This window comes from Populus alba, chromosome 1 (assembly GCF_005239225.2).
Source record: "Populus alba chromosome 1, ASM523922v2, whole genome shotgun sequence".
Lineage (NCBI taxonomy): Eukaryota > Viridiplantae > Streptophyta > Magnoliopsida > Malpighiales > Salicaceae > Populus > Populus alba.
In genome coordinates, this window is record NC_133284.1 from 14415207 (window position 1) to 14487295 (window position 72089).

Sequence of the window (72089 nt, forward strand, 5' to 3'; positions counted from 1 at the left end):
TTTTCATGTGTTCATGTTTAATCAAAATGTTCTCACGGTGAAATTTTGGATGTAAATTGAAAGCAAAGTTCCTCCTACAGCTCATCAACCAAGCGAAGTCACTTACTGCAAATGATTTGACAAATTCATCTCAATATCCTTTTATTTTTGAAAATGATGGCTTTGCGTAAATAAAATTATTTGCAAAATGCCCCTACTATCTATTACCAACTGTTAGCGTTTCTTGACCTCTGGTACTGAAATGAAAGCAGGGGCAAGGTTGAAAATTAAATGAATACTGATGGAAGACAAAATTATATCCCATCTAATGTTTGTTTTAAGATCAGGATTTTAAAACCTGGAATGCTAGTGGTTAGTGCTGCTACTAGAGCAATCCTCCACAGGGAATGCTATATCAAATAAATTGATGCTGTAACTTGTAATTTTGTGAATGATTTTGCTATAAAGTTCCACTTCTATTTATCTAATTTCTTATTACGTCTAGACTACTCGACAACCTGCTATCACATATATATTTCTCTGTTCCAGCGATACAGATATGTGGAGGCATACCATGTTCATTCTAAACTTAAGAGCATGGAGCAGGAGTTCATTTCACAAAATTCTATCAGTGGAGAAGCTTTATCCAGAATAAGATCAGCTAGTAATCACAGAGAAGAACTTGTTGTAAGTGGTTAAAATCATGTAGAATTTATGTGTGCATACTGCTTTTTTGCCAAAAAGAAGTATGCTTTTTGATCGGTTCTAGTTTATTCTGTTGAAAGGAGTGTTAAATATGAGGTTGTTATTGATTTCAAGTCTTATTTTTTTTTAATCTAATCTTCAAAACCAGAATAGCGGTCAATTAATTTTTCCAAAAGCACTCACTCCTCAGAAGCACAAAATTAAAGCAACTCTATGGGAACTCTTAAGGGCTAAGTTTTAGGTGCTGCAGTGTTGGACCAGCTAGGAGTGCCTAACTGATGGTTTCTTAGAGTGAAATCATTATCTATTAATGCAAATTGGAATATAACTTCCCTGCATAACTATTGTTTGGGGATAAATCATATTAAGGGGGTGTTTGGGAGTGAGTTTCAACCTGTATTTCGTTAAAATTTGATATGTATATTTTTTTTTGCTTCAATTTTTTTTTTTTTATAATGTTTTTGGATTGTTTTGATGTGCTGATGTCAAAAATATATATATATATTTTTAAGAAAAACACTTTGAAAAGTAATTGTTATTACACTCTCAAACACCCTTTAAAGTAACTGACCAAATGATACATTCATTAAACAGGTCCATTCCATTCAGTTGCTGCCAAAAGTTCAACAGGAACAAGTTAAGACTGGAAAATTGTCACCTGAGGTCCATAGGACGTCTAGTGAAGAAGTTGAAATTCAAGAAAGGGCTGATCTTCCCATGGTACAAGAGCCAAAGTCAAGCAGTTTCTTGGTTTCATTGCCTGCGAATTCTTCTTTTGTTTCGCTGACAAATCATAACATTATGCTCAAACCATCAGCTCTTGAAACTCCACCAAGATTTGGTGCATCTATCAAGAATCCTCACATGGAACTTGGTAACCATGGCTCCTCATCAGTTCTCCATCAAAGGTTATCTAGCAGTCCAGAAAGAACTCCGAAGCATCAAGTTAGTGTCAACAAAAATTTCAAATTTGACGGCATCTCAACTCCTATGATGCATCATGGTAGTCACATGAATACCACACCATTAAAAGAGACTAGCAGAACTTCATTAGAAGTGCTTCCAAACAGTAACCTGCTTCACAATTTATTCGATAAAATGTCACCAGAGAGGGAACAAAATGGGTTTGTTAAGCAATTGCGAAATACTAGTCCTCCATATTCCCATAGGATTACAGCTAATCCAGTGGCTTTGTTTGGCAGCAATAATGGTTTACCTAATGATAGAAACGGTGGACCTAGAACTAAGAGCTCTAAAGATGATCCGATGGACATAGCTTGGAGGTAAACAATTTTTTTCCCCGTTGCCTCTTTCTTACTCTCTTCTAATGCTTCCTTGTGAAATTATTCTAGTTCAAAATACCCATTCTCATCCTTAAAAAGCTTTATTTAATTGCAGTGCAGTGCTCTGTTCTCATTCTGTTGTATTTATGTTTCCCTTATATTTCAGTGGTAGAGAGGAGCTCATTGTTGATGAAAGGGAGGTGAATGATGGGCTGAGATGGAGAACTGATGAAACCAGTGACGAGGAAGAAGAGCATGTTCCAGAGAGAGTTGTTGGAGTTGGTTCTTATACAGCAACTGCAAGGAGAGTTAGAAAAAGTAGATTTGCCAGAAGATGAACATTGTTGTTCTTTCTTTTTGTAACGTACAGGTGCCCCCAACCTTATATGGTGGCATCTCAGGATATGGGATAAGCAGGAAGTGCAAGAAGTAGCAGCCATGAATTTTATTTTTTTTATTTAGAGGGGCTGCACTGCTAAGATTTCCTGGTTTTGATGAGGTATATAAGCCTACAGTATACTGATCCATAGTTTTTGGACATGGAGTATGAGATGCATGCCATCTTCTTTGCTTCTTTCTGTTGTGTTGATCAAGTATGATTTTTTGGTGTTGGCCACATTTTTGTATCTTGAGAAGTAATTCAGGTTCTGCTTCATGTACTCAAAATGTCAAGGGAGATATCTCTGACAGTTACTCTTGGATTTTGAAAAACACTCAATTTTACAGGTGGCTTTTACAAACTAGTCTTTCAAGAAAGGTAGATTTGCTTCTCTTTTTCTTCGCCTTTGGCAGAATGCAGTGTGATTTTTGCAAAGATTTCGCTGAATTCTGCAAAAAATAAAAAGAAGCAATTTCACCTTTTTCTTAGCTATCGCTCTCATACCATGATTGAATTGTGTGGTTTTTGCAAAACTATTAAATTAGATGGTTAAAATTCAAAATTGTTTAGTTATATTTATTTGACGTGGTAAAGGCTCTCTCACTCTTACGCTATAATGGATTCAACGTAATATAAAATTAACAGGCATATTACATTTATTTTACTAATAAAAACAATAAATTTCTTTGCTTTGATTTTTTCAAGCAAACTTATCACAAATACCAATATAAACATACAAGGATATCAAAACCCCAGTTACATAATGGAATGGACTGAAAATCTTTTAGCAGTTATAGGTGGAAAAAGGACATATATGTCTAACTAAAATCCATGAAAAGTCTACTCATATATAACTTTGTCATGTTTGTTCCATTTTGGACGAGCATTTCTATTATATTTCTAAAATTAACATTACAAACAATTGGTATAAAAAAAATATTGATATTCCCCAACAAGAGATCTCCAAGTTATATTTAGTTTAATATCATTATAATTCAACTCAAGTCTTTCATGTATAATTTTTTTAATATCTTCAAATGACATACTTCTAGTACCATTTAAGAACACAATACTTCCTTTAATATAAGTAATATTATTATTCGTATCATGAATAATAATGTCACTATAATGACACAACATAAAATTTTATAAAATAAAAATACTCACTTCATTAAAAACAAATTATCTCACAATTCAACACAAAAACAAATTACTATTACATAGATCATAATAACAACAATAAAATTATAATTAATTATAAAAATTCAATTACAATACTTTTTACAACTTATCAATTGAACAATTTCTACAATTAAAAATTAAATTATGATAATTAAATATAAATTAAAAAGTAAATGATTTTAATTAAACAAAATCTACAATTACAATAATTTATACAAAAATTCAACACAAACCCTAGTTGTTATAATTTTAACCATAACCTTATTAATAAAATCAATTAATTAAAAACATATCTAATTGTATCAATTAAAATAAAATTTATATCAGTTTAAAAAAACACTATTTTATTTGTATAATGGTTTCCACTAATGCTTGTACATCCAATATACAACGAGGCTTGTCGTTGCTATTTTGCAAAACTCGTTTTGTTTTTTTTTTTTTTTAATATTGAATTCTACAAAAGAATTAATATTTAAAAAATTAATGAACCAAATAGTATAGTTGCCTCCAAATTATTCTTGTCATTTTATTTTTTTGTTATCAATGCAACATACTCTATTAAATTTTATGGGTTTAAATTTCGAGATCAATATTCATGATAATTTATTAAAAAATTTAATATATTAAACCAATTTGATAATTCTTAAAACTATTTGAGAAAAAGCTTAATCTTAATTTGAAAAAAAGTGACCCAAGAATATCTTTATTATTGAAAAAGAAATATTTGTGAAAAACTTCTTTCAAAATGGTCTCTTATTTGATTTATATCTCATGAAACAGAAAAGCATGTCATTTAACCTTGGGGCTAAACCTCCAAGAATCGATTTGTTTTTTTAATGTTATGTCTAATGAAAATTTGAAATAACTTTTTGCGTACGGTTGATTTCTGATGGAACTCTACGGTTAAATAGAGGTTCAGGATCCTACGTACCAAAAATAAAATAATTTAAAGTAAATAAAACAATTAAAAAAATTCAAATTTTATTAAGTTTTTTTAAATCATGAAAATAAACAGGCACTGTAGGTTATAATTGACGAGAGGATAAGCTAAGAAATTAAGTTCCCTGCAACTCTTTTATTGAGGTATTTGAGATTGTGGTACTGTATATCTTTTCAAAATAGTTTATTTTTTATATTAGTTTGAAAAACACTAAAAAAAAAAAATTTAATAATTTTTCAAGCTAAAACACTTTTAAAAAAAAAAAAATTATATCCAACACCCATACTAAACTTCATTTTTATATATATATATATTTCAGTCATTTTTTGATAAAAAAAAAAGAAAGGGACTCGTTAGATTTTAATGTAAAGAGAAAAAATAGTTGTTGACAATAATTGATAAGAGAAAAGAAAGGAACTCGCTTGGATTTCAATGTAAAGAGAAAAAATAGTTGTTGACAATAATTCTAACCCCTAAAATAGTCAATTTTTATATCAAGTGATTTTGTATGATTGAAAGAGTTTGAATTATGTGTGTTTGCTTTACTATTTAAAAAACATATTTGAATCCATAAAGTTTTTTTTTAGTTGATTTCATGTTTTAATTTTTTTTAATTTTATGAGTTCATAAACTAGTTAACAATATTATATTAGAAGAATCTTCTGAATTTGTTTTGGGATTTAAGTGAAATAATGTTAAGTGGGCATGCTGAGTGAAACTTGAAAGAGAATTTATTCTACAAATACACCTTGGGGGTTGTTCTGTTCCAAGTGGGGCTCCTGTACCAGAAAAGGGTATTTTTCATGTGTTTGCATCCATCAACCTCCTGCCAACGCTAAACAATACATGAACAGTTATATGGAATCACTATTTTTTTAAGATTATTAATTTATTTTATTTAAATTTATTTTTTTAAAAATTATTAATTTGAGTCTTACAAATTTTAAAATTACTTGAGATTTATATAATCGTTAATTTTAAGATTCATAAAATTAATTAACATACGTGTAAACTAGTCGACATCCATATCAATCTAGATAAATAAATAAATAAATCCAGGAAATTAAATGCAATCGAACAAAACCCTAAGCTTGCTTGTAGACAACCGCATCTTTTCTTTCGAGAGGGACAGATATTCTATCACGCAGCAGTTGTTTAGCTGGCAGGAATTTTATTCATTTGGAATGTTCTAGCAGCACAGCAAGTCCATGCACGATGGAGATTAGATCCCACGAAACCGAAGCAGGAGTCTTTGGTTTTGGTCTTGGTTTGTGATTAAGAAAATGTTTTATGTTTGGTCAGACTCATACCATTCTTGCTCTGTTGTATTTCATAAAAAAGAAAGAAAATCTAATCCTTATGGTTTCAGTAGTTGCAATAAAAAAAACGTGAAAAACACACTGTGCTGTGGATATCCTTCGGTTTTAATTTGGGTGGAGACCCACAGGTCAAAAGAAGCCGGCCGCCGCGGATAAGGGAGGGAGGGACGGAGGTGATGGATAGGCATTACAATACTGTATATTAAGATCCTCCAAATCTTAGATATTATATATGCGATTCCACGCTAGAATATGCCGTACCCAAACCGACTTTAATTACCACGTCCACGTGGGATACTGAGATCACTTTAGGATCTTACGATCGACCCTTCCCCGTACACGTGTACATCCAGATCCTCCCCTCGTGTTTGCGGTGGAGATACAACGGGCTTGCATTAAAGTCCATGTATATCACCCCCTCTTACTAGAGAAATGGAAAACATTATGGTGATTCCTCTTCTCAATTTCTTTAAAAATATTCAAACTATTTTCCTTTTCTTTTTAAAAAAAAATCTACCTTCCAAATATTTTTTTTCAATTTTATTCTTTATTATTTTATTAATTTTAAATTGATATTCTTAATTTGTTTAAATATTTTTCTATAAAAACTATCTTGGCCTCAAATAAATCCCAATATTTAATTTGAAAAACAGATTTTTTAAATCTAGTTTAGTCCATGATTTAGTTGTGAATTTTGCGAAGTTAAGTCACAAAATCTAGATCGATTCAATATATTATTATCTTACTATTCAAATAAAAATAGTTTAGTTGGCGCTCAATAAAGTTGTTAAGCCTGATAAAGTCTATAATCCGGGTCGCGTATTTAGTAGATTAAGTCGCAAAGTTCATGTCAATATAATATGCGTTGTTATTTTAATATTAAAAAAGTTATCATATTGATATTTTTTTAGAGTTAAATTATATAATTTACTAATTGTTCAAGTTATTTTTAAACTCATCAAGCTAATTAGGGCACAACTTTATAACTTTTACTAGCCTAATTTTAAATTAAGTCAAGTTAAGAGAATTCAAATTTAATACATGTAATCTAGTTTAATAATAATTTTAAATTATTTTTTTATCCAAAACAATTTTTTATATTCAACCACATATATTCTAGTTTTTTTTTTTTTTGGTTGAAAAAATATACGCTGAAAAAACTAAGTATATTCTAGTTGGTTTTGCATTGTCCAGGGAGGGTTAAAGAGAAAAGGAGAGGCAGAACAGAAATAAGGACAGAGAAGAGAAGAGCCCGTGTGAAATAAAAGTAAACAGACAAGTGCAAGGTAGGATTCCCTTTCTTCAAAATAGAGAGAGCGTGGAGGTTCCGTGGGTTTGATTCGTGTCACTTTGTTAGCCAGTTTATATGGATATTAATTTTAAGAATAGTGAAATTAGTTGATATATATATATATATATATATATATATATATATATATATAAAAGTTGATTGAGACATACGCATTAATTAAAAAAAAAAACACCAGGCTTTTAGTTTTATTTGCTCACAATTTCTCGAGACTTTTTAGCCCTTCTGTTATGGATTTGATATTATCTTAGATGTCGGTATATATATGATTAGTTAATGAGCATAAGCATATTAATATTTGACTAACACATTTATTTATTCAGACACTTTATTGTACGGAATTTAAAAACGGAACAAAAAAAAGATTAGATATTCAACTATGAAAATCATCAAAATAATTAAATTTAAAAATTAAACAAACAAAATTTTAAATTTATTTTTAATATTAATACATCAAAATAATTTAAAAATTAAAAAAGTTATTCAATTTTTCAACAAACACGGGCGAGTTGCCAAACAGGTTTGTAGTTTATTAGGCAACGATAATTCTGTGAAAGCTCCCATATATATATATATATATATATATATATATATATATATATTGACGGAAATTACTTGAGGGAAAACTGGAAAAGGAAATCGATGAACACGGTCTTCCTTCTTTGAAATTCATAAAAAAAAAAAAAAAAAAAAACGTACGAAAAAACCAGCTAGTGAGAAGAAAAATAAGAGCTGATGTCTTTTTTATTTTATTTTTTAGAATATATTTTATGAAGACATAATAGGTAGATTTTAATACATTAGCTTTGATTCAAGGTTTACTCTGGCTATAGGGGGTGTGGATTGCTTAAACAGTCACGTCTTGTTTTGTTTTTTTTTTTTAAATTAAGATTTTTTTTATTATTTTTAATTACTGATATTAAAAATAAAATTTAAAAACTAAAAAATTATAATTTTAATATATTTATAAATAAAAAAAATACTTAAAAAAACAATTTAAAGTTTTTAAATATGTATCAACGTGTTCATTAATTACAATATTAACAATCAAGTCAGTGCCTCTTGATTATCATATCAATAAAAATTATTTGAAATTAATAAATATAATATTGTATTCTAACCTTAAAAATAGTAACTTACAGATCAGATATTAAATTTAATTTTTAAATGTTGTTAGTTTAAATTTTATAAATTTCAAAATTAATTAAATATTTATGTAATTATTAATTTTAAATTTATAAAATTAATTGTGATATACTGATTTAAACAATCTCATTTATTAAAAATAAAAAAAAAATCTCTGGAATCTTCACCATCACAATCGAGGAAAAAAATAAAATATATTTTAATTATTTACATGTCATTAATTGTCATCACATCCATTACTATCATTGATTACTACTTAATAACACGCAATTAAATTCGGAATTCGCTATTTTTTTTTTCTTTTTTGTGGTTCATAGCCTTACATCCCTTTTCTTTGATCCCGAACCCGCTGGAGCATAAAGTTATAGCTTGTACAATGACTCGAGATCTATTTAATAAAAAAACATAATAATTTGTAAGATATATTTATTAATTATATTTTACAAAATAAAAATTACTTTCACTTAACAAAAAAATCCTAATGCAAAATAAAAATTACTCAAGATCCCATAAAATAATAAAAAAATATTCTTAAGAATCTCATTTATAATTATACTCAATATCTCTATTCAACTTTAGCTAAGTCTTCTTTGACCACCACTTACAAATCCTCCCTTGCAAGTTACAAGGAAGAAAGAAACAACTACTACACTGGAAAGACCATGGTCAAAGTAAACTAACAATTCCCAGTTATTGACCAGATCAACGGCCAATAACATAAAATCAAAAACATCCTGCGAAGCAGGGAATAACTTTGTGCTCCTATATCTAATAATAGTGAGACCTAAACTTTGGATATTAAGGATATTGTCTCTCCCTCTCTTTTACCCCCGCTCTCTCTCTACAGTCTGGAAAAACAAAAAAAAACACTCTTTTCTATTCGGGTCATGCTATTCGAATCCTATTAGATCCGCATAAAACCTATTTCTAATAACCTGAACCAGATTCATAGATGACGAGGCGGTGCTCGCATTGCAGTCATAACGGGCACAACTCCCGGACCTGCCCCAACAGAGTGGTCAAGTTGTTTGGGGTCCGATTGACTGACGGGTCGATCAGGAAAAGTGCCAGTATGGGGAATTTAAGTCTTTATACAGGTTCTTCTAATATGGGTGGACCCCATGCTTCCGGGTCCAACAATCCCGGATCCCCTGGTGTTACTCCTGATCACGCCGCCGCCGCCGCCGCCGACGGTTATGCTTCTGAGGATTTCGTTCCCGGGTCTTCTTCAAGTCGTGAGAGAAAGAAAGGTTGTATTTTAATTTTTTGAAGTAGTTGTTTGGCTAATTAGTTGTTTCTTTTTTTTCATGATTTGATTTTGTGATCATTAGTTTAGAACCTGGTTATGATTTATGAGATTGTTTTTCTAATTTTAAATGTTTAATATTGTGTTCTCTTATGCTTACATTTGAATTTCGTTTCATAATTACTGTTGGTTTTTAACTGGTGGTACTTAGTGAAGAATTAGAGTAGCTCCTAGCACTAGCAAGTGATCTGTACAAAATGATATGGAAAAAAAAAAAAAAACAGAATAATCTTTATTTATTTTGTTGAGATAAACATTTGCAACGAGGGTTTTTTTAATTTAATTATTATTTTATATAGACACGCAGGCTTTATGTATAAAAAAAGAATTTAGTTCATTGAAGTTTCCGAGAAATAAATTCTTTTTCTGTTTAAGAGATTTTAGGATTTTGTTTTGTTTACTGGAAACAAATTAGAGTTTGAGATGTTGAGTCTTTTTAGTTTAGTGTTATGCTTATTATTGTCTGTAGTCATTTGTCTGGTTGCTGGGATAGCCGAGGACAAGGAAAGAAAATAATGCTTGGAATATGATGCTTCTTTTTTACTATGTTTTTCAGAAAGTGATGGGCTTCGCTTAAATAAGCAACTAGTTTTCTTGGGCACATTCTAGTGTTGCTTTATTTGTTCTCTGTGTCCCATTCCCCATGTATGTGGAAGAAACCTTACTGGAGTGGGATCTTTCACTGAGATTACTATAATCCTTCGAGGCCTTCTCGTTAAAGAACATAGAAGTATGAGAACTTCTAAAGTTTTTGCTATTTTGTTTTTAGCTAGGCTCGCATGGAGTGATTAGTTATTTAAAGTCGCAATAGTTGACTGATTGTTTTGTTTCTTGTAAGAATGTCTGCCTCTTTTAAGAAAAAAAACATTGATCTTTAAAAAATAAAGCCCTGCCATTCAAAATGCTGAAATAAAAATAAACCCTGAACTTCCCCTGGTAGTATGGGAGTCCCATAACCCCCCATACACTGGTAGTACGGATGAATATTTCCATAAAGGAAATGCGTTGATTAACAGTGTGCTTTTCAAACTATAAATGATGTTTGTTGTGCCAAATAATCGTGCAGGTTTCTGAGGAAAGCATGGTGTCAGATTTATATGTTTCTTGTATTGGCATATGCACTTTTTAATCCTGAATGACTAATAATAAGCGGTGCAGGTGTTCCATGGACTGAAGAGGAACATAGGATGTTTCTACTTGGTCTGCAGAAGCTTGGTAAAGGTGACTGGCGAGGAATTGCTCGTAATTATGTTATATCGAGGTCTCCTACTCAGGTAGCTAGTCATGCTCAGAAATATTTCATCAGGCAAAGCAATGTGTCAAGGAGGAAGAGACGCTCCAGCCTGTTTGATATAGTTGCTGATGAAGTGAGCACCGTGTTTTCTTTATTGTATATCTGAGTAATGAATCACATTTTAGTGCAGTTTCATACTCCATGCCACATTCAAATTATTTCTTTACACTTAATCATGATTAATCTCCGCGTGTCTCCTATTTCCATGTGATCATTTTTTTGATGCATTCAAGTTTACAACTTTTTTTTTATTCTTCCTCTCAAAGTTGTCTGATGTATGTTTTTCCTTTTCCATAATGTATTTGCAGCAACTAGACACTCCAATGGTATCACAGGACTTCTTGTCTACCAACCATCCAAAGGTTGATACACAAACTGATAATCCACTGCCTGCTCCTCCTCCATTGGATGAAGAATGCGAGTCAATGGATTCTACCAACTCCAACGAGGGAGAACCCCTCCCTCCAAAGCCAGATAGCTCACAGCCTGCTTATCCAGTAGTATACCCAGCTTATCTCTCACCGTTCTTCCCATGTTCTTTTCCATTTTGGTCGGGATGCAGTGCGGAACCCTCAAAGACAGAGACACACGAGGTTCTGAAGCCAACGGCAGTGCATTCAAAAAGCCCAATCAATGTAGATGAGCTGGTTGGCATGTCAAAGCTGAGTTTAGGAGAATCTATTGGTGATGATGGCTCCTCTTCTCTTTCCTTAAAATTACTTGAAGGGACATCCAGACAATCTGCTTTCCATGCTAATCCAGCCTCTAACAGTTCAGGCATCAACAGAAGCGGCAGCCCGATCCACGCAGTTTAAAGGTAGCTTTGCTGAGATTGAAAATGTAGGTTATCTAAGTGCTGATGAGCTTCACAGCTTACTGTCTATACGAGACTAATAATGTGGAGGCTGGTTTGGGTTCCAGTATAAATTCGTTCGTGGGAGTATTGTAATAAGTATTAGCATTATTTTAAGTATTAGGATCAACTTGTTCAAGCTAGTTTTTTTGTAGGCTGTAGCATCTTGTCTAAAGTTACTTGAATCTTTAACACACTCTGCCCATTTTTATTATGTTTGCTGCACCTTCCTCAATTTTTTCACTGCTGCTTGAAGATGACAGACAGCAAAATCTACGCAACATCAAAATAGAAGTCCAGAATGTGCCTCCATCTACATGCATGACAGAATGCAGTTCTTGAATTTTTAATCCTTCTAAATAAGTAAATTCTGCTGCTCACTGTAATTTTCATTAAAAAAAAAAAAAAAAAGCTAATCGGCCCGATGGGCCAACTACCATACCGTCCACAGTTTCTCTTCCAACGTTAAAAACAAGCTAGAAACAATCAAACAAACATCCTCCAGCAAAAGAAAGAAAGGCAATAAAAAAAAAAAAAAACAAAATCATCGTGGATCAAGAAAAAACACGCAGCCCCTCATAAATCTCTGCTTTATCTTTTAGTATTCTCTCTCTCTCTCATACCCTCACTATTTTCCTATTCATTCCCTTCTTTTTTAAGGTAACCCCAAATTCACTTCTCTCCAAAACCCTTAAAAAATAATCCTCAGATCTCATATTGCTCTAAATTCTAAACCCTAAACAAAGGAGATAAGTTCCTCTGGTATTTGATTATTTTTCTCTCCAAAACCCAGTCATATTTGATGATTTTTCCCGGTTGGTGAGAAAACTGTAGTAGGAGAAAGGACACTGGATTTATTGGACGTGTGAGGATTGGAATGTCTAGCTCAGCTAATACTATTAAAACTGTGATAGATTTCAGTAGAATCCCAAAGTGAGATTTCTGAGACTTGCAATCATATCTTATGAAGATAATTCCCCATGGAAAACCAGCTAAGGCTGTGTAACAGCTTTTTCATCTCAATTGTTGAGAAACGTAAGCTTGCATGATATTTTTGAAATCATTTTCATGCTGTTTTTTGAGTGCCAGGGCATTGGAGAATATACCTAACGAGCTTTAAGTCTCTCTGCTTTTGAACATCAATTAATAAAGGATACCAAATTGCTAAATTTTTTTTTAATATGCCTTGCCTTTGGTTGTTTTGGAGAATAGGTGTATCATATTTCTTCCATTGAATACTCGCTCTTTATTTAGCATGTGCATCTCTATGGCCGACGTCATCAATAATTCGTCGCTGGTACCTTCTTCCATTTGAGCTATAAAGACTTCAGGGGTTTTGCATCACTATGGTGCAATGTGAATATGGATTTCACCTGTGTAAATGATTTGAATGATAAATCTTCTTTGTTTGATAGCCTCAAACTGTGTGAATCTACACTGCCCGGGATTGATGGTAATATTAATAAATGTTCATATGCTTAAGATGAAGATTGCAGAACCACCGTTTGGATTTACAAGAATGGTGATGAGGACAGAGTGTTAGATTCATTCCAGCCTGATGATTGATGAACAACTAAAGAACAAAAAGAAAATTTCATATGTTAGGAGACGCCAGGATGTATACAAGGCCCTTGGACCTGGTTCTGAAGCTGAATCAGCCACTGTCTTCACATTTGGAAGCCTTTTCACTGCTCCTTACAAAGGTTCAGAGCTACATAACGATATCCACAAAGCACGAAGCGATCAAAGGATACAATCTTTGATTGGAAACAGTGAATTTCTTCCCTTTGTTCCTGAAATCCTAATTGCAGGAAAGAACTTTACTTTAGAGACCATAAAGGCGCCTTTTCTTTGTGCCAGCTCTGGTTGTTGGACGGACAGTTCAAGAACCACTGGAAGGCCACATTTCTGAGCTTAAAGAAAAAGTTACAAGTTTTAAAGCAGAGTGGATCTCAACTTGTACATATTTTTGAAATGACTGATCTTCCTCGAGGTAATTGAACCGGAAGTTTCTTGGGGGACCTGGCTAGTGACTCGGACCATTTTAAGCTGACTTTCTGAGAGAAGAAGAAGATGGATTGGTCAAGAAAACAGCCATGAATCTTGCAGTTGCTGGGCATGGCCTGCGGTTTGGATCTGTTCAGAGGAGTCTTAATGGGGAGAGGAAGATGAAGATGGATTGTCCACATCTGAGATTACCTGACACACTTCTGTACATAGAGGAAAGTGTTTGCAGTTGTGCTTCCCTGGTTTTGTTGGTACTGCTGGGTCAACTATTGCCGAGAGTATAGAGCTGATGAGGAAATCTGCTGCATGTTTCAAGTCATAGCCTGACTGCAACATGAAAGTTGGTCCTGGTCGTTACATTGATGTAACCCTAGGACGAGTTTGTTTTGATCCCGGTGTCGCAAGCTTGATGAGTCTGAGATTCCACTTCGTATACTGTCAGCAAAACAAGTGTTGGTGCCAATCTTGTGCAGCCTTCTTCTATCCTGTGATTCTCAACGATCCAGAGTGCATGCAGGAATAGAAACCTTTTTCTATGGAGATTCAACATCCTATTTGGGAAGCGTTTTTCTGCATCCCGTTTCAATTATGCTGGTTTGATTGCTTTCAGAAAAGAGAGTCGTTCAAAAAGGAAAGGGGGTGCTTGAAAATTTTGACAGGTAGTTTTACTGCGCTGAGAGCTGCCATGCTTCTTTTGGTAAAAGTTTTGGACTATGAAGTCATCCTTTGTCTTTGTAACTTGAGAGAGCAAGTTGGATTAGTTGGGTGTCCAATTTCAATATTACCCAGCACAGTACGCTGTTCTCTAAGATGGTTGAAAATGGTCGGGAAAACAGTCCTGACTAGTTTAGATGAAGAAGATCCCTCCTATTTTGAACTGATAAAAAACATATTTGTTTATAAAAAAAAAAAAAATAGCTTGTTTTTTTTTTTATATTAAAAAATGGAAAAATAATAGTTTAAAAAAGAAAGGGTGAAATAACATAGCTTGTATTTATTATTGGGAAATGTAAAATTCAAGCTGCTTGTTATTAAAAAAAATAAATTAAATGAGATGGTGTAAATTTCAATGAAGAGGGTGGGGAGAACCCCATTTCTTAGTTAGAAAGTAGTTTGTTTTTTCAAAATGAATTCTGGAAAAGTAAATTATTTTTTTATGTTTAGTAATGTAATAGAAAATAAGTTGAAAAATATTTTTCAGTGTTTGAATATGTCTTAGAAAGATGAGTTGAAAAATAACTTATTAATGTTTTATTTTTTTCAAGTTTATTAAAATAATAAGGAACAAATCTTACAAATTAAAAGGTTGAATGAAAATGAAATTGAAAAAAATATATAATTTCATAAATTATCTCAAATAAAATAAATAATAATCAAAATAATAGAGATCAAATCTAACAAATAAAAAAATTGAAAGATGAAGAAATTAAAATAATAATAATTAATATTTTATAAATTATTTCAAATAAAATAAGTAATAATTAAAAGAATGAGGACCAAATTTGATAGATAAAAAAATTTCAATTCAAAAATGATAATGGAAAAGCAAATAATAATTATAAAAATGACGATTAAAATTAAATAAAAATTAAATTCTAAGGGATGAAATTAAAAAAAATATCCAAAACAAAATATATATAGCAATCAAAAGTTTGAGAACCAAATTTGATATAACCAACAAATAATATGACATTTCTAAATTTTTCACAACTTTCAAAAAGTGTTTTCCACCCAAAATAAAAGGAAAACACTTTCCTGAATACCAAACCAAATTTTTCTTTGACTAGAAAGTATTTTTTGTTTACCAACTTTCTTAATTATAAACAAATACAAGAAAGTTTGGAAAGTGATTTCCAATAAATCACTTTTCATCAAACAAACACCCCCTAAAGGTATATTGAAATTTCAATTATAATACTATTGGTACCATTAAAAAATCTTAATAGGACAAATTCAATCAAAGAAAAATCACGAACGGTGACTTGAGTGTGTCACTTTTGTCATGCAAAGATGACTCACTTGCTTTAGGTGACAACTGTAATATATTTTGTTTATTGTTGATGAATTTTTTTAATGTCCTTGGATTAGTGTCATTGAGATTTTTTTAATGTTATAAGTGGTGTTGTAACTAAAGCTTCGATGTATTTTTAAAGTCTTTATTTGTTTTCTTTTTTATTTTTTCTCATCTCTCTCTTCACAAATTACAATAAGGAAAGAGAGAAATAAAATAAAAAAGATATTAAATACACATTAAGCTTTAATTATGACATCACCAATACTATCAAAAAGATTTTGATAAGATAAATTAAACGACACACAAAAAGCAAGTGAGCAACACTTGTCTTTGAAGGCAAGTGAACCGCCAAATATCTTTGGGTAGCAAGTGGAGCATACTCAATCAGGATTAATGATATTTTTTAATGTTATTAAATTTATTTTATCAAGATTTTTTTAATTATGATGGTGGTATTATAATTATAGCTTTGATATCTAGTCAATATTTTTTCTTTCTCTCTTTCTTTTTCATTGTAATTTGTGATACATCATTTGAAATGTAATATTTCTAAATAGTACCAAGCTGGAATTTCATATTTTTTAATCACATGTACAATTGTTTTTAAAAAAATCGTACAAATAAGAAAAATAGCCTGGCTTCCATATTGTTCACGTGATTGGATAGCTCTCAATATTTATTGTGTGTTTTTTTTCTGGTGAAATAGCACTATTAAAAAAGAAGATCGGGAAAGCCATGAATAAAAGGTGAAAAGAATGGGGAAATGACACACCGGGATGGAATCTTCTTTTGTTTCTAACCACAACTAAAAAGCACCTCAGCAATTACAAAACGTGCATAAAAATCCTATACGACCTCGGTGCTCTGAGAAAGTGATCTACACTCTTTTTCGTTGTGCTAGGTCCCACATTCCATTCCTAGGTTATGTAATCCGTGGATTTTTTTTCTCTAGCTTTATGTGTTTTAAATAAAATTAAAATGAAGAAATTAAAATAATAATTACTATTTTATAAATTATTTTAAATAAAATAAGTAACAATTAAAAGAATAAGGACTAAATTTGATAAATAAAAAATTTCAATTAAAAAATGATAAGGTAAAAGTATATAATAATTAAAAAAATAAGGACCAAAGTTAATGTAAAAATTAAATTATAAGGGATGAAATTGAAAACAAAATCCAAATATATATATATATATATAGCAATCAAAAGTTTGAGGACCAAAATTGATATAATCAGGAAATAATATGATATTTCTAAATTTTTTACAACTTTCAAAAAATGTTTTCCATCCAAAATAAAATGAAAACACTTTCCTGAAAATCATGCCAAATTTTTCTTTAACTGGAAAGTATTTTTTGTTTATCAACTTTCTCAATTAAAAACAAACACATAAAAGTTTAGAAAGTGATTTTTAAGAAACCACTTTCTATCAAACAAACGCCCCCTTAAAGGTATATTTAAATTTCCGATTATAATACTATTAGTACCATTAAAAAGATTTTGATGAGACAAATTCAATAAAAAAAAAAATCATCAATGATGACTTGAGTGTGTCACTTTTGTTATGCAAAGATGACTCACTCACTTTAAGTGACAAGTGTAACATATTTTGTTTATTATTGATGATTTTTTTAGTGTCTTTGGATCTGTGTCGTCGAGATTTTTTAGATGATATCGGTGGTGTTGTAACTAAAGCTTCGATGTGTTTTTAAAGTTTTTTTTTCTTTTTCTTTTTTCTGACCTCTCTCTTCACAAATTACAATGAAAAGAGAAAAAAATAAAATAAAAAAGATATTAAATATGCATTAAAGCTTTAATTATGACATCATCAATACTATCAAAAAGATTTTGACAGGATAAATTTAACGATACACAAAAAGCAAGTGAGCCACACTTGTCGTTGAAGGCAAGTGAGCCACCAAACATTTTTGGGTGGCAAATGAAGCGCACTTTATCACCATTGACGATATTTTTAATGTTATTAAATTTATTTTATTGAGATTTTTCTAATTATGCTGTGGTATTATAATCATAGCTTTTTGATATCTCATCAATATTTTTTTTTTTTCTCTTTCTTTTTCATTGTAATTTGTGATACATCATTTGAAATGTAGTATTTCTAAATAGTACCAAGCTAGAATTTCATATTTTTTAATCACATGTACAATTTTTTTAAAAAAAATCGTACTAATAAGAAAAATAGCCTAGCTTCCATATTGTTCACGTGATTGGATAGCTCTCAATATATCTTGCGTGTTTTGTTTTTTGTTTTTTTTTTTTTTGGTCCCTGGTGAAATAGCACTATTAAAAAAGAAGATCAGGAAAGCCATGAATAAAAGGTGAAAAGAATGGGGAAATGACACACAGGGATGGATCTTCTTTTGTTTCTAACCACAACAAAAAAGCAACTCAGCAATTACAAAACGTGCATAAAAATCCTATACGTCCTCGGTGCTCTGAGAAGGTGATATTACACTCTTTTTCGTTGTGCTAGGTCCCACATTCCATTCATAGGTTATGAAACCCGTGGATTTTTTTTCTCTAGCTTTATGTGTTTTAAAATATCTTTTTAAAAAATAATTTTTATTTTATTATTTTAGATTATTATGATATATTAATGTTAAAAATAATTTTTTTAAAAAATAAAAAAATATTATTTTTATATATTTTTAAATTAAAAATATTTTTAAAAAACAATCCATAATATTTATGTTTCCCTGAAGTCCAAGCTTTAATGATTAAGAAGCATTTGAGTAAATTAAAAAGATGGATTCACTACTTAAAAATGGTAATACATTAAAATTTTTTTTAGAGGTAAATTTAAAAGCTTTAACAAATAAATATTTTTTTTTCTAGAAAGGTCACTCAAAAAAAAAAAAAAGGAAAAAAATCTTGAAATTAAAATATTTTTGTAAGAATGAAAAAGTAATTTAAGAGTATACATACACTGCTGAATCTAAATCCTAATAATCTAGTCGTTCAAATATATTTTTAATATTTTTTTTTTGTGATTTTTTTTAAATATTTATCATTATTCTTTCTATAAGCTCTTTTTTACAGGGGTGTCTAGGATAATTATAAAATTTATTTTTTAAAATATTTTTTATTTTTTAAAATTTATTTTTAATATCAATGTACAAAAACAATTTAGAAAAAATAAATTAACTTGCAGCGAAAACAAAATTACAAAATTTGATGACACCGCTGCACCGAACATACATTTAATTTTATTTCAATATTTTGATTAAAGTAGAAGTATATTTCTCGTAAAAAGATGGTGTACAGGTGAGGCATGAGAGAATGAGACAGACGAAAAGAGCCATCAGATATTTTAAACAAAGAGGGTAAAGCTTTCCTCTTGATTCCTTTTTCTGTGCCATCATGTCACCATGTCAATGGTTAGTTAAAAAACCTCTCGATTATTACAATCGATCTGAACCGTTCAAAAAAAAAAAAAAATTGATTGCGAGTGGTCATCTAATGGCAGCATCACCAAATAAATTTTATAGTTATCAGAAAATAATTAGCAATATTTATCATGAATTTATTTTAAAAATACATATAACTAGAAAATAAAAATTATAAATAAAAATATTCTTATTATTTCTTTAAAATAAATCTAAAAAATAACAATTAAAATATTACTGAATCGCCATGAAATTTTTAGACCTTATCCATGTTCTGCCTTTTTGTTTGACGCGAAAGCAGTGACTGAACTGGATAATTACACAGTTAAACACCAACTTTTCAACTTTTTTTGTCCCTGAATCTAATTTTAATTCTTTTCATTTGACTGTGTGGTAAAAGCTTTTTCAAGAATCTCAATTACGTTTTACTTTTAATATAATTTTTTACATTGAAAATATATATTAATAATATTTTTTTATTTTTTAAAAATTATTTTTAATATCACCACGTCAAAATGATTTGAAAACACTAAAAATATATTAATTTGAAGTTAATAAAAAAATAAAAAAATATTCAATTTTTTTTAAAAAATACTTTTAAAACAAAAAAACAAAGAAACCTTACTACTTTCTTATGAGTTTCATCCATCTTTATGTTTTTTTTTTTTAATGATGCAGTAGTTGATTTTTATTAACTAACATCAAATTTTAGGCTTTTATTTATAAGTCAATTCCAAAATAACATTTTACTACATGAATAAAAATAATTTCAAATTAAATTAATCTTTTCATTTGGTTACAAAAACTCAAGATTTAAAGCTGAAGAGGGGGGGGGGAGCTGTTTTTTTGTTAAACATTTTCTCATGAAATGGCTATACATGACCATTTTTCTTTTTTATTTTGAGATAAACAAAATCTGCCCATGCCAATTGTTAGTATCATGTTGTGCAAATCTCGTTAACAAACATGTCATAAATTGACTTGTGCCATGTGTTAAACATGTTAATTTTTTTTATTATATTTTGCTGGACAATATCTAAGTTGAAACTCAATTATAACCCAATCATCTTAATCTTAATCCCACAAACATTATCATCATCATCTCAATCACAATATTTATAACATGCATTGGATAACAAATATCATTATAGAAGAATGAATGACGTAAACACACATATAAGGAACATGATTATATAAATTACAGAGTTAAGTTCATTTATTCAAGTTTAAACGTTAATTATACAAAATAAATTATACAAATTTTTTTAATATTTACAAAATATAAGGTTATACTCCCTAGACTACATAATAAAAAGTGAACAAAAGTTAGAATCTACTCATGTCGTGCATGCGATGGTCTTGAAATAAAATACATATTATTGAAACATGAATATTAGTAACATAAATATCCAATAATTTAAAAAGATAGGCGTATATTCTTATTCTATTCGCTTCTTCCCTTTAGTTTTTATTGGAACCTTTTCCCATTCAACTACTAAATTATTTTATCTTTTATTTCCAACTTTCATTTAAAATTCCATAAAATCAACAACATATATTTTCACCCAACACATTATTGATATCAATTTCACCAGTATCATCATCACCCTATAAGCGTAAATGTATAGTTATTTCCTTACCCGGGATCTTAACATACATTAAATATATGCTAGTCGATACATGGTGATACCCTTACTAGGGATCCTAATATACATTAAATTTATGGTGGTCTATGCTTCATAGGCATCGATGCATAATGATTCCCTTACCCGAGAGTCTAACATACACTAAATGTATGCTAGTCCATGCCCTATAGGTATCAATGCATGATGATCCCTTTATTTGAAATCCTAACATACACTAAATGTATACTAGTTCATGCTTCATAATATGTTTGTATCTTGAAACCCAAATAACGTGTTTGGAAAGTATCCCATTTGAAAAGGGCCAATGTATTGGGCCCTTATCTTTTTAATTAGTTACTGGATTAACCCACGAAACTCGTGATTTGGGTTATGAGATCAGGATAACTCAATAAAATCAAATAAAAAATTATGAAACTCAATTTTCAACCAATCTAATATTGAATGATGAAATTAAAATAATAATAATTAGAAAAGACAATCTAAAAACCTTGATTAATATATTAAATCCATGACTTAGATTACAAGATACAAATAAATAAAATATTTTTATAAAATCACACTTCACATATCTAATATTAAAAATTAAAATAGAAAGGAAATCCATGAAACTTAATCATCAATGGCAGAAGTAATCATAAAACGGGGACCATGGAAGGAAATGAAAAAAAACAACTCACGTGCGAAGGCATAAGGAGTGGAGGTAGGTAAGCTTTTTATCAAAAAAAAAAAAAAAAAACAATTATGAAAGGCTTTGCAAAGAAAAGCTTGCTAATATGTATATAAAATGCTATAATCTTATTTTAAAAAAGTAAAAACTAAAAAGCATTAAATAAAATAATATCTTAAATATATTTTTAATTACTCTACTGTAATAGTTTTTTAACCAGTAGATTTTAATAAATACAAATCTTAAATCTTAAATATCTTCTTATAATTATATTTATTTATTCATTTTTTCTTAAAAAACTCACCAATAACAAACCTCTTTAATCTTCACTAGGTCATACTTCATTCGTTGAACAAATAAGAAATTTATTATATAGATGTAATATTCATTAATATTAAGTATTTGTTTGGTATTGAGATGTATGATATTTTTTAAAAATATTTTTTATTTAAAAATATATTAAAATATATATTTTTTAATTTTTTTATTCTTATACCTGTAAATCAAATTAATTAAAAAAATAAATCTATATTTTTTCAAAATAAACAAATTTTAAAAAAGCTTATATAGGTAAAAGTTACTCTACTCGCAAACAGGGTCAAATGCAACAACAAAAGGATATTCTCTATCTTATCTTATCATTGTTTCTGATTCTACAAATTGGATGCTCGAGGAAATCGATTTGCTTGATAAAAAGAAGAGCATTGACTTTTTATCGGGCCCACTACCTGCGTCAGGCCGCTGGAATGCTAGGAAACAATAGATTGTCACAGGCTCACAGCAGAGTTTTCCTTGGTGGAAATTCATGCAATCGCAAATCACACTATCACAGTGTATAAAATAATTTGAAAACTAATTTAATGTTTTAAAAATTGACCACATTAATTTAATGTAATGGAATTACAGTGGTAGAAATGTTTAAATTCTGGCTAATTTCTTAACCATACCTTTTATTAACCAAAAAAAAAAAAAACTCCTGTAATTAAAATTAAAAACAACGAATAAGAATAATTTCACTTCTCTCCCACCGAAAAAGCTAAGTCAAAATTATCCGGAAAAGTCCCACGTCGGAAGATACAGTAATAAAATGTTTTTAATTTTTTTTTGATGTGATAATATAAAAATAAATTATAAAAAATAAAAGAAATATTATTTTATTTTATTTTCAATTAAAAAATACTTTATAAAATATCCACCACCATAATTCTGAACATATGTACAAATAATTTTAGAGTGATTTATTTTTTTTCAGTTAAAAATCACTTTTGTAATAATTTATTTATTTTATTTTAAATTATTTTTAAATGTTTTTATATTAAAAATATATTATTTTAATAAATTTATAAATAAAAAACACTTTAATCAATGTGAACGCAGTATTCAACTTCTCCAAATCCAAATAAAAAAAAGTCGTGAGAAAAACGTCTTGAAAAGCACAAAACCATTGAAGTTTATATAAATGTCCATGTCGCTGCCTCACTTACCTGTTATCATGTGTATGCAAGGTGCCACCAAATCAAACCAAACTTAATTTCCTTCCCTTCCCTTTTATAGCTTCAACAAACTCCATCCCTATCGATCTATTTACCAGAAGAACATCGAAGCCCAACCATCTCCCTTTCTCCTCGCTATTTTGCAGAGTCTGGTAGTTTTAACAAAAGAAAATGAAAGGAGTGGATCACTTGGCTCACGAGAGGAACAAGACTGAGTTCGATGTGGATGCAATGAAGATCGCGTGGGCTGGTTCTCGCCACGCCTTTGAACTCTCAGACCGCATGGCTCGTCTGGTCGCCTCCGATCCGGTATTCTTCTTCTCCCTCCTTTTGAGTTGATCTCTGCTGGACTAATGGGAGTTTCACTGAAGCTTCTTCACACTAATTTTTAGCATTAATTATTTCAGCTGCAAGCGATCAATTATTATTATTATTATTATTATTATTATATTGTTCAGGCTCATTTAATATTGATAATAATTTTTTCCTCTGATATGATTTAATTAGTTTACTATGCTGAGGGTTTGTAGGCGTTTCAAAAGGATGGCAGAACTCGGCTAGGGAGGAAGGAATTGTTCAAAAACACTTTGAGAAAAGCAGCTCATGCATGGAAACGTATCCTTGAGCTTCGCCTTACTGGTCCGTCCGTCTTTTACTGGGGAGCTGACATTGTTTTGCAATGCTGCTCCTCCCCTCCCTTAAATTTTTTGTTATATTTTCACCTTTTGGCTTATGGTCCATCTTTGGAAGCTGTGTTATTACAGAAGAAGAGGCTGGGTGGCTAAGGAATTTTGTGGATGAACCTTCTTTTACGGATCTTCATTGGGTAAGCTCTACAGTCTAGTCTACTCCTTGTTTTGCATCAATTGTTGCTTTCTCGATATGTTTGCTAATTTGATAATTAAAGTTGAAGGTGCTCTTTTCCATGCTCATTTCTTGATGATTATAACAAGGTCTCTGAGTTCTTTTCTTTTCTATTTTCCCTTGTGTGTGTGTATGTGTTGTGGGCAGGGAATGTTTATACCTGCTATTAAAGGACAAGGCACTGATGAGCAGCAACAGAAGTGGTTGCCATTGGCATATAAGATGCAGATAATTGGCTGCTATGCACAAACTGAACTTGGTCACGGATCCAATGTTCAAGGGCTTGAAACAACTGCAACCTTTGATCCTGAGACGGATGAGTTTGTCATTCATAGTCCTACATTAACTTCATCCAAAGTAAGTAAATTGGTCATTAAGAGCCTACTTAATTTCTTTGAGATAGATTAATCGATTATGTATGAGACTGATCTAATATCATGTATGGAGACTGGAGAGAAGTGCTCATATTTTCATGCTAATGTGGTTGCACGTTCATGTGATGCATGGAAATCAATTTGCTGCAAGTGTGAAATATTGAATTGAAACAGGATTGAGATTTTTCGTTCTTCTTATTTGAGAAGGATTCTATCCTTACTTCACCCTGTTTTGCAGTGGTGGCCTGGGGGATTGGGTAAAGTTTCCACACATGCTATTGTTTATGCACGCCTTATAACCAATGGTCAAGAACATGGAGTGCATGGTAAGCACCAAACCATTTTTTCTGAATCCCTTTCTGAAAAGGGTCCACCAAGTATTAATTAGTTGTATTAAAATGTGAATTTCAGGTTTTATTGTCCAGCTTAGGAGCCTGGATGATCACATGCCTCTTCCAGGCATAACCATTGGTGATATTGGAATGAAATTTGGAAATGGGGCATATAATACCATGGATAACGGTGTTTTGACATTTGATCACATACGCATCCCAAGGAACCAGATGCTGATGAGGTTGGTACTTCACATGCCTCTCCCCTTTCTCTCTTTCCTCATGGAGCTTTGAGATGTCATAAGTTTCTTGTAGGATCAAAATTGGCCATCTTGAACCGACCCCTCTTCTAGAATTTGCATCTAAATGATCAGTGGCTTCTTTTTATTCTGCAGTAATTAATAGTGAAATTTTGACACTTTTCTAAAAGGTGTAAGAGAGTTTCAGATCATGATCTTTCATAACACCAGAATTTTACATGTGATTTTATTTTTCTGAAGTTTGCTTTGAACAATGCAGAGTGCTGCAGGTCACAAGGGAAGGGAAATGTGTGCAATCCAATGTTCCACGGCAGTTGATTTATGGCACCATGGTGTTCGTGCGGCAAACAATTGTAGCTGATGCTTCTACTGCGTTATCTAGGGCAGTTTGTATTGCTACAAGGTATAGCGCTGTTCGCAGACAATTTGGTTCACAGGATGGTGGTATGGAGACTCAGGTATACTTCAAAACCTTTCTTTATTAGTTGTTATCATAATCTTGGGATGCTTTTGTTAAATATCTTAGGCAACCTAGTTCCAATAAATTTACTGGTAGTTGGTGAGTACCATTTAATTTATTGTTTGATCAATTTAGGGTAAGCTGGTAATTGCTGGAAGATTGCTACTGAGAAGATCTTAGTACCTCTGCCCAGTTGGCAGTGGGGTTGGCTATTTAATCCAACCCAACCTGACATGGGATGGGGGACGCGGAGGTCTTCTCACAACCCGCTGAGCTCCCAAACCCCTTAATAACTATTTATCATAACTTTTTTTTGTAATAATGTCCATGTATGTTATTAATTTACAATGTTTCATTACTCGCAAAATTTGTGCACTGATATAGAACCTGCCACCATTGAGGGTGAAGCAGTGGAGGTAAAATCCCCCCTGCCCAGATCTTTTGGTATCCTAGTTAAAATAGAATTTTGTTAGATGATATACCAAATTGTGAAGACTGGCATGGATATAGATTTCATGACATATGCATGTAACCATACAAAGGTGTCCATGTTTCTCTATTTTTACTGGTTGAAATGGCTGTATATACCCTGTTATAACTTATGTTGAAATGACTATTTTGGTAATGTGTCTGTATCTTTTGTTTCTATGATCCAAACTAAAAGTATAATCTTGAAAACTGTGTTAGAAAGTGTTCGTGCCCCCCCTCTCGCCACTATTGATTGAACATTGGTATTTAGTTGCCCCCGGAGAATGTTTCTAATGGTCTTGCTATCTACTTTGTTTTAGGTGATTGATTACAAAACTCAGCAAAGTAGACTCTTTCCTTTGCTGGCTTCTGCCTATGCATTCAGATTCGTTGGTGAATGGTTGAAATGGCTTTATACGGATGTGACCCAGAGGCTGCAAGCTAATGATTTTTCTACATTACCCGAGGCTCATGCATGTACTGCGGGTTTGAAATCTTTGACTACTACTGCCACTGCTGTATGTAACTATCACTGGCATTTTTCTACTAAAATCTATCAGTTGGTTTCCCTTTTCTTCAAACTTGGTTGGGTGTTGCTCTCTGAAGGATTGACAATACTGAGGTTTCACAAGCCAAGCAGTTAAAGTGCTTTTGAGCTTTCATTGAGTTTAAACTTGGCAATCTTAATTTAAAACTAAACTCATGGCCCAATGCTCTTCTGAGCATACTTGACTCCCAATTTTTAGCTGTTTCCGCATACTTCGTTGAATGGTTTCCCCAGAATAACACTATTCTGGAAGGATGGCCTGCATTGTTCAATTTACTGTCTAAAATGTGATTATTCTGGACAAGCACTGTTTACCAATTCATCCATTTGAAGAATACAAAATTGTGGCATATTATTAATAAATCCATTTCTAAAATGTAAGTATTTTTCAAATGTCATGATAGGTGGAGCAAAGATTTTCTTATGATGGTAATTTAGCTATTCTATCTTGTGCATTCAATTATGCTCTTGGGCTTAATTATTTTATCCTCGTACACACAAAACTCTTGTGTGTGCTTGAACTAGGTCCAGATGGTAGAGTTCTCTGGTATTAGCTTTGAGCATGACACTTTTTTGTCTGTTTCTTATTTGTTATGATTGCTCATACACACCAATTTTTTAGGACTAAAGTTCTCTTTGGCTGCAGGATGCTATTGAAGAATGTAGGAAGCTTTGTGGTGGCCATGGTTATCTTTGTGCCAGTGGGCTTCCTGAATTGTTTGCAGTATATGCCCCTGCCTGTACATATGAAGGAGACAATGTTGTGCTCCTCTTACAGGTATATGGAACCTGGGGTATCATCATTCTCGTATTTAATAATATCTGTGTTTTCATTTTACATATGGCAACAGGTAATGGTTAAAGTATTTCTTTGATAGAAGAAGGCAGATTATGCTTTAATTCCATTTATTTTCTTATGATAAAACCCTGGATTGAGCTTGATATACAAACATGGGAGAATAAAAATTACAGATCAATCTCACGTGTAATAATGTACATGATTTGACCTCTGCACATTCATGGGCATAGAAAGGGAAGATTTCACAGCCAGGATGGGAATTAACAGTGGCTGCACTTAAAAATCTCCATACACCCAGGGAACTGTCTCTGAATCCTTTTCTGTGTCCTAGCACGTAGCAGATAGGAAAAGATCCTTGTATAGGATCCAGGAAAAAAAAGAAGAGAAGAAATTAGATGTCTGGACTCTCGACTAAAAAGCTTGCCTAGGAAACTTGAATTGGATACTGAGCACCAGACTCTCTGAGTGAAAGGCAGCCAAATTGAAACCCCTCAAAACTGCTGACCAAATTACTTGGCCCTTGCCACTCATAAAATGCATGGAATCTAACACATATTTGATTTTGGAGGCTTATGATGCACATCCATAACTGAGATAGTAGAGGATGGGCTGTAAGTTTGTAACATGATACATGGAGAACTGGTGGCTGGACTTTGTCATTCATCTTTTCTGAAAGATGATATTCTAGGCTAATTTAGTTTTCCTGCCATGCCTTCACATATTCAAATATGTAATTCATCTAAAATAATTTGATCTGTTTTTTACATTCTACTTAAAAAAACATTTTCTGTAGGTTGCAAGGTTTCTTATGAAGACTGTTTCTCAGCTTGGTTCTGGAAAAAAGCCTGTTGGAACAACGGCTTATTTGGGACGAGTCCAGGATCTCTTACAGTGTTGTTGTGATGTTCAAACGGGTAATGTCTCATTAGTTTCTTTTCTATTATGTGTTTCCTTGTGCTTTCTTTATTTTGAACGATAAGTTGATTATATTAAATCAATAGGAGTTTAGGCTTAATGAATCTAAATTCTTGGACGTATTTGATCAGATGGTGCTTGTTGGTTTCCAAATACACTTGCTCTTTGATCACAATTTTATCCAACCTATTTTTCTCCAAAATATCAACTCACTGGACGGCCAATGAGCGGTTCTCTTGGAATCTTATATGCATGTGCTGAAGTACGTGTTATTTATTCTATAAATGCAGCTGAGGATTGGTTAAAGCCTAGTGTAGTGCTGGAGGCATTTGAAGCCAGGTCTGCCAGGATGTGCGTTGCCCGCGCTCAGAATCTTAGCAAATTTGAAAATCCTGAAGATGGTATGTTTTCTATTCCTTGATTTAGGTAGAAGTATTTTCCTGTCAACTCTCTTCTCTTCATTTATACTTTGTTTCTACCAAATATGTGTGGTGAGCACTTGAAGACGTTTGGAACAAAGGGAATTTGTTTTTTTTAGTCCATGACAACATTTTATCAACCCCTACTGGCGGCTAATTTGACAGATTTTCTGGCCTGCAATTTTTGTTGTTAGATTGAACTGATAGAAATACTGGAATTTGATTAAGAAATTGAAATTGCTGCATTCTACTGGTTATATGTTCCCCTCATGCACCAAAAGAGTAGTTTTTTGGTTCTTTCAAGGTCACATGTTTTTTGATGGATTACATACCTTTAACCTTATTCATCCTTTTGCTTCAGGTTTTGCTGAACTCTCCGCTGATCTAGTTGAGGCTGCTGTTGCTCATTGCCAATTAATTGTTGTTTCCAAGTAAGTTCATTCATCTTCATGTGCCACTTAAAACTTGTCATGTCAGATTTAACAAACCATGGACGATAGGCATTTGGCTCTCTGGTACACATGAATAGAACTGAAGCTTGTTACTGAATTTACATTGCTAACCATTTTTTTTACAAGCCAATATGCATCAGTGGTTGGTTGTTAGTGGTAGGAGGAAGGAGGAACATGACTTAACACCTGCCATGGCAAGGGATGAATCTGACCACCACAACAAAGATGAGGGGTAACGTGGCCACCACCTCTTGCATGGGGTGTAACAAGTTCATTTCCTCCTAGGAATTGAACTCATGACCTCTTGGTACATATCAAGAGGCCACAACCATGGATCCAAAGGCCTATACATTGTTAACCATTTGTGCTTTATCACTATCTGGTGTTTGAGAAAGTGATGCAAGTATGGCTCTGATTTTTGAGCAACTTAGCGAGCTCTCTGTATTATATTGTCTGTGAAGCTTGATCTAAGAAGTCCAATCTTGATATAATCCATGATATTTTACTTTCTGCAATTTTTGGTGATTTGGTTTTTCCGGATTCTTTATATTTTCTCCATTTTCCTTCTCTTCCAGGTTCATTGACAAATTACAGCAAGATATACCAGGAAAGGGGGTGAATCAACAGTTGCAGAATCTATGCTACATCTATGCTTTAAACCTTCTTCACAAATATCGGGGTGATTTCCTCTCCACTGGCTGCATTACCCCGAAGCAGGCTTCACTCGCAAATGATCAGCTGAGATCTTTGTATTCCCAGGTTATTTTCCAGTGATTTATTCAATTTATCCTCTCTCTAAGCTCTATTTCTGATTAGTGATGTCATGGTTTAGATCCGTCCCAATGCAATTGCACTTGTCGACGCATTTAATTACACTGATCACTACCTTGGTTCGGTTCTCGGCCGCTATGATGGAAATGTGTATCCCAAACTTTATGAAGAAGCGTGGAAGGATCCTCTGAATGACTCGGTTGTGCCTGATGGCTACCATGAATATGTTCACCCTATGCTGAAGCAACAGCTCCGTAATGCAAGACTCTGAAAAGCGAGTGCTCTGCTTTAAAGTTATGAATAATAAAGCTAATAAGGTTACTTAGACCGTAACCACCAGGAAGGTCAAGGTTGGGCTTTATTTTCTTAGTTAGAAGCTATTGTATTTGTATCATCCAACAGAAAATATGGTTCGTATATTTATTTTTCTAGGCTCCTAGTTGTGACAAATGAGCCGTGGATATTAGCAAGATTTGTTGATCTTGTCATCTTTTATCTTCCCCCTTCATTTTTTCCTTAGCCTCTTCTTCCCTCTTTGAAATCTTAAAATTACGATTCATCACTCCCCCATCAGAAAGTAGAGTTAATTTCCGTTTACAGATCATGCAAATCTGGTCAAGCTTTCCTCTTTCCTTTGCATTTGCTGCTCTCGTTGCTGTAGTGGTTTGAGGGAGAATGGTGCGTGGAAGACTTGATTTATACTTGTTTCTCTCAATCGTGTGTTGTAGACTGGAATTCGAACTGCTGGATGAATGGGGTTAATGAATGAAAACCTAACTTAATGAAAATTTTGCGTTTTCTTAAGCCTCCGGTCCAATATTATTTTATTGAGATCTTACAGTGCGTTCTTTCATTCTTTATTGCTGTTTTTTATTTTTTCTTGAACTGCTAGTGCAAATTCGAACAAAGGAATACCTCGGAAAATCTATTGGACTGGAGGCTTGATGTGGGTTACAAGTAAGTTTATTTACTACATTATTGTCTAAAGTCTGAGTTTATAAGAGATTGCAAGGATTTTATTTATTTATTTATTTATTTATTTAATGCATTAGTGTAGCATATTACTATTATATTGCTGTAAACCTGTAGGCATTCTTTAATTTTTATTGCCACTTTTTGAAAATATACCAAATAGGTATTGATCTTCTTAGAAGGATTTGATATTATAGAAGGTGTTGGTTTCCTACTTGATACAGGACTTGTCATTATTCCTAGCTCGGTCTTGTTTTAGACGTATTTAGTTTTTTTTTTTGGGCTTGAGTTTTACTTGTGCATGCTTGTCACCTCCACGGTGTTTTACCTGTTTATTGGACTTGCAGGATGTTCAGTGAGTCCGGGGATTAGTCGTGGTGCGTGTAAGCTGGCCCAGACACCTCGGGTTACTAAAAAAAAAAAAAAAAAAAAAAAAAAAAGAGAGAGACTCCCTCAAAGTCAATGACAAAATGCAACCTTAAAAAAAGAAAAAAAACAAACAAACAAACAAAGGGTTGGGAGTTATGATGCTTGTGTATCTATTCACAAATTTCATCATTAAAGAGTTTAATGAAGTGGACATTTAAGAGAGTTGATTTCATATTTCTTCCTCTAGTTGTGTATCTATTCATTGCGAATCGTTTTATTTTATTTAGTTAAAAAATAAAAAATTTTATAAAAAAGAAAAAAAAAAAATTCAATTATGATTTTTTTTTAATTGGTCTTTCTTTCTTTTGATTTCTTTTAGATTTTTTTTAGATTTTATTCCTTTTCATTTAATTTAGTTTTTTTATATATTAAATAAGATACTCATTCTCTTGAATTTTGTTTTTTTTAAACTCTTTTTCTTGTTTTTTTATTTCATTTTTTTTAGATTTAATTCTTATTTTTTTTTTAATTTTTTTCCTCAAAATTTTATTTCATTTTTTAATTCAATTTTGGTTATCATTCTTTTAATTACTCTTATTTTTTTTTATCCTTTTTATTTTATTTTTTGATTAAATTCCTCATTATTTTCTTTCTTTAGTTTTTATATCAAATTTGATTCTCATATTATTTTGATTTCTATTTGTTTTTTTTTTAATTTTTTTATTGTTAATAATTTTTTTAAGATTTTTTTTTGTTTTCTGTATAGTTATCTCGGCCTCATAATCAAAGTTACTGGTTTTAAAAATTAACCCAATTTAACTTTAGTTTTTTATTTTTATTTTTATTTTTTATATTTCATTATTGGACTTTAGGCTATTGGACCTTAAACTTTTTTTTTTTTTAAAGATTATTTTAAATTGTAAATTGATCAAGTTAATTAGAATTTATTAAAGTTTTTTTTTTTTTTTTTTTTTTTATCTTGTTAAAAAAATAACCTACACGGCAGCATAATACTGCAGACAAAAAAATCTAGTGTAAAGTATATTACCCGCTCGAGTCTTAACTCACTTCTATCTTTCACTGATAGTACGTACATTGGTGTTTAATTTGAAACCAGTCATATTGGACAATAATCTGAGGAGGCTCACAATATTGAAGCCAAGTAAAGATTTAACATTATTTATATATAAGTTGCAGATATTGATGGATTAAAAGTGAATCTACAAAGTGAATTAAATCTTCCCATCTACAAAGTTAAGGCTTAATGTAAAAAGATTTTGTTAATTTTAAGGTTTGTACAATTAGTTGAGGTTAGCCGGATAATCACAATAATATATATATATATATATATATATATATATATAGAGAGAGAGAGAGAGAGAGAGAGAGAGAGAACTAAGATGGATATCATTACTATCTAACTTATAATTAAACATGCTATGTGTTTTAATAAGCACATGTATACATTCACAAACTACACATCCACAACTGCTTCCTAGAATCCATACAGTTTTAAACTTATTATCAACTTTAACATGCTATGTGTTTTACTAAGCTCATCACCATCCCCCTTAAATTAAAAAAAAAAAAGGAAAAAACTAACAGGCCTTGGTAAAATGAATGTTTTTCCTCTCCATAGCGCAAGTAAAATAAAAGCATAATGATTGGCAAAATAGTCTTTTTATATAATTGAATTCATTTTATTATTATTATTTTTTTTGGATTCGAGGAAACTCCACCTCCCGGAAAGCGTACTTTTGTGGGCGTAGGTGGGTGAGTAAAACCCCGGCTGTCCTAGGTTCTTACAAGAGGTGCATGCCCTGACTCGAACTCAAGACCTGCTGTGCAGATTTCAAACCCTTTGCCACCACGCTACACCCATTGGGGACGATTTTATTTTTATTGTACATTACAATTACTAAATTACACTTTAAAAAATAAAAATAAACCTAAGTCAAGGGTTGCTCTTTTACTTGTTGTATTTTTTCGCACAATGTAATTACTTAACTGTCCTTGGTATTTTATTTAATTTTTAACTTTCTTTGAAGGTGTTTTTAGCATTTTATTATGGATTTTATATAATTATCAAATAGAGATGAGGCAATTGAGTCTTTTAATATATATAAAATATATTTAGAAAAAAAAACAATTGTCACGTGCAATGTTGCATAAAAGAGCTCATGCCTTTTGTCCTCCCACGCCTTTTGGATGACGCATGCAGGCTCCTTCATTGTACAAACACCTCATTCCACAATGGTGTTAGGAGCAACACATCAAGAGCTTACTAGTGGTCGGGCGCATGTTGGCATCCAATTGGCGGTGACTTTAATGTACCTTTTTTTTTCTTATTCCTTTTTGCCTTCTCTTTTCATTGATAAAATACAAAAGTTTCGGTTCATTTGTTTTTTTTTTTGTACAATTTGATTTTTATTTTTTAATTGCTACTTATTGTTATTATTATTTTTCTTTTATTTTTTGTAGGCTAATTTTCTTTTTAATTTCACACTTTATCATCTAATTTCATTTATTTGTTTTTTCTTAAATTTTATCTTCATTCTTTTTATTGCTATTTTTTTTAATTATTTTTCTAATTTAACTTTATTGTCAATCTCATTCCTCAACATTTGATTTCAATTTATTTTTATGTCAAATTTTATCTTTTTTCCCCCCCTTCAATTTTGGCTCTCATCATTTAATTTCATTTAGTTTTTATATCAAATTTGATCTTTATTTTTTTTAATTACTATTTTTTTCCCTTTGATAAATGAATTTTTTTTTCAATTTCATTCATCGACATTTGATTTGATTTTAGTTTAATATCAAATTTTATTAGCTTTCTTTTTATTACTGTTTGTTTTGTTTTGCATCCTTTTTTTATTGTATTCTTTTTTCTAATTTCATCCTTTATTATTTTTGTGATTGAGGATTTTATTTTGTTAATTTTTAGGGTTTGCTTTCTATTAAGTTAGTTTCTGGCTCATGACTATAGTAACGAGTTTTAAATATTACACGAGTTAGCTTCAGTTTTTTTAGGTTCTTTATTAAAGTTGATTTTTTATGATCACATCTTTCAATATTTGATTTATTGAGAATTGATCTTTATGTTTTTGTTTTTGTAAAAATTATTTTTCTTTTTATTTTTGCCCTCCAGTATTGGTTTGTTTGAAATTGAATTTCATTGATTTATTTAATTAGCTTTTGATGAAGTTACCCTAGTATCATGACTAAGTCATGGATTTAGCATGCTAGCCTGTATGAGCTCGAGTTGGGTTTTTTACCCTTTTTTCTTTGCGTGTTTTTTTTTGTCAATTTGTTTATTGTCTTTGCATTTTTTTTATTAAGGTTAATGAAATTATACAAGTATGTCAATCCCAACCAAGTTAATGATCTAATTCTTGATTTTTTTTTCTTTTTAAAAAATGCTCATATCACATTAACATCCTGAAAAATTTTTGGCCAAGTCACTACATAACTCTGACCATCTATCTAATATATATCAATGGCGATATTGTTTAAGTGATTTAGGAAAGTAGAAACATTTATGGAAAGGAACTGAAAATCCTATCAACTTTAATAGTGACTGTCAATAAGTAAACGAGTCTAATTTAAATAGACGAAGTCTGAAGCGATGGGTGTTATTCTAGAACAATAACATTTTCTCTCTTAATGTGTTTTTGATATTAATAATGTAAGTTATTTTTTAAAAGTATTTTTAGTTTGAAAATTTATTAAAATAATTTTTATTTATTTTTAACATTGTTATATCAAAATTATAAAAAAAAACACACATAAAATAATCAATTTGATGCATTTTCAAGTGAAACATACTTATGAAGCACGTCCAGATACAATTTAAAACGCAAAAACAATCCATTTTTTAGAGCTTGTTTGAATATTATGATAATGATTGCTTTTTAAAATGATTTTTATTTAAAAATATATTAAAATAATATATTTTTTATTTTTTAAAATTTATTTTTAACATCGTGACATCAAAATAATAAAAAAATATATAAAAAACTTTTTTAAAAAAATAGTTTTCTACCGCAAATACAATTAGGATCTTACTAGGTTAGTGAAACTGGCAAAAGGGACGAAAGATGAGACAAATCTTTTTGTATTTTGGTCTCATGAAGTTTTTACTCCTCTTCTTAAACTTAACTCTGCCAATTAGGTCTCACCTTTGGGATGTTTATTTTAATTTTAATTATTATTAGTGTACTTTTTAATGTCAAGCATGTTATATAATAATTTCTGAACGAGTTATTTTATTATTTTTGTTGTTCAATAATTAATGCTACATTTTAAGACTTAACATGTTTTTTCTATTTTTTTTAGTGGGATATGAGCAGCACATTGGAAAATGTTTAGAGAACTGATGTTTTGCCTATTTTGAAAGAACTCTACTGTGTGGAAATCTTTTCCTTACCCCCCCAAGAGATCAACATTTAGTAGCATAGGCTCAGGCATCCATAATGGTGGCAGTAAGATACTGTGCGCGCGCGCCGCCGTAAGGCTACTGCAACGCTGCCCTATTTTTTTTTTTTTGAGAAACAAAATGATTTTGTTTAATTTACCTTTTTCTCCTTGAACTGCACTATGTTGTAATGGGCCGCATTGTTTCATGAATTCTTTCCTTTTCTTTCTGGGTTTTGCCGCTTCAATAAATCTCTCTACGAAAGTTGAAAACCAGCAGAGTTTTAGATATTAAAAACTTGACCAATTCACTAGGACTCCGGTCTTCGTCATCACTTCCTATGCAAACGCATTTCTTTCCCAAAGAGTTGCATTCCAATGCCAAGAGTCACTTGCATTTCTCTTCATCCCCTCAAATGCAGCTCCTCAAAGCCCTCTCCTTCGCTGCTTTCTTCAATCTGTTGCTTCTCATCTCACAAGCTGTGTACATGCTTCAAAACATGGCTGGAATTGGCAGTCTTGTTGACCTATTGCTTTTCTACACACTCGAGAGAATTCTTTACAATAGAATGGTATGCTCACTGCGCCAAAACTCCCAGCAAGTCAAGAAAGCAATTGCCCTTTGGCTAATGCTCGAGGAAATTGGCTACCGTGATCTAATCCGGACCATAAACTCCTTCGATAACGCCACCATTGAATCCTTATTTTATGAGGCATTGCAGTGCTTATTATGCATACACCCGAATTCGCCCCCGCCATTTGAATCAGATGAAACTCCAATTTTTACAGGCCTTTTTGACGAGCCTATGAACCCGAGGTTCTTTTACTACAACAGAGAATTCATGTACAAGCGCTACATGCACATCATGGAAACGGTTTGTGATCAAATCTTTGGCGAGACCAAGGCTGTTGAAGTTGACGAGTCAAGTTTGAGGCCAGCGATTAACCCCTTTGGAGAAGGGTCTAGTACTGGACATGAAGGTGTAGCAGTGTATGCTGCAGGGAATTCTAGTAGGGCAAGTGGTCAAGTAATTGGTGAGACATCCAGGCAATCAAGCTTGAATCCTGATGCCAGTGAATTTAATCCTGGACAGACCCCTGAAGATTCTCGTACAATGTTCCTGACGTTCTCATTGGGTTACCCTCTAAGCCGCGATGAAATTATTGATTTCTTTACATCGTATGTAAATGTTAAATAGTTTAATTAGCAATTCACACGTATCCATTCCAGTTCACTCTGTCTATTCACTCCAATTTTGCTCGTTTTTTCAGGAACTGTGGGGAAGTAGTACAGAATGTTTTCATTGAAAGTACTCAACCAGGCAAGGATCCACAGTTCGGACGAATTGTGTTCGCTAATTCCTTGGTGATACCAAGAGTACTTAATGGACAAACAAAAGCCAAATTCATGGTGAATCGTAAGCATCTATGGGCTCGTATTTATGTGCCTCGTCGCAGAGGTAGCAGCTAGCTTGGTAAATGATGGAGTAGAAACATTACAGATGATTTAATTACAAGTTTATAGCAGTAAAAAATCAAACATTACTTCTTGTTAGTGCTTCTGTTTGAACCACACATGGCTGCAGAATATAGCTGGCTGCTGTCTTAGCTATAATTTTCCGGGAATTAATGCAGGAGTACACTTTCAATCATTTTTTGTCCCCTCTGAAATATTTTAATAATAGATTGTAGGCAACTCCATTCTGCATTCTAATTTCTATATGCTCCTACATTTTCTGGAGATGGCTACGGTTCGTGGTTGAAGGAAAATGGAAGAGTACAGCGCTGAATGATTTGTCATTATATCCTGTAATGTTGTCACTGAATTTGTAAAGAACAAGTGAAATTTCTGTATGGAATTTGTTTAGGAATGTGCTCCAGAAAAATAATTTCTTAAATGATTTTACTGAATAACTTGCAGCTAATGCCTCTTGCGAATAAAAAAACGCCTGAGTTGGAGCCTTGATAGAAGAAAACTTATCAGGTGTGAATGTTCCGGTGGATAGCCTGAGCAAACTGAACGGAGTTTACATCTCATGTTGTTAAAGCGAGAGAAAAGTCGAGAGAAAGATCATTAACATAGAACTAAGTCTAAGACGATAGAGTGTGTGCAGCAAAACTGTCATGTCAACTGAAGCAAGCCAGAAAGCCATCATTAACACAGAGGGAGAATAGGGCTTCAACAGAGTTTTTGAACCAAAGAAACTAAAATCATCAGAAAACAGTTAGGAGTGTCGATACATGACATCATGCGACGGCTTCACTTTGTTTTATTAATAAAAAGATTAATAGGAGGAAATGTAGACTCCTCATCTAGTAATTTAAAAGAATTAAAAATCCTAAATTAGACACTAATCCTAGAAAATTTAAGTACTAGATTAGTTATGAATTAAAAGAATATAACACTACCCTTAAAACATATTTTTAAGAGAAATGTTATCTTACTTGTGCTTTTATTTTATTTTATTCAAATGCTATAATATTTCGAGTTTATTTGTAATTTGTTTTTAAAGATAGTTAATGTCAGTCTCTAAAAATATGAGACACGTCAAAAATAATATCAATCCCTAAAAATAGAAGACTCATCTAAAATATTGACGTTTAACTCTAAAAAGAAGAGTTACGTTTGAGTTACAAAAACAAACAATAGACATTTTTAAACTTTTGACATCGGTTCTTTTATATATATATAAAGACGTGTCGACAAACAATGTTCATTCTTAAATTAGGCATAACCCATACTTGAGAATTGAGCTTTGGACTTGCGCACAATGACAGGATAAGATGGGTGTTGGACCCATATCGTTATTCTTTTATATATTTATTTCGGATATTTTACAAAATACAAAGAGATTTTTACAAATACTTGTATAAAAAATAAATAAAAAACCACCAGGAATCCCTAAAATTACCCGAGTGCCATTATATAGTAAAAAGACTGAAATACCCTTGATCTTCTCAAGAAATTATAAAAATACTTCTAGTGGCACATGTAGCTCATGTGCGACCACTGTTAGAGGGGTGAAATTATTCAACTAGATTACAGACAAAAGAGGGCAGATTCTAGTAGATATAGGGGATAGGATTCTGATGATGGTGATTGTACTCGTCGTTGATAGCTGATGAGATAGAATCGACGACTTGAAACTTCGGTTGGCCGAAGATGTCGCGGTCTTTTCTCGGCATGAATACAACGACGATGAAGGTGATGAAACCCGCTTGGGGTTTGCTTGCTAGGAGGAGAGGAACCTTTTTGTGGTGAGCCGGCGCCTTAAGGTGGTTGAAGTTGGGAGATCCATGTAGAGAGAGAGACGTCGGTGAGAGGAGAGAGAATCCCTGAGATTTGCTATGGTGCGGATGCGAACATTGTAAGCTGGTGAATCGGATGCTAGCTGACCGCCCAATCAGTTTTGATTTGATCTTTCAACTGCGATTGACTTGATCTAACAATTGATCAAATGGTCATGTTTAACAGTTATTGACTTCGATGTGATAGGTTGCATTAAATGCTTAGTGTACCCGGTGATGTGACAAGATAGGATCAAAGATAAATATTTTCAAGAGCTTAAATATATTTGAGTTTTAATTTAGTGTAGCAAGCTGTATTATATTAGATCCAATCAAGTGCTCCAAACTAAATACTATTAGATCTAACTATTAGGATATCTTTTATATTTTTATAATTATTTTAAAAAAATCAATATTTTACTCACAAGAAAAAAAAAACTATAAAAAATATGAATAGTTATTCTATTAACTTCTTATCGTCTCTCTCTCTCTCTCCTTTGAATTTTCATTGATTTTTATAGTCCAATCCTGAGAGGACATGAAAATTTATAACTAGGAGATACGACTCTGTCCTAAAGAAAATATTTCACCACCCCAACTACACCAACTACTACAATAAAAACTTCCATATTATTGCTTTTATTTTATTATATATAATAATAAATATTTTTATGGGTAGAACTAAAAACTTAAATTAGTATTAGAAAAAGCTCATTTCAACCACTAAAAATCAATTTTAATTACTAAAAAATTAATTTGAAACACCAAAAATATTTTTCGACCGGTATCAACTCAATGGACCGAGTTTGGAACAAGAATAGTGGTTTTGACTCAAAATGGCTTGCAACTCATTTTTTATCTCGGTCAACATGGTCTAACCTGTATTGGCTCGGTGGGCCCGATTTTGACCCGAAACAGCATGAAATTCATATTTGAACCCTGGTCAACATGGTTTGATCCATATTAAACTGGTGGGATCGGTTTTCATCGAAAATGACGATTTTGACCCGAAACGGTCCAAAACTCATTTTTTACCTTGGTGGATATGGTTTGACTTATATGGACCCAGTGAACTTTTTTTTTTTTTTTATGAAAAAGGCGGTTGACCTGAGAAAATATATTTTTGAATTTTAAACTTTTTTTTGAATTTTTTTGGACTTTTATGAATAAAAATAGAAATAAAATAATATTCAAATTTTTTTTGAAGAATCCAAAATTAGATTATTACAAGGATAACGAAAACCCAGGTGGTGATATCATGGTTCAAATCCAAAGTATGATTTTATGATCAAGATGCTCCTGGTTTGGCTGCAGCGTCAGCTGTGATATTTTCCTGCCCTCAGTGTATGAGCAAGTCTGATCTAATGAAAATAAAAAATTAAAAAAAATTCTGGCAGCAATGACAAGAACTGACATTTCCAGTCGGGAAATCGAGATCCCCATGAACCTTTATTTTCATATTACTACCGAAGAATAATGTGCAATTTGGCTAAAGGAGTTTAGGCAAGGGGGCTGGATGGCAACTGGCATTGGACTTCTGCTAGATCTAAAGGTGCGGTGCAGTTTGTGTTAAGATTTTCCATGGTCAACTTCACAAAGACTCAGTTATTTTGACTTGTCAAAATAATAAAAAAGAACAAAGAAAGAAACAAACATTTAGTAATTAGACACTGATGAAAGTGAGTTCTCTAGAATTGACGATAGGTACTTGCAACGATGTGGGAAACAGAGTTCAATCATCACGACAAGTCGTTTTTGCAGCCACTATATATATCAGTGGCCGTATGCTATTGTAGATTACATAAAAAAGTGGCTACAAAAGCAACAGGGACTCACTGTTTGAACTGGGGAATTAGCACAGAGGCGCTTAAATTCAGATTTACCTGTGTTGAAACTAGTGATCTCTGTCATAACAAGAAGCAACGTTGTGTACATTCACTGTTGCAGATAGAGTGGACATAGCAATAGCCCAGTCTTCAAGCAACACTTTGTAAAATCTCTATCAAGAGTAGAAACAGCAGTGTCAAATAGATTAATTTAAAGTTCTTCTAACACTAAGGGTCTGGTCTGTTTAAGATTACGACGGAGATTATATTTTAAAGTGATTATTATATTAAAATGATTCAAAAACATTACTTAATTTAAAGAAAAAAAACAAATTCCAAAAAATAGTAAATGAAAAACATCCATGGCTTCGTTCTTTCACGCCCCCAGCAGAAAAGATATCTAGAACGAACAAGCCTACCGAAAACCATTCAGGCTGTTGGTCTCTGGATCGAATTTAAGAAATAAGTTTTTGGTCTATCTGATGGTTCATTTGGTTTTCATGATTTCGTTTCAAGTTTATATTCACAATCCTCGTCCTTTTTTATTATTATTATTATATATATCCCATCTGGTGTTCAATTTAGATGAGTGAAGCACCACCAAATAGTAATTTTATTTATTTATTAATATAAATTATTAGATTAATTTATATATATCTTGATTAATTTTATAAATTTTAAAATTAATAATGATATAAATTTTTAATGATTCTTAAAAAATTCAAACTCAAATTGAGAAGTAAATGTTATTGTTTAGATTAATTTTCAATTTTAATATTGAATTACTGAAAAAAAGAAGTTTATTTTATTGATCAATATCTGCCCACAGCATTCAAGAAACCTGTAGCACCCAGAACGCAGCGTATCAAAGGGGACTTTGAGTAAAGTAATTTTGTAATATAATTCAAAATCTAATTTAGTTAAGAAAGTGTTTTAAAAATTTAAATAAATCACCTCGGACCAGCAAATGTCTGAGAACTCGGCTGTCAGGACAGCAGTTCGTTCTTCAAGAATCAAGGGGTGGAAAAATATGTTTTTGTTCCAATTTAAACCGGTGGATAATGGTCCATCCTCTCAATTTGGTAGCCTATTTGACTTTCCGGTGTTCCCACGTTTTTTTTTTTTTTAATTTAAAAATTTGTTTAAATAAATTATTTTGATATGATGATGTTAAAAATAAATTTTAAAAAATAAAAAAATATTATTTGAAAATATTTTTAAGTAAAATATATTTTGAAAAGTAATAATAATTCTATTAAAACCCGGTTCTCTTCGATAGCATCTGGGAAGACGTCCAATCACCGTATAGCAAAAATTTGATTTTCTGGCAGAGAACTAAACATTTCCAGTCAAGATCCCCATCAGCCTTTGTTTTCATATTACTGCCGAAGAATAACGTGCAATTTGGCTAATGGAGTTTAGGCAAGGGGGCTGGATGGCAACTGGCATTGGACTTCTGCTAGATCTAACGGTATGGTGCAGTTTGTGTTAAGATTTTCCATGGTCAACATCTCAAAGACTCAGTTATTTTGACTTGTCAAAATAAATAAATAAATAAATAAGAACAAAGAAAGAGGCAAATATTTAGCAATTCGATACTGGATGAAAGTGAGTTCTCTATAATTTACGATAGGTCCTCGCAACGATGTGAGAAGCAGAGTTCAATCATCACGACAAGTCGTTTTTGCAGCCAATATATATCAGTGGCTTCGAGAATCAAGGGGTGGAAAATTATGGTCCCTTGGCCATGATTGCACATCCAAACTTAGAAAACGGCCTGACACTACGAATGACGTTGTTATTTCATCTTGCAATTTATTTATCAATTATTTATATTTTTAGAAGTTCATTTTATTTATAGTATGCTTTTACTTGGGTTGAGGTTTTAATTTTCTTGGCCAATAATGGTACAGCTGGTTCCGCATTGATGGATACTTGAGAAGGACCATACCAATGGACGGGACAATGACAATGCTTGAGATTATTAGGGAAGGAAAAAGAAAAGGATCAGAAGAAAAATAAAGCCCTTTTCTTTTGAAGCTTATAGGAAGGTTTTTCTTTTTCCAAGACAAAAATGACAAATCATTTGAAAACTTTCGAGGAGCAAATTGTTGCCCTACGTTTATTGGAATATCTTTTTTATATATCTGGAAGAGCTATATCTTGAATAGTTCATGAAAAAGATGTATCGTGATGTGATGTATTATTAAAAAGTTCAAATCAATAATTAATGTGAGATAAGTTTATTTATATTTTCTTTAAAATATACCTATATTTTACATCATTTTAAATAAATACAAGGGTTTCTGTAATAAAAAGTAATTTCTGTAACAAAAATGATTTTTTAAATTAAAAGCAAAATAGTTAAGATTGCTAATTCAATTTATTTTCATTAGTATTTTATTCTAAATATAATAGTTTATTAATTGAATACAAATTTACTTATGAATTAAAATCAATTGACATGTGATTTGATTTTAAATAAAATATAAACGGATTAAAGATTTGAATGATAATTTGAGGATCCATCCCACCTAACTCTGTTTATATTAAATTTTTATTTAGTTTTACCATAAAAAAAAACTTGCTTTGTGTAAGTATGGATGAAGGGTGGACCCATCCCACCATCCAACCAATACCCGCTCTTTTTTTTTTTTTTTTCTATAAAAGCATATAATTGGACTAGAACTTGCTTTGTGGATTAAAACTATGGTAATGAGGCTGTGCCATTTGTCACTCTTTCATTCGACCAAAGCATATAATTGACACCTGTGAATTTAGATAATATTTTCTAGTAATTTAATTAAGGTTTCTAATTCAATTTATTTCCATATGTATTTCAAATCTTAACATTTTATTCAATTATATGATTTAATATTTTAATTGAGATATAGAAATTATAATAAATTATTAATTGAATTCAATTCTAAATATAATTTGATTGCAAGTATGTTTGTGCTTGCTTTAAGATTGAAATTATGAGATTTTCTTGTAAAATGAGTGAAATTTCTAGTAAAAAATTGCTTAGAATGCAAGAATCGAGTAAGAATTTTGAGCACCTTCACTCTTATAAAATTTATTTTTTTTTTCTTGTTTTTTTTTGGGGTTAATTATTAAGGTACTTCGTACCCCTTAAATTGGTGTTTCACTCTCCAGGAAATTTTATTAATTTTGGTTTTCTCTCTTGTTAAAATACATTTAGTGAGTTTATTTAATAATTTGTAATCAAAATAAATTAAGTTGTATGATAAGATAAGTTACTGTGCTATATAAATAAAAATACTTAATTGCTTATAATTGAAGTGAAAAAGAATTATTTGATTAACCAAATAGTTTTTATTTTTTGCATTACATCCTACACATATTGTGTTTTAAATTTTGATTTTTTAAAAGCTAAAAAAAATATTTTTCATTTATGGAATCTGTTTTTTATTTATTTTTCATGTAAAAATTTATTTATTTTAATTAAAAAAATTAAAAACTTTTTTAAATAAAAACCATAAAAACTAACACAATACTAAATACACACTTAAAATCATCAGAGCAATAGTAAATAAAAATACATCACTGCCCTTAACTCATTTTCCACTCTTCATTTAAGGAAAAAAGAAGAAGTAAAAGGCATTTATCATTAACCTATTCACTGGAGATTATAATCCTATGCACTAGAGAGTTCTATTCCAATAAGAATGGAAATCATGCATCCTTAAAAGTCATCTAAAAATTCAGTTTGTAAAAAGATGATATAGGCTATAGGGACTATATCCAATGACCCAAAATTAAGGGACGAACTTCATCCCTAAAGATGTTCTACAAGGACAAATACTGTTCTTAAAAGTTCACTTAAAATCAGTTTAGAAAAGGATAACCTAGTTTACTGGGGCAAATTTCTTCCCTAATGAGCCAAAGGAGAAGGGCAAAATTCGTCTCGAAATCTCACCTAAAATTAGATTTCTAAATAAAAATGTGTGTTTTTTAGACTAAATTTGTCTTCCATAGCACCCATCGGGGACGAACTTCGGCCCCCCACAGCATCCAATGGAGATGAAATTTGTCTCCAATAGAATCCAGTGAGGACGAATTACGTCCCTTATTAGCCTCAAATAAACAAATTTTAAAAACTTTAGGGACGAATTTGAACTTTTCATCCTAGAAAGCTTTAGGGATGCTCAGCGGGGGACGATTCTCTTTTGATATCCCCTCCGGTCAAGAATTGGGCCTCACGATCTCTCTAGGTAATATGCTTCTCTCAATGTTTACGTTCATAGTTTGATTTTCTAGTCTCCTAAGCAGCTCAACTACAGCAAGAGCATGGAAAATTGAGTGTTTCTTATCCCGAACCTTTTTCTAGTTTTCTCAAAGCCTCTTGTTCATATCTCTCATTAAAGATTCTACAATCTAGCTAGCAGACATTTTGCCAACCCGAGTGAGAATTTGGGATATATATATAGTCAATAGATTCTTTTTCGAAAGCAATATATAACCCTCCAATGTATATATGGCGATCTTCAAGTCTGAAAGCTAATTATCAGGACACACATTCCATTCATGCATGTATGTTCCCAAAAAATAAATATAAAACATATAAATAAGTAATATAAAATAATAATCAGGATCCCCTTTGGAAATTAAATTACGCTATTTGTACCCCTTGTTAATTACATGTTTTTTTTATTGGAATATTGGTTATTAAATTTGTGACTGATGGGATTTTTTTTTTTTTTGAGAAAGACAATCAAACATTTTTCAAACACGATCCTTGTTCTCATCTAACAAGTTTTTTTCTTAAAAAAAACTCCATTCATTTTTCTTGATTTTAATGGAACTCCTTATAAGTTTTTTTTTTATCTACTATTATATAAACCGTAATATTGGAGATGAAAAGACTTTGAGACAAAAATATAGGTACCAAAAGACTTTAGTTGATGGCATGCATTTTAATTAGCCTCCAGTGTCAAATTCGCGTCTGTGTCTGTATATAAAATCCATGTTGGCTGTCTTCCTAATTAAGGCCATTCCTATCATTCATACTGTTGACCATTCGACTCCAAAAGAAAATAAACAAAATGCAGCATAATTGGATTATTTTGAAATGAACAAAATTATTTTTCTTAACAGAAGGTAAAAAAAAATCCAAAAATTCTCTCTTTTTTTCCTATAACATAACTTTACTAAAATTCTCTCTTGCTTGATAGAATTATTAGATGCGATAAATGAAGCGGATTCATTAAAAGAAATGGGAAAAAAAAAAAAACAGAAAATCAAGAGCGTAAGCTTGGAGATGAGTTTCGTCATGAACACTTGTATTTTAAGAAAAGAGGCTGTGCCTTTGAAACTTGCATTTCTAGCTGTCTAGTTTCTTGACTTCCAGAGGATATTTGAATCACCAGGATGCAATTATTTTAGCTGATAGCGTCACGTTAATCTTGTCCTAAAAGATCCAGAATTAAATTTTCCTCACAGGTTATAAGAGTTAATAAGAGAGAAAGGTTGCCCTAGCTGGAAGATTATGACATGTAGTGTGAGAAAAAAACAGAAGGACAATCGGATAAAGCAGTAGCCAGTATTTCACGATGCACAAGGGTGCTCCACAAGAGGGGACCCAAGCCAGCTTTCATTTTAAATTCATGACTTTAATGGATATTGGATCGAGGATATTATTGAGCAAAAGGTATTACTGCCTTACCATTCTTCTCCAACAAGGCTTTAAATTACCACCTAGCGTGTTAATTATATGTATATATAGCTTGCACTTCAAGATCAAATATATATGAAACATTACTCAAAGAAAAATATGAAGGAATTAATTAGGAATGATTTAAATAGAAAAGCCAAACTATGCACTATTTAAAATCGAAATAAGGTAAAGAATTACCAAGACTGTAACCCCTTTTGTGTTTTAGGTCTTTTTTTAGGACCCATTTCTTTGATGAATCGCATATTCTTGCTTTTCTTTATATATATATCTTCATTGTAATGACTTAAAATACTACAATTAATTAATGACCAATAATCCCTTGTTTCAAGCTCTTTCCATCACACACATCTAATTACTTTCTTTCCTACTTTCTCTTTCCCATGGAAACATCACTAAATATACAATGTGATGCTCAAACTACCACCTTTTCCTCTTCTTCAGTCGCCTCTTCCTTCTCTTCCTTCCCTTCTCCAATGAACAATTCCAGGGAGCAAGATCGGTCTCAAGACAGCTCTACGCGAAACCAAGACCCGAAGAACAATAATGAAAGTAACAAAAAGGCTAAGAGTGGTGGAAATGCTGGGAGGCACCCATCCTACCGCGGAGTAAGAAGGCGGCAATGGGGCAAATGGGTGTCCGAAATCCGGCAACCAAAGAAGAAGTCAAGAATCTGGCTAGGAACTTTCCCAACACCGGAAATGGCGGCTCGAGCTCACGATGTAGCTGCCCTTACAATTAAAGGTCATTCAGCTCACCTTAATTTCCCCGAACTCGCTCATGAATTTCCACGTCCAGCTAGTTCATCTCCCAAAGATATTCAAGCTGCCGCTGCCATAGCAGCTACCTTGAGCTGCAAGACAAGTCAAAAGGGCCGTGAAACCGAAGCTGAAGACGAGCTGATGCTTCCTCACTCCCCGGATAGTATTCTGGCATCTAATGAGACACGGGAGTATTCATTAAGCTCGCCATTAAGAGATGATGGTGATGACACATTCATCGATTTGCCGGATATTTTGCAAGGCCATCAGTTTGATGAGTTTTGTTGCTTGTCATCATGGCAGCTGGTTGGAGCCGAGACTTCTGATGTCGGACTTTGGCATCCCGAGGAGCCTTCTGGGAATATACCATTCAAGTAGAAACATCTATAAAAGCCAGCACCGTGCTCAATTTCTGCAAAGGACTGAGACAGATAAGTCAGTAAGTCCAGGTATGAATATATACATATATATATATATATATATATATACACAAGTTGGGTTTTGACACAGATATTGTAAAACCTGATTACTGCAGCTTGGATTTTCATGAAGTGACCATTAGGTGTACATATAATAGCAGTGCCTTATTCCCTTTCGATCTACACGAACCTTACCTCGTACAGATATTGAATAAATGGCAAAGTTTAATTATGAGTATATATAATAAATTGTGGTCGTGAATCCCATATGTATGACCCGAATGCTTATGTTTATTCCATTTTTCCTTTTCTGATCCTTGATCATGCGTCTTCTCTATTTTATTTTGTTTTTTCTTGAATCAGACTCAATTATCCACCTGCTTTAATTTGATAAACATTGCTATGATCATGGGCGCCTGAAGCTCGATGATCAATCATAAATAACATATATGTGGCAGCCTCTAATTCATTTTTTCTTTTCATTTTTGCTGAATGCTCTTTCTCACTAACCCATCTCCCCTAATAAATCCAGCCTCGTGATGTTGAATATGGAAAAACATTTATCCACACCCCATCAAACAAAACTGGTTAAAATAAAAATGGTGATCTGTGATCAGTGCTGTGTGTGATTCTATATGGTGCTTCATTTGGTCTTGCAATCACTATTTTCTCAATATCTTTCTCCATAAGCCACTGAAACTAGACATTAGCTATTGGTGGAATTATACTGTTAAAATGTAAGATTCTTATTAATTAAATCAGCATTCTCAGATGGATTAAATATTATTTACTTTTCATATTTTAATCGGAGATGTATTTTTTGTGTTAAATAATCACATAACTAATCATAATGCTTAGTAGATAAATGTTCACATTAGACATGGACCACTTGGTGTTGATAATGCAATAAACATCACGTAATTGGTCCCATGGGAAATTATTTTTGAAATTTGACGATGACCATTGATATGATAGCGTACGTAAGGCAGCACGATATACAGAACAGATCATTATCATGTTGTTCAGCTGTAGAAATTCTCAGAGGATGGTATTGGTGTTGTTTGGATGTTGTCTAAAAGTGTAATTATAGTTGTTTTTTAAAATATATTAAAATATTATTTTTTTATTTTATAAAATTTATTTTTTGAGATTAACATATTAAAATAATTCAAAATATATAAAAAAAAATTAATTATTATTTAAAAAAACTAGATACAACCACCTTTAGACTCTTAGTTATGGAATCTCACTGTCCAATCATTTGCAAGATCATTCGATATTTTTCAAGGTTACACCAATCAGGAGCCATCATCGTTTTTCAAGTACTTTAAGGAAGAATCAGCCATGGATGGATGCCAAACTACGTGTGTGGTCGATACTAAACTGAATATACATGTCATGCACGAGTGTCTTAGACAAAACCACAAAGAATTCCTGGCCAATATTGCTAATAATAAAAACCGCTATTTTCTTATAAATATAATTATTATTTCATTATCGATCAAAATAATAATAATCACCACAACTAGTCATTGTCACCATCTCATCGCCATCATCATTAATTGTCACGTTATAATAACTACCAATATCACCATTTCCATAATAACAATAATCACCACCACCAATATTATAGCCGAAAAATTTGTTGAAACATGGTTAATGAGCATATTTGAGACCAAATTTAGAGTGAAGTACACTCACTTTTGGGTTAATTTTGTTGAAATTTAATTTTCAATATAAGTTCTTTAACATAAAACATTAACATAATTTAAATAAATTATGGGTAAATGAGAAATTGATCCCAAATAACTCTTGGTTGATATATTTTGGTAAAATCTAAAAACCTTTTAAAAAAAATCTATCTCACATTGGAAAGAAATAAAAAAAAAATTTAAAGTTTATAAAGTGAAAAGTCAAAATTAAATCCAAAGAGAAGCCACGTTTTTAGAGGGAAGATGTCCTAAGCAAACTAGGTTTTGGGCTTCAACCCACACATGCATGCCAGCCAGGTTTCCATTGGGGTCGAGCCTTAGTTTGAGTTTATTGTAGAATAATATTTTGAACCATAAAATATAATTTTTTATAAACTGAAATTTAGCCTTGTGGCATGGTCCATGAAAAATTATTTCTTCATACCCATTATTTTATCTAATCCGACTGATGAATGTTAACATTATTTTCCAAAAGTATTTTTTACAACTCTAAATAGTAAATAGTTTTTCAACTTAAGAATTCATATTTATAGCCATTACATTCACATTTAATTCTTGATTTATAGTGGCTAATCAAAAATTGTAATAGTGAGAATTAATTATAATTATTATCATAAATAATTTTTTAAACTTTTAGCTTCCAAAATTTATTATAAAACGGGGTTTAAAAAAGAGTTTCCAACAAGTTTTTTTTTTCAAATTCTTACACACTATTCCTCATCTCATTTATGGTGTTTTTCTTCTCTTTTAATGCTTTGTGTTTCCTTTCAAATCTAGAGTTTAGGTTTACTTCATTGAGAGACAATTGAATTCTTTTACTTTGATTCAAAGACTTTGTTTAGAAGTGTACCTAAACTAAGATAATGTTGTTTGAATCTTGAGAGATATATTACAAATATCCTAGTTATACAAGTGAGAAGTAATAAAGTCTCAAGGATAAAGAATTTCTCATTTACAACAACAAAAGTTTCATTACTTTAAAATATTTCAAGAAATAAGTAACATTCTTTGTTTTAATTTAACTATATATATTTTTATTATTAGTATGCATCCTGGAACTTTAAGTTAACATCAATTGCAAATTTAAATATATGCTTTTAGTATGCATGTTATAATTTATTATTATATTTGTGTTGAAAGCATGTTTGCATGAGTTAACTAAGCATATAAATTTAAAATTAGATGAACTATAAGCTTTCCTTGTATATATTTTATATTTTGAATACTCTTGTTATGATAAACTAAACATCCTATCTCACTAATCTAGTACAATTAAAAATTAAAAAATATATATTACTACCATGTGACCACTGCAAATGATATTATCATAACTACTACCATCACCATTATCATAAACATCATAATTTTCTATATCATAATATCAAAAATAAATAATAACATCAATTAATACCTTAATTGTTATAAATTATACATTAATATGATTTTCTCTAAATTTTTAACAAAACCCATAATTGATAAAATTAATTGGGACCAAGCTAATAATCCATCATTTTTTTCAATTAAAAAATATTCAACGTAAATTAATAACTTTTAATTATTATCATTTCCATACAAAATCAATTCTCCTCAAATTTCCAACTTAACCATAAAATTAATAAAAAAAAATATTATTGGTAGCCATTAAATTACGCATCATTTCTTCAATTCTAACCTATTTAAGTTACAAGATTACACTCAATTTCATCAAATAACAAATTAAATCCATTTCTTCCAAACCCTAAACAAACCTTAAAATACAAATCATACATTAATACAATAAAATTATCATTATAAAACAAGTATAACACTTAAATGGATCTGTTTGCTTACTTGATGGAGTGAAGCTTGATAAGAAATGGAACCAAAAGAGGGGAGCCGACGCTACTAAATAGAGGTATGTTGGCGGGTTGGGTTGTTGGATTTGTCAGGGGGTGAAAAAATTGATGAAATGGGAGAGAGAGAAGGCAATTGCAATTTTAATTGAATGAAGATGAAAAAATAAGGAGAGGAGAGAGACTATCGAGTTAACAATTAACATATTAACTAGATGGAAAAGCTAATTAAAATTAACATGTTAAGAAACCAAAGAAATAATTAGATGGAAAAGTTAATTAAGATTGGATTTATTTATGAAAATTTTAATATTAACAAAACCTCCACAAGGTGTAGAAAAAACTTTGTATACCATGACAAAAAAAAAACTATCATTGACATGTTGAAATTACTTTTTTCCCCTTCAAAGGAAAAAAGTGGTGCCTTTTTGTTGGGGATAATTCGATCTTTTTCATTGTCCAATGGTCACTTATTTTTTTTTTTTTTTTTGTTAATTCTAGAACCATTGAAGGAAATTTGAACATTTTCATTTTATAAATTAATATTAAATTCTAAAAAATTGCTAGTGTGTTCACTCTTTAAGTGGCTCATGCAATGGCTCTCATTAACCAAGCTCGCCCTTTTGCATTTCATTAAAAGTGTCGATGTGTCCTCTTTCTCCTAGTGTGGTGTGTGACAACAAAGATGGGATGTTTGTCCTCGGTGAACTATATTTTTTTTCTTTTCTCTTTCTTCCCTAAAACATTACTGGCTGGCCCTCTTTGTTTTTAGTATTTCAATTTCAATCTTTATTCTTATAATTTCTAAATTTTTTTCCATTGACATTTTATAAAAATTTTATTGATTTCCAATTTCATCATTCATTCTAGATTTTTGGTGTATTATTTTTTCAATTTGGTTCTTATTCTGTTGATTTTTTTATGTTGTTATTTTTTTTCTCTTCAATTTAACCCTTTAATTGAAAATATTTGGTTGCCTTTTAATTTATTTTTTATTTTAATTTTCACCTGTGTTCTTTTTAATTACTTTTTTTTATGTTCCTTTTGTGTAATTGATTTTTCCCCCGATTTTATCCTTTAATTTTGATTTGCTAGGGATTGAACTTCGCGGTTTTTCCATATTTGTTGCTTCCGGTCTAATAACTCGGGTCAAGGGTTAGAAAAATTAATATGGCTCAATATTTTTTTTTTTTACTTATTTTCTTATTTGATTTCATAATTCAACATTAGTTTTTTTTTTTTTTTTTTAAAAAAAAAACAGATTGCCTTGTGGTTTTCTTCAATTTTCTTTTATATTAGGTTATTTCAGTATCATGATCTGGACCTCGAGTTTGGCGGTTTACCCAGTTTAGCTCACCGTTATTACCTAGGTTAGATTTCTATCACGCTAACTCGAGTTTACTCGGGCTAAATTTTTTTTTTATCTGATTTTGTATTTCCAAAGGTTTTTTTTCAAGTTATCTTGATCTTTTTTTAAAAAAAAAAATATATGTCTATTTATTATTGTTGTCTATTTTTATCATTTGATTAAAATAAAAATAATTTATTAAACCTGATCAGGTTTATAACCTAAATTATTTGTTTTTCTTATTTCTTTGAAACGTTCTTGAGACACATCAATTATCGTTGCCTTTTTTTATTTTTTTTATTCTAGTTTTTTTTTTTGTTCTAATTGATTCCTTCTTTTAATATGTCATTTTAAAAAAATATATATTTATATTTCAATAAATACCTCTCACCTATGTTTTTTTTTTAGACTTTTTTTTAATGGAGGTTTTTTTTAATTATTTTGTTTGTAGTGAATTTTTACAGATATAATTATGTTTCATCTATGATTTTTTTTAAATGTTTTATATGAGTGAAATTTATTTTTAAAAATAAAAAATAACTATTTCTATATAATATATCTAACTCATGAAAAAACACGATTCAAATAGCAAGTAAAATACTATGTTTGGCTTTCAAAAGCATTGCTGGCAACCATTTCTCCATTGTTACGGAAAACAAAAAAGGGCACTTATTAATGAGATCGAGTTCAAGGAAAGACAGGGACTTGAAGAACTCTTCAACAAGTACCACACAAACAGGCTTCCTGATCTCTATAACATATGGTCGTTTTTTATCAAAAAGAAAAACAAAAGAAAAAAGAATGTATTAATGAAAATAATATTAAATATTTATATGCGATCCACATATTCCTTTTAGAAAATAAAAATTAATTTCGAAACTGAATCCTGAAGAAAAATTATGAAACCCAGTAAATATATACTAGGGCTTTTAATTTGTTTGACAAATAAAATAAAAATATATACATCTGGGAATAAAAGGAGAAGGTAATAAAGCAAACGAAATCCAGGACTTGTATCTGAGCAGAAAATCATCGAGGGAAGATATAGCACATTCATTTCGGAATTTGGACTGCTTTGACATTCCAAAGAACTTTTTTTTTTTTTTTAATGTTTATATAAGACAACGGACATTGTGGGTCCACGGCATAAAGAGGGTAGGAGATGGGAGAAAAATATTAGTGGCCATTGAAGGCATCTTTGTCCTTTATTCTTTTGACTAATTGGAGATGGCTTTTCAAGCCATGGTTATTTGTTTATTTAAAAAAAAACTATAAATTTATGTTTGTTAATTTAATTTCTTACTATAACCTAATAATTTTTTTAAGTTAAGAGTAAGAATAAAAACATTTCCCATCACAAAAACAATATTATGATTTGTATGAACTTGTTTTCCACAAATGTCTTTATTTAGCTAGAGTTTGGACTTGGAGATAAATTCTTTGAAAAAGATTAATTGCCTCCGGACACCGTGAAATGCATGGATTTATTTTATCAAACATCATGATTAAGCTCCTGTTTGAGGCTTTGGTGTAACATGTTTTTCATGAAAAAAAAATTAAAAAATTAATTTAATTTTTTTTAGTATTTTTGAATTGTTTTGACATATAATATCAAAAATATATTTTTTAATATATATATATATATATATATATCATTTTAATATATTTTTAAATAAAAAATATTCTCGTATTCTTAAGAGACCGTTTGGGAACGCGGTGCAAACCGTGTTCCCAGATAATTCAATTTTATTTTTTTGTTAAAATTTTAATATGGTTTATATGTTTTGGATTGTTTTAATGGGTTAGTATCAAAAATAATTTTAAAAAAATAAAAAAAATTATTAGTATGCATTTCGACACGAAAAATTATTTAAAAAATAATTATTATTATATGGCTAAACAAACGCTATAAACATATAATAGAAAAGACAATTAAAGGGAGTCAATTCCTTTAGATTATGCATGATGGTGTGATTGCAAACTTTTAACTATTCTCATTGTATGCCAAAATATACCATCATTAGCTTCCACTTATAGAGTGTAATCCTATATTTAATCTTAAATCCTAATAAAGGCACGATTTCACATCATCCTGGAAAGTGTCTAGCTTCGTCAAAGCGATAAAGTAATATATATATATATATATATATATATATATATATATATATATATATATATATAACGTCCAGTGTGGTTTTAGCAGAGAGAAGGAAACCTCAGGCATGACATCAGAGGACCCAGGCCAGCTAGCTGATGAATTTAAACAGCTAGCTTAGTGCTTTTGTTAAGTGTAGATTGATAGAAGCTTATACCGATTTGTTAGAAAGAGACTGATATAACCCTGAAGTATTAGCAATCATTAGCTTTTTGTTAGTGTATGATAGTACTGTGATGTAACTGTGTTCAGAGGATGGAACGCTCCGTCAGCACCGTTGGTCTCGATCGACGACGATCACTTTCTTGAAATGCTTCTTCCCGTTCTTTTCTCTCGTAATTAGCTAATTAATTGCTGTTTTAAAGGGATATAAACCTAAGGGATACAAGGAGGTTCAATTTCCGGATGATATAGTACATTTCTCGCGGACAATATAAGTTATTAGAGATATGTATCGTTGATTATGATTAGGTACGATCGGTTGATTTTTAATGTATTTTTATTTTAAAATAATATTTTTTAATTTTAATATTAATATATCAAAATTATTTTAAAAATTAATTTTGTTAAAAAAAAAAATTTTACATCACAAAAACAAACGATGTAGCCTATACATGGTTAGCTGGAGAGTTGTATTATCATGAATTAACTCTCTCTACGAAAATAATAAAGGGCTACTCAAACCTTCTTTTTTTAAAAAAATAATAATAACACATTAAATTTAATCATAGAAAATGAGGATTTAGTCTGTGATCTCTTATAAATGTAAGGAATTCAATATTGTTATCAATAGACTTTAGAGAATGTATTAGAAAATAATATAAATTATATTTTAAAATTTTACATAATAATTTAAATTATTAAATCGAGATAATTATATGTTATGTTACCTTTATACGGCACTTGTTAACTTTTTAACAGAATATAAAACTTCACAATTAATTATCAAATCAAACTATATTACTTTATTGGAAAAGGATTGTATCCTTTTCAACATGTGCATACCTTCTTAACTTTATCATATTTTGGTGTTTTGGTTGTTAGTCGAAACTATTGAAGTGGCTACGTGTGTGTTTGTTTTGAGTGTGATAAAAATTATTTTTTAAAGTAAAATATATTAAATAATATTTTTTTTATTTTTTTAAATTTATTTTGATATTATTACATCAAAAAAATTCAAAAAATTAAAATTAAACTAAAAATATTCAAACTTTTTTAAAAAAATATAGTCCAATCATAGTTCTAAACACCCCCTAAAACAAGTGAACAACCATTTGTTGTACACTCTAAATGCTTGCTTCTATGATATAGACAATGAAATCATACAATTTTCTTGTATTAGATTTTCCATGTCATTTTCTATAGATCTTTATCCAAGAGTTTTTTAAATGGAATACTTTTCTTATTATGGATTCAGACAATGAACTTAATGGATAAATCTGAAATGGAATTGTTGCTGAGCTTTTTTTTTTTTTTTTTTTTTTTTGAAGGCTTATATGGTTGAGCTGGTTTTGGTTTGGAAATTTTTGGATTTATTGATTTATTGTTCAGGGGCTTGTTTTTTTATATAAAATTCAGGGGAGAAAAGAATTCGCTTCGGTTAACCCAGCTCAGAAAATCCTAGACATGGGCCCAGATGGCAATGTTGAAAATCACTCTAGGACCACGTGAAGCCTGCTTAGAGAACCTGGGCTGTGTGGTCCATTAAAGCTCAAATTGTGTCATTTGTTAAAGCTGTGCAACATGGGAAGGAATTTGTATATGTTTGGGCCCTTTCTTTAGTTAATCATGAAAATCAAGAATTAAGATATCGTTTGAAAACATAGATCAACTTATGCTTTTAAAAAATTTAATTTTTTTATTAAAAATTAATATTTTTATATATTTTAGATTTTTTTGATGCACTGATCTTAAAAATAATTTTTTTAAAATAAAAAAATATCATTTTAATTCATTTCAACATGAAAAATACTTTAAAAATCAATCACAACCATACTCTCAAATATGTCATAATTAACCAAAAAATAAAGTTGGTATCATTGATGTGCTTTTTAGTATAATAAAAAAAAAAATTGGAATTTGAAAAGTTGACATGTGTTGAATAAAAAATATTCATTTTTTTCTTAAAAAAAATAATTTTTTATCAGAAGTATTTTTTTTCAAACAAAAAACTTAATATGATATATAAAGAAAGCTTCAATAGAAAGAAAACACGTTGAAAATCATATATTGTTATTTCATATGCAATCAAGGAAAAAAAGAGTTAATTAACTTTATAATCAACAAAATTTGTTGATAATGAAAATATAGTAAAATATAAAATTTGTTTCCATTGAGTATTAATGTCCACAAACTTTTATATACATGTAAAAAAATTCTGCATGACAGTACTAAGTGTGTTTGGTAAAAAAAAGTTGTTTTTATAAAAAGTACTTAAAAATATTTTTTTTTAAATAAAAAAATATCATTTTAATTCATTTCAACATGAAAAATACTTTAAAAATCAATCACAACCATACTCTCAAATATGCCATAAATAACCAAAAAATAAAGTTGGTATCATTGATGTGCTTTAGTATAATAAAAAAAATTAATTGGAAGTTGAAAAGTTGACATGTGTTGATAAAAAATGTTCATTTTTTTCTTAAAAAAAATAATTTTTTATCAGAAGTATTTTTTTTCAAACAAAAAACTTAATATGATATATAAAGAAAGCTTCAATAGAAAGAAAACATGTTAAAAATCATATATTGCTATTTCATATGCAATCAAGGAAAAAAAGAGTTAATTAACTTTATAATCAACAAATTTTGTTGATAATGAAAATATAGTAAAATATAAAATTTGTTTCCATTGAGTATTAATGTCCACAAACTTTTATATATATGTAAAAAAATTATGCATGACAGTACTAAGTGTGTTTGGTATTGTGGTTGCTGTTGTGGTTGTGGTTTTAAAAAAAGTTATTTTATAAATACTTTTAGTTGAAGTTGGTTTGAAAAATATATGTTTGGTTAAATTGTGGTTAAAATTGAGGTTGAACAAAAAATAGTTTAATGTGCTTGGTTAAAAAAATGTTTTTCAAATTGAGGTTATAAAATAATTAATATATATATATATATATATTAATGATTTTAATTTAAATATTGTAGATTTAACTATTGTTATTACATCATAAAATAAATAATATTAATATCAAATATTTTTTATTATTCCATTAAACTATATGTAATGTCATTACATATGAAATCTATCAAATAAGGACTATATTTTTCATGGTTTCTTAAGCACGTAACAACAAAACTGATTTTTTAAATTTATGTAGTGTTATTAAATAATAAAGATTGTGATATATTTATTATTGGAATTGCGATCAAATTCTATAAATGTTACGTCATCATGCGATATCTTTCTAATTTATGTAGTGTTATTAAATAATATTAAATACTAGTTTTCAAGTAAAACATAATTTTTTTTAAAAAAAATTACAATTTCATTACGTACAAAAGTTATTTGACAAGAACTACAATTTCCATGATTTTTTGAGCGTGCAATAAAATTAGGTAAAATAATATCATGAATAAAATTAAGATTACATACGAGTAAATTTAATTCACTTTAAACTAATTTTTTAAAAATATAAAAAAATATATTATTCACGATTAATTGCACTGGTTTTTTTTTTGGGGGGGGGAAATAAACTTTTGCTCATTGGTTTTTCAAAAAAAAAAAAAAAACTTTTGTTACTAATTAAAAAAAAAGAGAGACATGGTGACAGTGGAGCATGGCTCCACTGTTCACACTGTTCACTGAAAGAAGCAGCAAAATGCTGCTTCTCAATTCCTGCGGCTGGCCAGCAGAAATGCTATGGGCCCTACCAAGCAAAACTGCTTTTGCTTGGTTAACCAAACATCAAAATATGTGGCTGTTCACTCGCAGCCACATTACCAAACATCCATTTAATACACAATTATCAACAAAATAACTATTAATATTATAATAAAGAAAGTACCAGATTGATAGGTAACTAGTGGAATAAAATTCTAAATATGATATTAATAATTTGATCATGATGAATCTTAAATAAACTTTTAAAAAAAATCATGATGGATCTAAAAAAAAGTGATTACTAATATTATAAAACATATTATAGTCTTATTTAAAAAAAACCGTTAAAATTGAGTAGCATTTAATGGGATAAAATCCTAAATATAATTTAAATTAATTTATGATAATTAATTTTAATCTAAATTAAAAAGAAAAAAAAATTGTTTAAAAGAGTTATATCGCTAAGCCTCGGTGGGCCAACACAATTCAGCTGGGGAAAAAAAAAAGATGGATGGACAGCATGGGCCAGCAATTCAGAAGAATCAGAACCACACACCCTGCCTTCTTTTTTATTTATTTTGTTTGATAAGGTCACTCTAGTTTCTAAAAATTAAATAAAATAAACATGTTATTTATTTATGCAGATTTTCTACCGCCTAATCAAGCCTCCACTAAAATAATCTAAAAATCTCATTTTCAATCTCCTTTTTACTTGAAATTACACAAAATAAACAACCCACAAACCTTAATAAACTCATTTATAGTTTTAAATTAACTTTTAATTAGTCAAAAAACTGAAAACAAACTAGAATAAAAAAAAGTTTTGGATGCCCAATTTAATTTTTTTAGCAAGATGAGTTGTCATAACTCATAAATAAATAAAAAATTTCGTTAAATGGAATTTGTTGACACCAAACTCAATTATTTTTTGTTGTCAAAACGATAATAACCAATAATTTTTTCTCTATTTTGTTGTTTTCTCAAATAAAAAACAGTAAAGTAAATAAAATAAAGATTTTGAATAAAGATAGAAATATTAAACTAAAAAGACTAAAAATACAAAAGAAAAAAAGAGTCATGAAGACTAGAACTTGTAAAAAAACACCTTAGTGTTAAAAAATCTTGTATTCCTTTTTTATAGTGAAAATTTGGTACCTGTAGTTTTAGTTTTTTATAAACAATAAAAACTTGTATTTATTTTTTAAAATCAAGTATCAATAAAAAATTTTTTTACACCATATTAATTTCATTGAAGATAAATCAAATCAGAATATCAAGCTTAAACCCTAATAAATACAATGTGTAAGGATGAAAAAAAGAAGCAAACACTATTGAAAGTTGCAATGATATCACTCACCACGCATCGTAAATATGAAATCACCACAGGAAATAGGGTTTTTTTTCCCCTTAATCAGTACTTGTGCATGCGACAGACATCACCCATAATTCAATTAAGGCTTCATGCTTCCAGCAATATTTTTTTTCAATAAAAAAATAACCATGTAAACTTTTTGCGATACCTTTTCTTTTTTACATGACTAAAAACTTCTAAATATAAATCAAAAGGTATGTATATGTCTCTAATTCAAAAAATTAAGAATTATTTGGGTAAATAAATGAAAAACAATTATTAATAATAATTAAAAACAAAACTGAAAAAATTAAGAGGCAGATATAAATCAAAGATGTTTAATGTTATAACATAAATTATATATCTTGTTGTGTTTAATAAACTTGTTTATTAAAATTAATTATTTATTAAATTAAATGATAATAAAAATCAATACACATAAAATTTATTTAATAAAAAAAAAATTATACAAGGCTATTGGGGTGGCCATGTTAATTTGTTAAGAGGTGTTGTCCCAGCAAGAAATAGAATAATGAATGCATGTGGTGTAGATGATAAAAGAGGCTCTTAGAGCCAATTTGGTATTGTGATAAGTGTAATTTTTTAAAATAATTTTTTGCTTGAAAATATATAAAAATAATATTTTTTTATTTTTAAAAATTTATTTTTTATATCAACATAAAAAAACATTTGAAGCATAGAAAAAAAAAATAGTTTTTTTTCAAAAACACAAAAATACTTTTGAAACAACATTAATATTTTTTTTGTATTTTCGGTTTGAAAAGGGTTTGAAAAAAATACTTGAAAATTTGTTACTTTCATCTTATTAATATACAATATGCCCTATATTAACTTATCAACATCGAGATCTGTTTGATAAAGGATATAAGCCACACAAAATTAGTAGTTTTATTTATCAATACACAAGTGATACTTGGATATCGAATGCTTGAGATATATGATGGGTGACAAATCCAAATTCACCCCCTTCAAAAAAATGAAATGTCAAACATGTGACATTTGGAGATGATACCAGGAGAAATGTACAAGGTATTGGAAATTCTCCTACTATCAATCACGTTTTACTTGTTTATAATTTAAAATATAACTTGCAAAATAGTAGTTAGTTTCGTGATAGGTGCAACATAGTTATTTTGAATTTTTACTTTGCTTGATAATTCACATTATTGACAACAAAATAATTCTCATAAGAAAAAGACTTGGAAACATTTGTATGATTAATTGATATAAAATTAATTATGATACTAAGTGTTTCAATGCTTTATGAGACTCATCTTGTATTTGACATAAATGACCTGGACATGCTAACATGAAATTGATTCATAAGCTATCCAATAAAAACCTTATGAGAGGACTTCCACAACTTAATTGTTTTGTGATGCTTGTCAATATGAAAAGCAAGTCAAAAGCTTATTCAAAGCTGATAATCAAGTCTCCACAAATTGAGCATTACAACTTTATCATGTGAATATATTTTTGTCCTATACGTGTTTCTGGTTGTAAGATATATGCATTTGTCATAGAAGATTATTATATTAGGTTTACATTGGGTTTATTTATTGCATACAAAGACGAAGCACTTGAAGCTTTTTCAAAATTTTATAAAAGAATTCAAAATGAAAAAAAAAATATTTGATTTCTAAAATTAGAAGTTATCATGGTGGATAATCTTAAAATCTTGCATTTGAAATCCTTGTGAAGAAAATGGGTTTAAATATGAATTTTAAACTCTAGAGCTTCAAGATGAAATAGAGTTGTTGCAAGGAAAAATAGATCACTTTAAAAAATAAAAAGAATTGTTCTAAATGAGTATAATTTGCTTTAATATTTTTTAGCAAAAGCCATACACACTTCATGTTATGTTTCAAATCAAGCTTCTCTTAGATCAATTTTATATAAAAACTTGTAATGAGCTTTGGTTTGAGCATAAACTTAATATTTCATATTTTTATGTATTGGGATCAAAATATTTTATTTTTAATATGAAAGATAATTTAAGAAAATATAATTCTAAATTCGATGAAGATATAATCACAATAATCTAGTAGTTAAAGAATCATTGCATGTTGTAATTGATGAGTTTAACCCTTTTGATCCTAAAAAAGTTTTGCACGGTCTTAAGCAAGTTTTTAGAGCTTGGTACGATAGACCAAGCAATTTTATTTATTTATTTATTTTAAAAGGCTTTAATATGTAAAAAATTAATTCAATATTATTAGTGAAATACAAAGAACATGATTTAATCATTGTAGAAATTAATGTTGATGGTATTTTAGTTGGTGCTGCTAATATATCTTCGTTCAAGAAACTTGAGAGTTGTATGTATAAAGAATTTAAGATAAACATGATCTGTTTAGATAGTAAAGATAAAAATGATCCAGGAAAATAATATGTATAAAGAATTTTAAAACGTTTTTGAAATATAAAAACAAACAATTTTAATTCATGATGGTTTTATTATTTTTTTAATGTGTTTGGAAATTAAAGAGGTTTGATTGGCGGTAAAGGTTGGCTAGAATTACTGTTATGTACAGGGGAGAAATATAGACTGTCGTATGGTTGTTGTATTGATTTATTTTATTGTTGAATATGAAGGGAATGATCGATGCCTTGAAACTAAGGTTTTGATTTCTTTAGATAGTTGGGGAATAACCTTTTTATTTTTTATTTTTATCTTATCTTTTTTTTTAGATTTATTTTTTCTGTCTTTCCAGTGTTTTTTCCTTCTTGTTTTGGGCCTAAGCCCTTATTTATATTGTTGAATCCCTAGGGAATAAAACTCAACAATTAATTTGAAGATTTTTTTTTTCTTGTTTTATGAAAATCTTGATTTTTGGAAATTTAGATTTCGTTATTTTAGTTTGCACTTGATAGTATATCTACATCTTAATATATGTATGATTGCAGCTATTGTAAAAAAGACTTTACATTATAACTATGATATAAGAATGTTGGGAGCAAGAAAGTATAAGATAATTTATCTATTTTTTTATCCAAAAGAACAATTTCTCTTTACAATAAAGGATCAATTTCTTAAAGTTGAAAGTACTAAACTAAAAGTATGAAATATGTAAGAATAAAAAAAAAATCCTTATTTTCTAGTAAATTTTATTGTTATCACTTTTTACTCTCTTTTTTTTATTATTATTAGATTGACATGTATTTTAAAAATTGATATAAATTAGATGATTCAATATACTTATACTAACTCACATTTATATGGACAAGTAAGACCATTCACCAAAGGTTTTTAGTTCCATTAATCACCTCTTCAAAAGGGTGATGATTCAATGAAATTCATAAAAAATCTAAATTATTTGATATAGGTAGGATGGATTTTACTTGATTTATTTAGGGTTAAATATATGGTAAGTCGTTAACTATAAACAACAAATATTTTTATTTGAATTTGAATTTTTTTGTTAATTTATATATAATTTATGAGGTAGATTTACACTTTGAAATGCATTTTATCATCAATTTTTATATTTTTAATTTTTTAAGATATGATTTTATATAATTTATAATTATGAATTATTTTTATGAAAAAAATCTCAAATTGGATCTAATTGTCTCGATTGTTATTCAATGAGTGCACAAAATCCTTCAACAAATCATTCAAGAATTATGGACTCATTATAAAAATAATTGAAGAATTTTTATATTTTTATATATATAAAAAAATTACAATTCCGTTTATATATATATATTATAGAACTCTAAAACGCGTGGGGAAAACACTGTAGCTTCCCCACGTCTACTGTGCATCAGTGAATTAAAGTCTTTTTTTTTTTTTTGTTTCTTTTAAGCCTCACTGTACTCATTTTTATAACACGACCTTATAGCCAGACCCACATCCAAAATTCTTAAGTCGGTGTTGCAATTAAGCTCACTTAAACTTGGATCATGTAAGTTTAATTTTATTATTAATATTATAAATATTACTTTTAGGTCAGGCGTTGCAGCCAAACCCAAGATTCTTGGGTATGGCCTTACAAAAAAATTTTTAAATTTTTAAATTTTTGTTGTTTTTTTTATATTTTTATACAAAAAAATACCCGCGGCATAGCGCGGGTACCAAGGCTAGTATATATATAATCAGCGTAAAAACTTGTTCTACTATCCCCGTCGTACAGTCCCCCCCCGCCCATCAGAAACCTTGCCGTAATCAACTAAAAAAAGTTAAAAAACTAAATGAGTCCATAATTCAACCAGACCCCACACATCACCGTCAAGCCAGACCTTAAATCCATCGCCACGTACACCCACACACCCCCTTAAAAACCCGCCATTTGCCCTTCTCTTTTCAAAATCTTTCGAAAACACTCAAAACCCTTCTCTCTCTCTCTCTGCAACCAAAACCCTAGAAAATTCCGCTACACTAGCCCCCACCATGCACCCGCACTCGTACACCGTCGATTCCCTTTCCAAATCCCAAGACCTTGTCTCATCCATCCTCTCCTCCTCCACTCCTCCTCAGATCTCCTCCGTCTGCGCCTCCATCGACTCTTTCTTGCACTCTCACTCCCCCGATCAATCCCGCCACTTCTTCTCCTTCGGCTTCCCTACTCTAATCTGCAAGCTCTACGGCTTCGATGACTCAACGTCGCCGTCCAGCAAACAATCTAGCGCAGTTGGATGGCTAGACATTATCCACCTAGCAAACGACCCCGCTTTAACTTCTAGGGTTTTCAACTTCCTCTCTCCGAACAGCCTACTTTTCCAATCACTCTTCGCCGTTGATCGTCAATATTTAGTCAAATACGTGTTCCCAATCGAACGGTTGCCGGAGTGGGCTCGGTTTATGCTGCCAGGCGAAAAAGATCGTCAGGTTTTAAACAATCTTTGCCCTCTTTTTAAAGATAAAGTAAAAGAAGATTCGATTAAAGGAGGAGGATCTTTATATTATCAAGTACAATTAAATGTATTTGAATTTTTCATGTTCTGGTTCGCTTATTACCCAGTTTGTAAAGGAAATAGCGATAATTTGAAAAGTTCAGTAACTGAAAGACCCAAAAAGTTCAAATTAGAGAATTGGACATCTTCCATTCCGTGTTTTTCACATTCAAAACATGGAAACGAGCGAAATGTGGAGGGCAATGATGATCTTTATATGCGGCTATTGTATGCATATTTGCGTGCGTTTGTGCCTACTTGTGACTTGAATTCACATCAGCCTTATCGTGGTTCGCTTTTGCATTATGGGTATGGAAATGACAGGTCAGTTTTGTATAGAGCGGAGTTTTTTGTCAATGTGTTGATGAATTATTGGTTGGTTGATAGTGATTTCTCGCCGTTGAATGTTAATGTTTGCAAGTCATGGGGTTTGTCCTTAAAGTCGAGGTTGGTTCCAGGGGAGACGCCGCCGACACCAAATTTAGGTGAGGTGGTGAAGTTGTTGGTTAAGTACTTGAATTTGAGTTCGAGTGCAGTTAAAGAAGGGATTGAACATTTTGGGAATCCATCTTGGAGTAGGGTTTCTTCTGAGAAATCAAAGGAATTGGCTGCATCCATCAATAGCCCAATGCATGTGGTTGGTTCATGGAATGCTTGGATTCAGAGGCCGGCGTATAGGTTTATTTTGAGGTCATTTCTGTTTTGTCCTGTGGGGACTTCAATTAAGAATGCTTCACAGGTGTTTTCTGTGTGGGTTACTTATTTGGAACCGTGGAAGATTGGTTTGGATGATTTTGCAGAGCTTGATGCCATTATAGATGATGGGTCAGGGAAGGGTGTGAAGAAGGAAGGTGAGAAGAATGTAGAATGTGGCTATTCTTCTTCGTGGCAGGGCTATGTACTGTCCAATTATCTGTACTACAGTTCGTTGGTTATGCATTTTATTGGGTTTGCACACAAGTTTCTTCACACTGATCCTGAAATGATAGTCCAGATGGTATTGAAGGTTTGTCACTAAAAAATAAGCCATTTCCCTGGGGTTGATGCTTTTCAGAATTTGTCTTTGCTTTCCATCTTTACTCTGGTTAATTTCCTTTCAGCATGTTTCCTGCTTTTATGGTAAATCAATTCAGAGATGATTAGGACTGCTTGCTTTTGAACTTGACCATGATTTTCATTTGTGTTCATGTTCATCTAGCTCAGGGCTCTCACACGGGCTTATATGATCTTTTATTTTTCTTTCTCTGAGCTACTTGATATTCCTGCCTGTTAATTGTCAGCCTTTCCTTTTCTGGGATTTTTTTTTGGTTGGGGGGCTATGACCAGAGCTAGGATAGCTTCTGTAACTTTATGTACTCTTTCTGATATTCCTGCTTGTTAATTTTGGGTTGTTATTCAGGATTTGAAATATCTCAGATTTATTTGCATCGTTTCAAATCAGCATTCAAGTCTAGCTTGCAAAATATTTGTATCAGATTTCATGTACACTTTGTTGGACATGCATAGACGATGTTACATGTCACTTCTTTCATGTTTAGCCATCATTTCTTTACTATACAAACCCCAATGCATTAATTGAGCAGTATTTCATCTTGGGTTTTAGTATCCATGGAGTGACGGACCAGTTTTATCCCATAATTCTCTTCTGCTCTGCACTTTAGACAGGAGATTTCATGTTTATAGGTTTTAGTCAGATGCTGATGGAGTCTTGTGACTCTGTCAGTGAAAAGAAACAAATAAGCTTCAGGATAAGGCACATGTACTGAGTTCTCTGGAGTTCTGCTGTGGATTAAAACTTTTTAGAAGGTTCAAGGCTTTACCTGGTGCTGGAAGTTACCTCCAGTATTCAGAAATGTAGTATTTGAGCATAAGCAGTGTCTTGATGGCATGATGATGAATTTGTATTCACATGTGATCCAGTCTAGTGAAGGTTGGTCAGTCTTCATTGCAGCACTGGCCTTTACTTGTAGAATTTTCCTCTATAAGCTGAACTTAGAAGTTATTGTAAGATGATCTGTTTGTCATGAATCATTTTGAGCGTAATTAATCATCATCATTTTGTTTAGAACTGGGGATACAAAAGTTGCTGTTCTATTTTTAGTAGATATATTTTGTGGTCGAATAAGTGTGTAAATTATATACAAAAAAATAATAATTTGTTCAAGCATTCAAGAATTTGAGCTTTTGCATGTTTACAATACTATCATGCGAGTATTAGCTGCCTAATCACTTATCTCCATTGGAGATTTAGTGCAGATTGTTTTGCTTTAACTTTTACGATTTATTTAATTCATACCTTGTGATTTCAGGTGATAAAAATACTGACATCATCTAAAGAGTTGACTGATCTTATAAAGAATGTTGATGCTGCTTTTCATTCGCAACAAGCTGGGTCTGGCAAATCGATGCTTAGCAGTTTATATGGATATATTCCTTCAATTCGTGAACAGTTGCAGGTAGATGCATCCCTCTCCCTTTCTCTCTGCTCTGGTTTCATTTTTCTAATGTTGTGTTGAGACTAAACAATCGAGGCACTGGCCTTGCAATAAGTTTTTAATATTGAACCAAACGATCCTGTCTTTTATAGTTCTTTATTTTTAATATCTTTAAAGTGTTTCTTGTAATTTCAATGGTTTTACCTTATGAAATTCATGGTCTTGAGTTTTCTCCAACTACCTTTATCTGGTGCTAGGATTGGGAAGATGGTTTATGTGAGAGTGATGCTGATGGTTCTTTCCTGCATGAGAATTGGAACAAAGATTTAAGGCTTTTTGGTGATGGAGAAGATGGTGGGCAACAGCTACTCCAGGTTTCTATAGTTGTTATTTTGAATTTGTATTCGTGCTGGGCACATTGATCTCCCTTCTGACTATGGATCAGGATCTCAGTTGTTGGTTATGATGTTATTATTGCAGTTGTTCATATTGCGTGCTGAAGCTGAGTTGCAAGCCAACTCTGGTGATAGTCTTGCATGCAACCTTCAGTGTATAGATTCATTAAAGTTGCAGGTAAGCTGTTTTTTTGGTGGCCATGCTGTGAAACGGATCTCATTTACGCCAGAAGTAAAACATGTGCAATCACGGGATGAAATATTTAAGCCCAGAAGAGTTTTCAACCATGCATCGCACAATGTCAATTACAAGGGTGACTGGATGAAGCGCCCCATTTCTGATGATGAGGTAGCATGGCTGGCAAAATTTCTTGTATGGCTATCAAGTTGGCTAAACGAGAATCTTGGGCTACATCAAGCAGAGAGAAGCGATGTTGATCCTAAACTGTCATATGTGGAGCCTCCAAGTGATGCAGGAAATGTGTGTGGATCCACAGAAATCATGAAGATGACATTATGTGCTGTTTGTTCTTGGTTTTTGATGTCGGGTGCTATGGTAGTGAGGCTAATGAGAAAGCATGGTGCAAGGGTGAACCTCAGGATGTTAGCATCAAAGAGGATTGTGATGGTTTTGCTCGCATGTTTTGTATTCCGTATATTGAAGAGAGTTTTTGGAACAAGTGAAGTGTAGATAAGAGTGAAGGAACAAGGATACATGGATTGACAGAAGTATAAACTACAAAGATAACATACTAATATAGAGAAAAGAAAAAAAGATGCAAAGGTGTTTTTCCTGTTCTTGCATTGAGTTTTTCGTTTGTCCTTTGGCCCTCTTGTAATTAAGCATGATTATTGGGCAGTGTGAAAAATGTTTCAGGCCTTGCTTAGTTGCTTCTCTCCTGAATTTTCTTTTTCTTGCTTATCTGCTCATGTACGCAGCACCGCTGTATCAACGATCGTTGTTCCACGCTCTGTTCATCTTATAGTTCTTTCTAATGACTGAATCCCGTGGTGCTTAGCTCTTAGCTTTTTACGCATGGTTCTTAAAGCATCAGGTAAAATTCACCCAGTCTTCAGATATTAGTAACTGGATACATCTCCTGTTAAAGTGTTTTTGATGGTTGCAAGGTTGTTTCTCCTCAACTCACGAGATTAAAGATTTATGTTTTAAAAAAATTTAAAATTTTATTATTATTTTATTAGCTTTAAATTAATATATTTTTAAATAATTTTAATATGTTAATGTCAAAAATAATTTTTTAAAAATAAAAAAATATTATTAACATGTATTTTGATATAAAAAGTTATTTAAAAAATAATTGTAATTAAATTCTCAGGTGAGTGCTTGAAATCTGGTTAAAAAAGAAGTTATAATTTGTTGTTTTTTATTTTTATTTTAAATTACTAAATTGTTAAAAGAATCGGCCAGTGGTTAGTAACTTAGGAGCCTTTTTGTTGCGGGCGATGAAGGCACAAGGAGGACATGAGGCTCCTTAGCATGTGATTTGCCCCAGTTCAGCAGGATCAAATTAATGAAATCATTAACAATTACATTGTAAACCAAAACTCAACTTTTATCATAATTGTTTTCCCCTGATCTACCAGGCCAATTTACCTTTAAGACAAGTTGCTAGTTTTAAAGTATGTGGTGAGCTGAAAATAGAATCTCAATTTAATTTTTAGCATAGTAGAATAGCTTATTAATATTATAGATGTGTTTTATTATATCATGTTTTTTTAATTGAAAAATACAAATATTTTATTTATATTTAATAAGACTAATTTAAAATAGTTTAATCTATTAACTAAGAAAGAGTTGTTAGTGCAATTTAGATGAATATATAAATATTTAACATCCATTTTTCTTTTGAATTTATGCATTTTTATTTCTTATTTATCTTAAAGGTTATTTTCTCTCATAAAAATTGATTGTTTTTTTCCAAATATATCATACACATACAGTTTATTCATATCAAATAGTTAATCTATCTTTGAAACTTTATATATAAAAAAACTAATTAAAAAACAAACTACTATTTAAAAAACAATTAACAAAACAAAATTAGAGACAAAGGGTATTGATTTAAATTGAAATAAAAAAACTAAACTAAACTAACAAATACTTATAAAAGAGGGAGGGTATTATTTTAAAATCTTATAAAAATAAATAATGTTTTTACATATGGTCGGAAAAATTGCATGGTATCATAAATAATTATTTCAATATTACTCATTTGTTAGGAGAGATGATAAACAAATACAAACATTTGATTTTATTTTTCATATTGAGATATATCATAAGACCTATAAATTGATTCAAGATTGTACTATCAATATCTTGATATAAAAAAAAACAATAGTTTTCAATAAATCAATTAATTAGGATCAAATTCTATTTATTAAAAATCATACATGCACTTTTTGATGCATTCGGCTCATTAAAAATTATATAAAAAAGAATTAATAAGTAAATCCTATTTAATGAATAATAAATGGTTTTTCCTCTATTTTTCAAGAAAGATAGTTTTTTTATCCACTTATCTATAAATATAAAAAATCATTAAATCAATCAACCTTATTCTTTCATCATCGGGTCTATTTGATGGGTTGGAAAAAAAAACTTGCTAATACTAATGATATACTCTTATTCAAAACAAAAGTAAAAATTCAATGGTATTCAATAAAATAACATATAAAATATATTTTTATTAATTAAAAAAATTAATAATATTTTTATTAATCCTGCAATACAAAGATTTTTGTCAATTTCCTAAAATCCAAAACGATAAGAAACATACGTTTCCGTTATTTTATTTTTTATCTTTCTCAGTTTCGCTCATTATCTAGGCAACCAAACAATAGATCTTGACATACTACTGCTCTTTTTTCTACACAGAAACATCAAAATCGGAACAATCAAAACTTAAAAAAATGTTTAAATATTTCTACTGTTTAAATATTATTTTTTTACATTAAAAAAAAATGTTTCAATCCAAACTTAAGCATAGTGCCTGAAATAACCTGTAAATTCTACTTGATATGCAAACAATGCCATTGCATAAAAAATCTGAGAATGGAGAGAGTTCAATAATATTTTTTTTTTTTTATATATATATAAACGTATTTTGAAGGGTAGTGATCCAGTTGCTTAATGATTGGACCGGGATCAATGCCTTTTGGGTTTTATAGGCCTTTTATGATGGGGAACTGAACGGGTCTGTAACTGGGTTAAATGCCTTGTAAAACGGGCAAGGCCCATTTTTCCATTAGAAACACGATGTCGTTGCGTCCTTCTTTTTATCTTTTTTTTTTTATCCTTTGAAAGGAGACGGCAGTGTCGCAGACGCCCGCCCTATCTACGAGCAAGCGAAAGGCTATTCTCAACACGTCGAAATTTAATACTACAGCCAATAATACAATGACACGTCATCTTTATTCCGCGTGTAATCCATCCGGCATAAAACACCCATCACCAGAAAAACCCGTTTGGTATTGCGTAATTGCTGTTTTTTTTATCTAGAAAAAAATAAAATTAATATTTTTTAAAATTTATTTTTTAAAACACAAAAACAGATGGAATTCCCCAGCAGGCCACCGAATTGCCTTACTCTCGAACGCAAATCAACAGAAATCGAAGTACTTTTTCGTAATTCAATATTTCCCTATTTAGCTCACCAATACCCAAAACTTAAACTTAAACCCCCTTTTTATTAATATTATTATTGTTTTCTAAGATTTATTAGGAAAGAAAAAGAATCGTTCAATTTCGCCGTGACTCTGTTTCTGTTAATTTCTTAGATTAGATTAGTTTTTGTGTATGTGAAAGTGAATGGAATCATCTTGTGTGATCTCCATAAGATAATTAAACGACTTAGTTTTCTTTCATTCTCGATCTCTCTCAGTCTGCTTCTGTAATCCTAGCGTCTCCATGGCTGCACCTTTCTTCTCTACTCCGTTTCAACCTTACGTTTATCAGGTACACAATTTGTCTCTGTTTTCACAATTACGTGTATATAATTGGTTGCTTAGGTCAACGAATAAAAACTAAATTGATGGATGTTGAATTTGGGGTTTTAGTGTGGTTTGGTGTTTGATCCGTTTCCTCATTGAGTAGTGTAAGTGAGTTTGTTACTCAGTTTGATATAAATGTGATCTACGTTTCCTAATGGAACAAGATTTTGTGTATATTGGGATTTTTTTTTTATAACTATAGAATTAAGGTTTGGAATTGGCATCGCTTAATTTTAAATGGGCTTGTCTTACATTTTTAGGTTCTCACCTCATCAGCAAACATTGATCAGAAATCTAGTTATGTAAACTCTTCTTCCTGTGGTTCTTGCTAGCTCAGTCTTCGATGTTCTTAGGAATTAAGTTTGGTTCTTCATTGGCTAGTGCCTACATCAATATGAATATGAATATGAATATGAATATAAAGATTGTGTAATCAGAATGGATGAGGAGGGAGCTATTGGACGAAGATATAAGAAGAATGTGCTGAAGAATACAATAAAATAGGAATGATTAATATGGCTAATAAAAGGAAAATAAAATGTGATTTGAACAGAGTTTGTTCCACGTGGAAAATGTTATGAACCTTTTATTTTAGGAAGTCCTACTGTGGTGTAATGTTTTAAACTGATTTTAATGGATAATTTATGAATGAAATTTCACCATACAATTTATATCATTGATTATTAGTATAGATTGAAACCAATGTGCGGTGGTGTTAGTCCACCATATACTATGTTTGGGATATTTGCTTTAGTCACTTGTTTT

The 72089-nt window shown here is 30.7% G+C and overlaps 7 protein-coding genes and 1 pseudogene across 7 annotated transcripts in view; all 8 read left to right on the forward strand.

Moving 5' to 3' along the window:
* LOC118039115 (E3 ubiquitin-protein ligase HOS1) overlaps nt 1-2541 on the forward strand; it is a 7587-nt gene extending 5046 nt beyond the window's left edge. Inside the window, exons 8-10 of the mRNA XM_035045724.2 lie at nt 529-666; nt 1279-1967; nt 2134-2541. Of these exons, the coding sequence (XP_034901615.1) occupies nt 529-666; nt 1279-1967; nt 2134-2305 (999 nt within the window). The 3' untranslated portion in view covers nt 2306-2541. The remainder of the gene's footprint in view (nt 1-528; nt 667-1278; nt 1968-2133) is intronic.
* A 6493-nt stretch (nt 2542-9034) lies between these two features.
* Nucleotides 9035-11909, forward strand: LOC118039117 (transcription factor KUA1). The gene is made up of 3 exons (XM_035045725.2): nt 9035-9492; nt 10707-10915; nt 11151-11909. The coding sequence occupies exons 1-3, from the start codon at nt 9195-9197 to the stop codon at nt 11655-11657; spliced, it is 1014 nt and encodes a 337-aa protein (XP_034901616.1). The 5' UTR covers nt 9035-9194; the 3' UTR covers nt 11658-11909.
* A 155-nt stretch (nt 11910-12064) lies between these two features.
* LOC118039116 (O-fucosyltransferase 30-like) lies at nt 12065-14580 on the forward strand (annotated as a pseudogene).
* An 8335-nt stretch (nt 14581-22915) lies between these two features.
* On the forward strand, nt 22916-30113 carry LOC118039118 (peroxisomal acyl-coenzyme A oxidase 1). Its single transcript, XM_035045727.2, has 14 exons — nt 22916-23242; nt 23464-23572; nt 23698-23759; nt 23945-24154; nt 24410-24497; nt 24583-24745; nt 25023-25221; nt 26012-26209; nt 26885-27016; nt 27831-27951; nt 28243-28353; nt 28733-28802; nt 29399-29582; nt 29656-30113. The coding sequence occupies exons 1-14, from the start codon at nt 23105-23107 to the stop codon at nt 29863-29865; spliced, it is 1995 nt and encodes a 664-aa protein (XP_034901618.1). The 5' UTR covers nt 22916-23104; the 3' UTR covers nt 29866-30113.
* Nucleotides 30114-35767: 5654 nt separating this feature from the next.
* LOC118039189 (uncharacterized) lies at nt 35768-36822 on the forward strand. The gene is made up of 2 exons (XM_035045807.1): nt 35768-36531; nt 36624-36822. Exons 1-2 carry the CDS (start codon nt 35768-35770, stop codon nt 36820-36822), a joined length of 963 nt encoding a protein of 320 aa, XP_034901698.1.
* Nucleotides 36823-46478: 9656 nt separating this feature from the next.
* On the forward strand, nt 46479-47770 carry LOC118039119 (ethylene-responsive transcription factor ERF034). The gene has a single exon (XM_035045728.2). It carries the CDS (start codon nt 46544-46546, stop codon nt 47297-47299), a length of 756 nt encoding a protein of 251 aa, XP_034901619.1. The 5' UTR covers nt 46479-46543; the 3' UTR covers nt 47300-47770.
* Nucleotides 47771-63886: 16116 nt separating this feature from the next.
* LOC118039120 (uncharacterized) lies at nt 63887-68192 on the forward strand. Its single transcript, XM_035045729.2, has 4 exons — nt 63887-65489; nt 66793-66939; nt 67176-67292; nt 67399-68192. Exons 1-4 carry the CDS (start codon nt 63981-63983, stop codon nt 68002-68004), a joined length of 2379 nt encoding a protein of 792 aa, XP_034901620.1. The 5' UTR covers nt 63887-63980; the 3' UTR covers nt 68005-68192.
* Nucleotides 68193-70836: 2644 nt separating this feature from the next.
* The window catches only part of LOC118039121 (uncharacterized), a 4401-nt gene continuing 3148 nt past the window's right edge, over nt 70837-72089 (forward strand). Inside the window, exon 1 of the mRNA XM_035045730.2 lies at nt 70837-71289. Within this exon, the coding sequence (XP_034901621.1) occupies nt 71242-71289 (48 nt within the window). The 5' untranslated portion in view covers nt 70837-71241. The remainder of the gene's footprint in view (nt 71290-72089) is intronic.

Bases quoted from the DNA above. Each gene is read 5' to 3' on its own strand.
- LOC118039189 (XM_035045807.1), top strand. From the start codon at position 35,768: ATGCAGCTCCTCAAAGCCCTCTCCTTCGCTGCTTTCTTCAATCTGTTG. The intron at 36,532-36,623 runs GTATGTAAATGT...TCGTTTTTTCAG, and splicing joins ATTATTGATTTCTTTACATC to GAACTGTGGGGAAGTAGTAC.
- LOC118039120 (XM_035045729.2), top strand. From the start codon at position 63,981: ATGCACCCGCACTCGTACACCGTCGATTCCCTTTCCAAATCCCAAGAC. The intron at 65,490-66,792 runs GTTTGTCACTAA...TTGTGATTTCAG, and splicing joins TAGTCCAGATGGTATTGAAG to GTGATAAAAATACTGACATC. The intron at 67,293-67,398 runs GTTTCTATAGTT...TTATTATTGCAG, and splicing joins GTGGGCAACAGCTACTCCAG to TTGTTCATATTGCGTGCTGA.
- LOC118039118 (XM_035045727.2), top strand. From the start codon at position 23,105: ATGAAAGGAGTGGATCACTTGGCTCACGAGAGGAACAAGACTGAGTTC. The intron at 26,210-26,884 runs GTATGTAACTAT...CTTTGGCTGCAG, and splicing joins TGACTACTACTGCCACTGCT to GATGCTATTGAAGAATGTAG. The intron at 27,952-28,242 runs GTAATGTCTCAT...CTATAAATGCAG, and splicing joins TTGTTGTGATGTTCAAACGG to CTGAGGATTGGTTAAAGCCT.
- LOC118039119 (XM_035045728.2), top strand. From the start codon at position 46,544: ATGGAAACATCACTAAATATACAATGTGATGCTCAAACTACCACCTTT.
- LOC118039117 (XM_035045725.2), top strand. From the start codon at position 9,195: ATGACGAGGCGGTGCTCGCATTGCAGTCATAACGGGCACAACTCCCGG. The intron at 9,493-10,706 runs GTTGTATTTTAA...TAAGCGGTGCAG, and splicing joins AAGTCGTGAGAGAAAGAAAG to GTGTTCCATGGACTGAAGAG. The intron at 10,916-11,150 runs GTGAGCACCGTG...ATGTATTTGCAG, and splicing joins TTGATATAGTTGCTGATGAA to CAACTAGACACTCCAATGGT.